Source organism: Pristiophorus japonicus, unplaced genomic scaffold (assembly GCF_044704955.1).
Source record: "Pristiophorus japonicus isolate sPriJap1 unplaced genomic scaffold, sPriJap1.hap1 HAP1_SCAFFOLD_94, whole genome shotgun sequence".
Taxonomy (NCBI): Eukaryota; Metazoa; Chordata; class Chondrichthyes; family Pristiophoridae; genus Pristiophorus; species Pristiophorus japonicus.
This window is the reverse complement of record NW_027254868.1, coordinates 2,286,400-2,358,488: the sequence shown is the minus strand read 5'-3', so window position 1 is coordinate 2,358,488 and position 72,089 is coordinate 2,286,400. Positions and strand designations below refer to the sequence as shown.

General features: G+C 43.5%; 1 pseudogene; it reads right to left on the bottom strand.

Annotated features, from left to right (window-relative positions):
* Positions 1–24,055: 24,055 nt before the first annotated feature.
* On the bottom strand, positions 24,056–27,364 carry LOC139257948 (probable G-protein coupled receptor 139; annotated as a pseudogene).
* Between the last annotated feature and the right edge of the window lie 44,725 nt (positions 27,365–72,089).

Here is a 72,089-nt window from a genome sequence, read left to right as displayed (position 1 = left end):
TATATTTATTTCTCTCTATCTGTTTGTAGCTCTCTCTCTCTCTCTCTGTCTCTCTCTCGAGCTATATATATATCTCTGTATTTCTCTGTCTTCCCCTCTGTCTCGCTCTCTCTCTGTCTCTCTGTCTCTCTATCTCTGTCTCACTCTGTCTTTCTGTGTCTTCCCCCCCCTCTCTCTCTCTCTCTCTCTCTCTCCATGTCTCTTTCCCTCGCTCTCTGTCTATATATATATCTCTCTGTATTTCTCTGTCTCGCTCTCTCTCTGTCTCTCTGTCTCTCTATCTCTGTCTCGCTCTGTCTTTCCGTGTCTTTACCCCCCCCCCCGCCCCCGCTCTCCCTCTCTCTAACGCTCTCTCTAGCTATATATATATATATATATCTGTATTTCTCTGTCTCGCTCTCTCTCTGTCTCTCTATCTCTGTCTCGTTCTGTCTTTGTGTCTTTCCCCCCCCGCTCTCTCTCTCTCTATCTCTCTCTCACTCGGTCTCTCTCTGTCTTTATCTCCGTCTGTCCCTCACTCTCTCTATCTCTGTCTTTATCTCTCTCTCTGCCTCTGTCTCTGTCTCTCTCTCTGTCGCTCTCTCTTTCTGTTTTTCTCTCTCTGCCTGTCTCTCTCGGCCCCTTTCTCTCCCTCTTTGCCTCTGTCTCTCTCACCCTCTCTCTCTGAGTCTCTCTCTAATCTCTCTCTCGCACAATCTCTGTCTCTCTCTGTCACTCTGTTTGTCTGCCTATCTCTGTCTCACTCTATCTCTCTGTCTCGCTCTCTCTCTCTGTCTCTGTCTCTCTCTGTCTCTCTCTGTCTCTCTCTGTCTCTCTCTGTCTCTCTCTGTCAATCTCTGTCTCTCTCTGTCTTTCTGTGTCAATCTCTGTCTCTCTCTATCTTTCTGTGTCTTTCTCCCTCTCTCGTCTCTGTTTCTCTCTCTCTCTCTCCCTCTCTCTCCCTCTTGTTCTATCTCTCTCTATCTCTTTTTTACCCTCTAACTTGCTCTCTCTCTGTCTCGCTCTGTCTCTCTCTCTCTCTCTCTCTGTCTCTCTCTCTCTGTCACCCTCTCTTTCTGTCTCTCTCTCTCTCTCTGTGTCTGTCTCTATCTCTCTCTCTGACTATCTGCCGCTCTGTCTTTCACTCTCTCTCTCTCTCTGTCTTTCTCTCTGTCTCTGGCTCCCTCTCACTCTGTTTCTCTCTCTATGTATTTTTCGCAGCCTTTATCTCTGTCTTACCCTCTCTATGAATCTCTCTCCCTCTCTGTCTCTCTCTGTCTCTATCACTCTCCCTCTCTCTCTCTCTCTCTGTCTCTCACTGTCTCTCTCTGTCTCTCTCATTCTGTCTGTCTTATTTCTCTCTCTGCCTCTGTCTCTGTCTCCGTCTCTCTCTTTCTCTGTTTCTCTCTCTCTTTCTGTTTGTCTCTCTCTCTCTGCCTCTTTCTCTCTCTCTCTCTGCCTCTGTCTCACTCACCCTCTCTCTCTGACTCTCTCTCTATCGCTCTCCGTCTCTCCCTCTCTCTCTGTCTCTCTCTCTCGATCTCTGTATCTCTCTGCAACTCTGCTTCTATCACTCTGTCTCTCTCTCTCTCTCTATCTCTCTGCAACTCTGCCTCTATCACTCTGTCTCTCTCGCTCCGCTCTCTGTCTCTCTCACTCTGTATTTTTCAATGTCTCTCTCTCTGTCTCTCTCTCTGCCTCTCTCTCTCTCTCTCTCCATCTGCTTATTTCTGACTCTCTCTCTCTATCTCTCTGTCTCTTTGTCTCTTTGTCTCTTTGTCTCTCTCTCTCTCTGTCTCTCCCTGTGTATCTCTCTCTCTCTCGCTATCTCTCTCTGTCTCGCTCTCTCTCTTACTCGCTCTGATTCTCTATCTCTCTCTGTCTCTCTCTCTCAGCCTCAGTCTCTCTCTCTCTCTCTCTCTGTCTCTCTGTCTCTCTGTCTCTCTGTCTCTCTCTCTGTCTCGCTCTGTCTCTCTCGGTCTCCCTCTCTCTGTATCACTGTCCCGATCTATATATCTCTGTTTCTACCTATCTCTATCTGTCTCTATCTCTCTCTCTCTCTCTCTCTATCTCCCTCTCTCTCTGTCTGTTTTTTTCCCTCCCTCTCTCTGTATCTCTATCTCTGTCTTTCTCTGTTTCCCCTCACTCCCTCCCTGTCCCTCTGTCTCTGTCGCAGCCTCCATCTCTGTTTCGCTCCATCTTTCCCTCTTTGTCTCTCTCTCCCTCTCGCTCTGTCTCTCTCCCTGTTTCTCTCAGTGTCTTTATCTCGATCTTCCCCTCTCTCCTATCAGTCTCTCTCTGCCTGTCTCTCTCTCTGTCTCTCTCTCTCTCTCTCACTGTCTCTCTCTCTCTCTTTCACTCTCTCCCCCTCTCTCTCTCTCGCTCTGTCTCTCTCTGTGTGTCTCTCTCTCCCTCTGTATTTTTCTCTGTCTCTCTCTCTCTCTCGCTCTCTCACCTTCTCTCTCTGAGTCTCTCTCTATCTCGCTCCGTCTCTCACTCTCTCTCTTTGTATCTCTCTGTAAGTCTGTCTCTCTTTCTCTCTCTGTCTGTCTGCCTATCTCTGTCTCGCTCTCTATCTGTTTGTCTCTCTCTGCCTATCTCTGTCTCGCTCTCTATCTGTCTGTCGATCTTTCTCTGTCTCTCTCTCTGTCTCTGTGTCTCTCTGTCTCTCTCTCTCTCTCTCTCTGTCTGTCTGCCTATCTTTCTCTCTCCATATCTATCTGTCGCTCTCTCTCTCTCTCTATCTCTCTCTCACTCGGTCTCTCTCTGTCTTTATCTCCGTCTGTCCCTCACTCTCTCTATCTCTGTCTCTATCTCTCTCTCTGCCTCTGTCTCTGTCTCTCTCTCTGTCGCTCTCTCTTTCTGTTTTTCTCTCTCTGCCTGTCTCTCTCGGCCCCTTTCTCTCTCTCTTTGCCTCTGTCTCTCTCACCCTCTCTCTCTGAGTCTCTCTCTAATCTCTCTCTCTCTCTCGCACAATCTCTGTCTCTCTCTGTCACTCTGTTTGTCTGCCTATCTCTGTCTCACTCTATCTCTCTGTCTCGCTCTCTCTCTCTGTCTCTGTCTCTCTCTGTCTCTCTCTGTCTCTCTCTGTCTTTCTGTGTCAATCTCTGTCTCTCTCTGTCTTTCTGTGTCTTTCTCCCTCTCTCGTCTCTGTTTCTCTCTCTCTCTCTCCCTCTCTCTCCCTCTTGTTCTATCTCTCTCTATCTCTTTTTTACCCTCTAACTTGCTCTCTCTCTGTCTCGCTCTGTCTCTCTCTCTCTCTCTGTCTCTCTCTCTCTGTCACCCTCTCTTTCTGTCTCTCTCTCTCTCTCTGTGTCTGTCTCTATCTCTCTCTCTCTGACTATCTGCCGCTCTGTCTTTCACTCTCTCTCTCTCTGTCTTTCTCTCTGTCTCTGGCTCCCTCTCACTCTGTTTCTCTCTCTATGTATTTTTCACAGCCTTTATCTCTGTCTTACCCTCTCTATGAATCTCTCTCCCTCTCTGTCTCTCTCTGTCTCTATCACTCTCCCTCTCACTCTCTCTGTCTGTCTCTCACTGTCCCTCTCTGTCTCTCTCATTCTGTCTGTCTTATTTCTCTCTCTGCCTCTGTCTCTGTCTACGTCTCGCTCTTTCTCTGTTTATCTCTCTCTTTCTGTTTGTCTCTCTCTCTCTGCCTCTTTCTCTCTCTCTCTCTGCCTCTGTCTCACTCACCCTCTCTCTCTGACTCTCTCTCTATCGCTCTCCGTCTCTCCCTCTCTCTCTGTCTCTCTCTCTCGATCTCTGTATCTCTCTGCAACTCTGCTTCTATCACTCTGTCTCTCTCTCTCTCTCTATCTCTCTGCAACTCTGCCTCTATCACTCTGTCTCTCTCGCTCCGCACTCTGTCTCTCTCACTCTGTATTTTTCACTGTCTCTCTCTCTATCTCTCTCTCTGCCTCTCTCTCTCTCTCTCTCCATCTGCTTATCTCTGACTCTCTCTCTCTATCTCTCTGTCTCTTTGTCTCTTTGTCTCTCTCTCTCTGTCTCTCCCTGTGTATCTCTCTCTCTCTCGCTATCTCTCTCTGTCTCGCTCTCTCTCTTACTCGCTCTGATTCTCTATCTCTCTCTGTCTCTCTCTCTCAGCCTCAGTCTCTCTCTCTCTCTCTCTCTCTGTCTCTCTGTCTCTCTGTCTCTCTGTCTCTCTCTCTGTCTCGCTCTGTCTCTCTCGGTCTCCCTCTCTCTGTATCACTGTCCCGATCTATATATCTCTGTTTCTACCTATCTCTATCTGTCTCTATCTCTCTCTCTCTCTCTCTCTATCTCCCTCTCTCTCTGTCTGTTTCTTTCCCTCCCTCTCTCTGTGTCTCTATCTCTGTCTTTCTTTGTTTCCCCTCACTCCCTCCCTGTCTCTCTGTCTCTGTCGCAGCCTCCATCTCTGTTTCGCTCCATCTTTCCCTCTCTGTCTCTCTCTCCCTCTCGCTCTGTCTCTCTCCCTGTTTCTCTCAGTGTCTTTATCTCGATCTTCCCCTCTCTCCTATCAGTCTCTCTCTGCCTGTCTCTCTCTCTGTCTCTCTCTCTCTCTCTCTCACTGTCTCTCTCTCTCTCTTTCACTCTCTCCCCCTCTCTCTCTCTCGCTCTGTCTCTCTCTGTGTGTCTCTCTCTCCCTCTGTATTTTTCTCTGTCTCTCTCTCTCTCTCGCTCTCTCACCTTCTCTCTCTGAGTCTCTCTCTATCTCGCTCCGTCTCTCACTCTCTCTCTTTGTATCTCTCTTTAAGTCTGTCTCTCTTTCTCTCTCTGTCTGTCTACCTATCTCTGTCTCGCTCTCTCTCTGTCTGTCTCTCTCTGCCTATCTCTGTCTCGCTCTCTAATGTCTGTCGATCTTTCTCTGTCTCTCTCTCTGTCTCTGTGTCTCTCTGTCTCTCTCTCTCTCTCTCTCTCTGACTGTCTGCCTATCTTTCTCTCTCCATATCTATCTGTCTCTCTCTCTCTCTCTCTGTCTCTCTCTGTCTCTCTGTTTCTCTCTCTCTCGATCTCTGTCTCTCTCTCTCTGTCTGTCTGCCTATCTGTCTCTCTCCATATCTATCTGTCAATCTCTCTCTCTCTCTCGCTCTCTCACTCTCTGTCTCTCTCTCTTTCTCGCTCTGTCTGTATATCTTTCCCTCTCTATATATCTCTATTTCTCTATATCTGTTTCTAGCTCTCTCGCTCTCTCTCTCTCACTCTCTGTGTCTCTTTCCCTCGCTCTCTCTCTCTCTCTATATCTCTCTGTCTTCTCCTCTGTCTCGCTCTCTCTCTGTCTCTCACTGTGTCTCTCTGTCTCTCTCTGTCTTTCTGTGTCTTCCCCCCCCCGCTCCCTCTCTCTCTCTCTCTCTCTCTCTCTCTCTCTCTCTCTCTCTCTCTGTTTCTCTCTCTATATATATTTCCCCCTCTCCCTCTTGCTCTCTCTATCTCTGTCTCTCTCTCTCTCTCTGTCTCTGTCTCTGTCTGTCTCTCTCTGCCTGTCTCTCTCTGCCTCTTACTCTCTCTCTTTGCCTCTGTCTCTCTCACCCTCTCTCTGAGTCTCTCTCTAATCTCTCTCTCTCTCCCACAATCTCTGTCTGTCTCTCTCTCTCTGTGTCTCTCTCTGTCACTCTGCCTATCTCTGTCTCTCTCTATCTCTCTGTCTCGCTCTCTCTCTGTCTCTGTCTCTCTCTGTCACTCTCTGTCACTCTCTGTCTCTCTGTCTTTCTGTGTCTTGCTCCCTCTCTCTCTATCTCGTCTCTGTTTCTCTCTCTCTCTATATTACCCTCTCGCTCTATCTCTCTTTTTACCGCTCTAACTTGCTCTCTCTCTGTCTCGCTCTGTCTCTCTCTCTCTCTGTCTCTCTCTGTCTTTCACCCTCTCTCTCTCTCACTCTCGTGGTCTCTGTTTCACTCTATCTTTCCCTCACTCTATGTTTTTCTGTTTCTCTCCCTCTCCCTTTTACTCTGTCTCTCTCTCTCTATCTATCTGTATCTCTCCCTGACTTTATCTCTGCTTTTCCCTCTCTCTCTCTATCAATCTCTTTCTCTATCAATCTCTCTCTCTCTATCAATATATCTCTATTAATCTCTGACTCTCTCTGACATTCTCTCCCTTTGTCTCTCTCTCTGTCTCTCTCTCTGTCTCTCTCTCTCTGTCTCTCTCACTCTGTCTCTCTCTCTCTGTATCTCTCTCTCTCTCTGTCACCCTCTCTTTCTGTCTCTCACTCTCTCTCTCTGTCTGTCTCTATCTCTCTCTCTCTGACAATCTGCCGCTCTGTCTTTCACTCTCTCGCTCTCTCTCTGTCTTTCGCTCTCTCTCTGTCTTTCTCTCTGTCTCTGGCTTCCTCTCACTCTGTTTCTCTCTCTATGTATTTTTCGCTGTCATTATCTCTGTCTTTCTCTCTCTATGAATTTCTCTCTCTCTCTGTCTCTCTCTGTCTCTATCACTCTGTCTCTCTCTGTCTCTCTCATTCTTTCTGTCTTCTTTCTCTCTCTGCCTCTGTCTCTGCCTCCTTCTCTCTCTTTCTCTGTTTCTCTCTCTTTCTGTTTGTCTCTCTCTGTCTGCCTCCCCCTGTCTGTCTGTCTCTCTCTCTGCCTTTCTCTCTCTCTCTGCCTCTGTCTCACTCACCCTCTCTCTCTGAGTCTCTCTCTATCGCTCTCCGTCTCTCCCTCTCTCTCTGTCTCTCTCTATCTCTCTCTGTATCTCTCTGCAACTCTGCCTCTATCACTCTGTCTCTCTCGCTCTGCTCTCTGTCTCTCTCACTCTCTATCTCTCTCCATCTGCTTATCTCTGACTCTCACTCTCTCTCTCTCTCTCTCTCTCTGTCTCTGTGTCTCTCTGTTTCTCTCTCTCTCGATCTCTGTTTCTCTCTCTCTGTCTGTCTGCCTATCTTTCTCTCTCCATATCTATCTGTCGATCTCTCTCTCTCTCTCGCGCTCTCACTCTCTGTCTCACTCTCTTTCTCGCTCTTTCTGTATCTCTTTCCCTCTCTATATATCTCTAATTCTCTCTATCTGTTTCTAGCTCTCTCGCTCTCTCTCTCTCTCTCTGTGTCTTTCCCTCACTCTCTCTCTATATATATATCTCTCTCTCTTTCTCTGTCTTCCCCTCTGTCTCGCTCTCTCTCTGTCTCTCACTGTGTCTCTCTGTCTCTCTCTGTCTTTCTGTGTCTTTTCCCCCGCCCTCGCAGCTCTCTCTCTCTCGGTCTCTGTTTCTCTCTCGGTCTCTGTTTCTCTCTCTATATATATTTCCCCCTCTCCCTCTTGCTCTGTCTATGTCTCTCTCTCTCTCTCTCTCTCTGCCTCTTTCTCTCTCTCTTTGCCTCTGCCTCTCTCTCCCTCTCTCTGAGTATCTCTCCAATCTCTCTCTCTCTCCCACAATCTCTGTCTCTTTCTCTCTCTGTCTCTCTCTCTGTCTCTCTCTGTGACTTTCTGTGTCTTTCTCCCTCTCTCTCGTCTCTGTTTCTCTCTCTCTATATTAACCTATCTCTCTTGCTGTCTTTGTCTCTCTCTCCCTCTTGATCTCTCTCTCTCTCTATCTCTCTGTCTTTCCCCCCTCTCTCTCTCTCTCATGGTCTCTGTTTCTCTCTATCTTTCCCTTTCTCTGTTGTTCTGTCTCTCTCTCTCTCCCTCTTACTCTGTCTCTCTCTCTCTATCTTTCTGTATCTCTTCCTGTCTTTATCTCTGTTTTCCCTCTATCTCAATCAATCTCTCTCTCTATCAATCTCTCTCTCTCTGTTAATTTCTGTCTCTCTGTCATTCTCTCTCTTTGTCTCTCTCTCTGTCTCTCTGTCTCTCTTTCTCTCTCTCTCTGTGTCTCTCTCTCTCTGTCACCCTCTCTTTCTGTCCCTCTCTCTCACTCTCTGTGTTTCAGACAGGAAGCAAAGAGTAGGAGTAAATGGTTACTTTTCAGAATGGCAGGCAGTGACTAGTGGGGTACCACAAGGTTCTGTGCTGGGGCCCCAGCTGTTTACACTGTACATTAATGATTTAGACGAGGGGATTAAATGTAGTATCTCCAAATTTGCGGATGACACTAAGTTGGGTGGCAGTGTGAGCTGCGAGGAGGATGCTAGGAGGCTGCAGAGTGACTTGGATAGGTTAGGTGAGTGGACAAATGCATGGCAGATGAAGTATAATGTGGATAAATGTGAGGTTATCCACTTTGGTGGTAAAAACAGAGAGACAGATTATTATCTGAATGGTGACAGATTAGGAAAAGGGGAGGTGCAAAGAGACCTGGGTGTCATGGTACATCAGTCATTGAAGGTTAGCATGCAGGTGCAGCAGGCGGTTAAGAAAGCAAATGGTATGTTGGCCTTCATAGCGAGGGGATTTGAGGACAGGGGCAGGGACGTGTTGCTACAGTTGTACAGGGCCTTGGTGAGGCCACACCAGGAGTATTGCGTACAGTTTTGGTCTCCTAACCTGAGGAAGGACATTCTTGCTATTGAGGGAGTGCAGCGAAGGTTCACCAGGCCGATTCCCGGGATGGTGGGACTGACCTATCAAGAAAGACTGGATCAACTGGGCTTGTATTCACTGGAGTTCAGAAGAATGAGAGGGGACCTCATAGAAAAGTTTAAATTCTGACGGGGTTAGACAGGTTCGATGCAGGAAGAATGTTCCTAATGTTGGGGAAGTCCAGAACCAGGGGACACAGTCTAAGGATAAGGGGTAAGCCATTTAGGACCGAGATGAGGAGGAATTTCTTCACCCAGAGAGTGGTGAACCTGTGGAATTCTCTACCACAGAAAGTTGTTGAGGCCAATTCACTAAATATATTCAAAAAGGAGTTAGATGAAGTCCTTACTACTCTGGTGATCAAGGGGTATGGCGAGAAAGCAGGAATGGGGTACTGAAGTTGCATGTTCAGCCATGAACTCATTGAATGGCGGTGCAGGCTAGAAGGGCCGAATGGCCTACTCCTGCACCGATTTTCTATGTTTCTATGTTTCTATGTTTCTATGTTTCTCTTTCTCTCTCTTTCTCTATTTCTGTCTCTCTCTCTCTCTGTCTTTCTATCTCTGTCTCTCACTCTCTGTCTTTCTCTCTCTCTCTCTCTGTCTCATTCTCTCACTGTCTCTCTCTGTTCTCTTTGCGTCTCTCTGTCTGTCTGCCTGTCTCCCTCTCTTTTTCTCTCTCTCGCTTTCTGTCTCTCTCTCTCTGTCTATCTGCCGCTCTGTCTTTCGCTCTCTCTCTCTGTCTTTTTCTCTGTATCTCCCCTGTCTTTATCTCTGTCTTTCCCTCTCTCTCTATCAATCTCTCTCTCTATCAATCTCTCTCTCTCCATCAATCTCTCTCTCTCTCCATCAATCTCTGTCTCTCTGCCATTCTCTCTCTTTGTCTCTCTCTCTGTCTCTCTCTCACTCACTCTCTCTCTCTCTCACCCCCTCTTTCTGTCCCTCTCTCTCACTCTCTGTGTGTCTCTCTCTCTCTCTTTCTCTATTTCTGTCTCTCTATCTCTGTCTTTCTCTCGCTCTCTGTCTCTCACTCTCTGTCTTTCTCTATCTCTCTCTCTGTCTCTGCCTGTCTCCCTCTCTTTTTTTCTCTCTCTCGCTTTCTGTCTCTCTCTCTCTCTCTCTGTCTGTCTCTATCTCTCTCTCTCTGTCTATCTGCCGTTCTTTCTATCGCTCTCTCTCTGTGTCTTTCACTTTCTCTCCCTGTCTTTCTCTCTGTCTCTGGCTCTCTCTCCCTCTTACTCTGTTTCTCGCTCCATGTATTTCTCACTGTCTTTATCTCCGTTTTTCCCTCTCTATGAATCTCTCTCTCTCTCTCTCTCTCTCATAGAAACATAGAAACATAGAAAATTGGTGCAGGAGTAGGCCATTCAGCCCTTCTAGCCTGCACCGCCATTCAATGAGTTCATGGCTGAACATGAAACTTCAGTACCCCCTTCCTGCTTTCTCGCCATAACCCTTGATCCCCCGAGTAGTAAGGACTTCATCTAACTCCCTTTTGAATATATTTAGTGAATTGGCCTCAACTACTTTCTGTGGTAGAGAATTCCACAGGTTCACCACTCTCTGGGTGAAGAAGTTTCTCCTCATCTCGGTCCTAAATGGCTTACCCCTTATCCTCAGACTGTGACCCCTGGTTCTGGACTTCCCCAACATTGGGAACATTCTTTCTGCATCTAACCTGTCTAAACCCGTCAGAATTTTAAACGTTTCTATGAGATCCCCTCTCATTCTTCTGAACTCCAGTGAATACAAGCCCAGTTGATCCAATCTTTCTTGATAGGTCAGTCCCGCCATCCCGGGAATCAGTCTGGTGAACCTTCGCTGCGCACCCTCAATAGCAAGAATGTCCTTCCTCAAGTTAGGAGACCAAAACTGTACACAATACTCCAGGTGTGGCCTCACCAAGGCCCTGTACAACTGTAGCAACACCTCCCTGCCCCTGTATTCAAATCCCCTCGCTATGAAGGCCAACATGCCATTTGCTTTCTTAACCGCCTGCTGTACCTGCATGCCAACCTTCAATGACTGATGTACCATGACACCCAGGTCTCGTTGCACCTTCCCTTTTCCTAATCTGTCACCATTCAGATAATAGTCTGTCTCTCTGTTTTTACCACCAAAGTGGATAACCTCACATTTATCCACATTATACTTCATCTGCCATGCATTTGCCCACTCACCTAACCTATCCAAGTCACTCTGCAGCCTAATAGCATCCTCCTCGCAGCTCACACTGCCACCCAACTTAGTATCATCTGCAAATTTGGAGATACTGCATTTAATCCCCTCGTCTAAATCATTAATGTACAATGTAAACAGCTGGGGCCCCAGCACAGAACATTGCGGCACTCCACTAGTCACTGCCTGCCATTCTGAAAAGTACCCGTTTACTCCTACTCTTTGCTTCCTGTCTGACAACCAGTTCTCAATCCACATCAGCACACTACCCCCAATCCCATGTGCTTTAACTTTGCACATTAATCTCTTGTGTGGGACCTTGTCGAAAGCCTTCTGAAAGTCCAAATATACCACATCAACTGGTTCTCCTTTGTCCACTTTACTGGAAACATCCTCAAAAAATTCCAGAAGATTTGTCAAGCATGATATCCCTTTCACAAATCCATGCTGACTTGGACCTATCATGTCACCATTTTCCAGATGCACTGCTATGACATCCTTAATAATTGATTCCATCATTTTACCCACTACTGAGGTCAGGCTGACCGGTCTATAATTCCCTGTTTTCTCTCTCCCTCCTTTTTTAAAAAGTGGGGTTACATTGGCTACCCTCCACTCCATAGGAACTGATCCAGAGTCAATGGAATGTTGGAAAATGACTGTCAATGCATCCGCTATTTCCAAGGCCACCTCCTTAAGTACTCTAGTCTCTCTCTCTTGCTCTGTATTTCACTCTGTCTCTCTCTCTCTCACTCTGTATATTTCTCTGTGTCTCTCTCTGTTTCTCTGTTTATCTCTCTGTCTCTCTGTTTATCTCTCTCTATCCCACTTTCTGTCTCTACCTCTCTACCTCTAACCCTCTCTCTCCCTCTCTCTCTCTCGCTCTGTGTCTCTCTGTCTGTCTATCTCTCTCTCCTATCTCTTTTGATCTCTCACTCTCTCTCTCACTCTCTCTCTCACTCTCTATCTCACTCTCTCTATCTCGCTGACACTCTCTGTGTGTCTCTCTCTCTGTCACACTCACTCTGTCTCTCTCTCTGTCTCATTCTCTGTCGATCTCTCTCTCTCCCTCTCTCTATCCCTTTCTCTCTCGATCCATGTTTCTCTCTCTCTCTCTCCTGTCTCTTTCCATCTCTCTCTCGTTCTATCTCCCTCTCTCTCTTTCTCTCTGTCTGACTGCACTCTATCTCTCTCTTGCTATCTGTTTCTATCTCTCTGTTTTGCAATCTTTCTCTCTCTCTGTCTCTGTCTCTCTCTGCCTCTCTCTCTCTCTGTGTCTCTAAGTTTCTCTCTCTCTCTCCTGTCTCTTTCCATCTCTTTCCATATCTCTCTTTCTATCTGTTCCCCCCTCTCTCTCTGTCTCTCACTCTCTCTGTCTCACTCATTCTCTCTGTCTATCTCTCCCTGTGTCTCTCTCTCCCTGTGTCTCTCTCTCCCTGTGTCTCTCTCTCTTTCTCTCTCTCTCCCTCTCTCTCTTTCCCTCCCACTCTCGCTGCTGGTCTGAGTTTCTCTCTCTGTCTCTCTGTCTCACTCTCCTCTCTCTTTGCATCTCTTTCTCTCTCTCTGTCTTGCTCTCTCTGTCCCTTCCGCTTTTCCGCTCTCTGTCTCTCTCTCCCTATTTTTCTCTGTCTCTCTTTCCCTATTTCTCTCTATCCCTCTCTTTCTCTCTCTCTCTTTCTCTGACACTCTCTGCCTCTCTCACTCTCTCTCACACTCACTCTCTGTCACTCTCTTTCTGTCTCGTTCACTCGCTCTGTCTCTCTCGCTGTCTAGTTCACTCACACTGTCTCGTTCTCTCTGTCTCTCTCTCTCTGTCTGTCTCTCCCCCTCTCGCTCTATCCCTCTTTCTGTCTGTCTCTCTCTCTCTGTCTCTCTTTCCATCTCTTTCTCTCTCTCTCACTGACACTCTCTGCCTCTCTCTCTCTGTGACTTATTCTGTATCTAACCCCATGCTGTACCTGCCCTGGGAGTGTTTCATGGGTGGATATCTTCGCAGGCAGGAAATGGAGAAGCATGTTTTGTTGGTTTGAATATAGTGTAAATTTGTTTATGTCGCCCCCTCACAGATACACAGGATTTAAGCTGTTTACCATCAAATGCCCTGAAAGAATGAAATAATTTGTCCAACTTTAAACTCTTCAAACACATGAAGGACCCAAAGACTGGGACCAATATACAAAGCCCCGAGCCCAGGCGGCAAACCACGTTTGTTCACAGATCACCCAGACACGTGTCCTGCTGTAAAATGGTCACCAAGACAAACGTAGGTCCCCTGCAGTCTGAATCAGGGGAAGTCATAACGGGGAACAAAGGAATGGCAGACCAATTGAACAAGTACTTGGTTCGGTATTCACTAAGGAGGATACAAACAACCTTCCAGATGTAAATGGGGTCAGAGGGTCTAGTAAGGAAGAGGAACTGAGGAAAATCTTTATTAGTCTGGAAATTGTGTTGGGGAAATTGATGGGATTGAAGGCCGATAAATCCCCAGGGCCTGATGGTCTGCATCCCAGAGTACTTCAGGAGGTGGCCTTGGAAATAGCGGATGCATTGACAGTCATTTTCCAACATTCCATTGACTCTGGATCAGTTCCTATGGAATGGAGGTTAGCCAATGTAATCCCACTTTTTAAAAAAGGAGGGAGAGAGAAAACAGGGAATTATAGACCGGTCAGCCTGACCTCAGTAGTGGGTAAAGTGATGGAATCAATTATTAAGGATGTCATAGCAGTGCATTTGGAAAGAGGTGACATGATAAGTCCAAGTCAGCATGGATTTGTGAAAGGGAAATCATGCTTGACAAACCTTCTGAAATTTTTTGACGATGTTTCCAGTAAAGTAGACAAGGGAGAACCAGTTGTTGTGGTATATTTGGACTTTCAGAAGGCTTTCGACAAGGTCCAAACAATAGATTACTGTGCAATGTTAAAGCACATGAAATTGGGGATAGTGTGCTGATATGGATGGAGAACTGGTTGTCAGAGAGGAAGCAAAGAGTAGGAGTAAATGGGTACTTTTCTGAATGGCAGGCAGTGACTAGTGGGGTACCGCAAGGTTCTTTGCTGGGGCCCCAGCTGTTTACACTGTACATTAATGATTTAGACGAGGGGATTAAATGTAGTATCTCCAAATTTGCGGATGACACTAAGTTGGGTGGCAGTGTGAGCTGCGAGGAGGATGCTATGAGGCTGCAGAGTGACTTGGATAGGTTAGGTGAGTGGGCAAATGCATGGCAGATGAAGTATAATGTGGATAAATGTGAGGATATCCACTTTGGTGGTTAAAACAACGAGACAGACTATTATCTGAATGGTGACAGATTAGGAAAAGGGGAGGTGCAACGCGACCTGGGTGTCATGGTACATCAGTCATTGAAGGTTGGCATGCAGGTACAGCAGGCGCTTCAGAAAGCAAATGGCATGTTGGCCTTCATAGCGAGGGGATTTGAGTACAGGGGCAGGGAGGTGTTGCTACAGTTGTACAGGGCCTTGGTGAGGCCACACCTGGAGTATTGTGCACAGTTTTGGTCTCCTAACCTGAGGACGGACATTCTTGCTATTGAGGGTGCGCAGCGAAGGTTCACCAGACTTATTCCCGGGATGGCGGGACTGACCTCTCAAGAAAGACTGGATCAACTGGGCTTGTATTCACTGGAGTTCAGAAGAATGAGAGGGGATCTCATAGAAACGTTTAAAATTCTGATCGGTTTAGACAGGTTAGATGCAGCAAGAATGTTCCCGATGTTGGGGAAGTCCAGAACCAGGGGTCACAGTCTAAGAATAAGTGGTAAGCCATTTAGGACCAAGATGAGGAGAAACTTCGTCACCGAGAGAGTGGTGAACCTGTGGAATTCTCTACCACAGAATGTTGTTGAGGCCAATTCACTAAATATATTTAAAAAGGAGTTAGATGTAGTCCTTACTACTAGGGGGATCAAGGGGTATGGTGAGAAAGCAGGAATGGGGTACTGAAGTTACATGTTCAGCCATGAACTCATTGAATGACGGTGCAGGCTAGAAGTGCCAAATGGCCTATTCCTGTGCCTATTTTCTATCTTTCGATCTATGTTTCTACGTACGTGGCCCAGTCCACATTCAGGACTCATTTCATAACTAAAGACAGTAGCGGGTCTTTATTTATCCAGACTTTAACCTGATGGGCTGTCAGGGATGAGCCTTCGCTTTCGAAAGCTTCAACAGCCATGACCATCTCAGCAGCATGCTCGGTAGCCCCCTCAGTGGTGGCTAGTGGGAGCCTGCTGAGTGCGTCGGCGCAGTTTTCGGTGCCCGGTCTGTGCCGAATTGTATAGTCATAGGCGGCTAACGTGAGTGCCCACCTCTGTATGCGGGCCGATGCATTCGCATTTATGGCCTTGTTGTCGGCCAAAAGGGACGTTAGGGGTTTGTGATTTGTCTCCAGCTCAAATTTCCTGCCAAACAGGTACGGGTGCATTTTTTTACTGCATCTACACATGCTAGCGCCTCCTTTTCTACCATCCCGTCGCCCCTTTCTGCCTGGGACAGATTTCTGGAGGCATAAGCTACCGGCTGTAACTGACCCTTGGCATTCACATGCTGCAACACACACCCGACACCATAGGACGACGCATCGCTCGTTAGAACAAATTTCTTACATGGGTTATATAACGTTAACAGAGTGTTGGAACATAACAAATAGCGTGCTCTATCAAAAGCTCGTTCCTGGCTGTCCCCCCAGACACATTCGTGACCTTTGCGAGGGAGCACGTGTAGCGGCTCTAACAGCGTGCTCATTGGAGAAGAAAGTTGACAAAATAGTTCAGGAGCCCCAGGAATGAACGCAGCTCCGTCGTGTTACGGGGTCTGGGTGCTGTCTGGATCGCTTCCCTTTTGGACGCAGTAGGGCTGATCCCGTCTGCTGCTACCCTCATCCCCAGGAATTCTACCTCTGGAGCTAGGAAGATGCACTTCACCTTTTTCAGTCACTCACCTACCCGGTCCAGTCTGTGTAGCACCTCCTCCAGGTTGTGGAGGTGTTCTTCAGTATCGTAAGCCATGATGAGGATGTCGTCCTGAAAAACCACCGTCCTTGGAATCGGCTTTCCATATTTCGTTGGAAGATCGCGGTGGCTGAGCGAATCCCGAACGGACAACTGTTATAATCAAACAACCCCTTGTGCGTCGTGATGGTGGTCAGCTTCTTCGACTCACTCGCCAGCTCCTGGGTCATGTAAGCTGAGGTCAGGTCCAATTTGGAAAATAGTTTGCCACCGGATAGCGTCGCAAAAGGTCCTACACTCTCGGTAGCGGGTACTAGTCTTGGAGTGACACCCGATTGATGGTGGTCTTGTAATCACCACATATCCTGACTGACCCATCCGCCTTGAGCACCGGCACAATCGGGCTCGCCCAGTCACTGAATTCGACTGGCAAGATGATGCCTTCCCTCAGCAGGCGATCCAATTCGCATTCTAACTCGCTCCACAGAAGAAATTGCATTGTAATCGCCCCATTTCCAGTTCATGACAGCAAGCCAATTCCTCCCAGTAGTGCGGGACCGTCCCCCGGGACAATCCAGAGTGGCAACCTGTTCTCTGAATCTTTGTGGGTCACGACTACCGTGGTGCTGCCTAGCACCGGAATGGTCTCCTTTGGAAATGTCCGCAGCAGTGCGTCAATCGGCAATAATTTTGGCCTGCTGGCCTTGGACACCCACAACCTTTTGAACTGGTTGATACTCATCAGGGACTGGCTGGCCCCCGTGTCTAGCTCCATTAATACTGGGAAGCCATTGAGGAGCATTTTCATCATTATCGGTGGCGTCCTGGTGTATGAACTCTATATGTGCTCCACGTGAACTCGTTGAACTTCAGCTTCCAGCGATTAACCCCAGTATTCGTTTAGCCTCGTAGGGCTTACCTCGGGCCCATCCTCCTCGTACATCAACCTGGCTGCAGGCTTCCTGCACATACGCGCCAAGTGACCGCTGACATTGCAGTTTCTGCAGGTATGTTGCTGATACCTGCAAGCTCTGGCTGGGTGTTTGCCTCCACACCTCCAGCATGAGCTGGAGGCCCCATTGTTGCAAACAAAAGTTCCATTACCAGTTTATCGTCTCTGACTGTCTCTGTGACTGTCCTTAAGCGCACCATTAACAGGTGTTGATGGCCCCATTACTGGCCGCATTGTCCATTGCGATGGCATGAAACGCCGTTCAGCTAGCCATTGTCTCTGTTGATTTCCCCCTTTGGGTATGACTACATGCTGGGACATGTCCGATTGCCCTTGTCTGCCTAGAGAACTGTGTGCCACATTAACAATGTTGACTCCCTGGTCGTTTGCCGCATTTGAGCCAAGATTTTTTCATACATCATTCTGGTCTTTTCCTCCCCTGAGATAAATGTCTGAGCTATCAGAGCCGCCGCTTCCAAGGTCAAGTCTTTGGTCTCCGTCAGTTTCCTGAAAACCCCAGCGTGCCCGATGCCCTCAATAAAAAAGTCTCGCAGCATCTCCGCCCTGCATGCATCTGGGAACTTAAATAGGCTCGCCCAGTCGCCGGAGATCTGCCACGAAGTCTGGAACGCTTTGCCCTTCTCGCCGCCAGTGCTTGTAAAACCGGTGTCTCGCCATCTGCATGCTGCTCGCCGGTTCAAAGTGTTGCCCGATCAACTTACTGAGCTCTTCGAACGTCTTGTCCACTGGCTTCTCTGGCGCTAGAACGTCCTTCATCAGGGAGTACGTCCTGGATCCACAAACCGTCAGGAGATGAGCTCTGCGTTTGTCAGCCGAATCTTGCCCCAACCATTCCTTAGTGACAAAACTTTGCTGTTGTCTCTCAATGAAGTCGTCACAATCATCACCAACACAGTACCTCTCTTCTGTGCTGCTGGTGGCCATGCTCACGTAGATTAAATCCCAGTTTCTCGTCGCCAATGAAATGTCCTTACTATACAGTATAAATCCACACGAGGCCCATACTTGAGAGAAGGTCACTCTGTGACCAGTTACCTTTATTACCAAGACCTCAAGTGATGAAGGTGTGTGGTGCTTCTCCTTTTATACCTGAAATTCCAGGTTAGGAATGTCTCCCACAAGTTTACCCCCTTGTGGTCAATATTCTCAAGGTGTACAACTTAGGTCAGCTTTTACATGGGTTACACTGATAGTTGAATACATGACACATTGGGAGCTATTTTGATGCAGCATTATGTTGAGCATTAACGACAGGTTCATGTGGGCCATTTTCCGTTTCCTGTGGGTCGGCATTTACAGAGTCCCAGCTGCGCTATTTTGCTCACACGCAGTCTCACTACCTTGTGTAAATTGCATATCCAGCCTCCCGAGTAAGATCGAACCAGTTCAATAGATATACAAGTCGCATTTACAGTGCAGCTTGGAGAAGTTGGGATGTACTTTTGAGGAATTTCATTTTATATATTCAAACAACGAAGCCAGTTTTTTTATGAGTCCTGGTGTGAGCTGCAGTAAGCGTCGGAGTTTTATTAACACAATACAGGGGCAACAATTTGCATTTATAGAGCAGCTATAATGTAATGAATCCTCACAAGGCAATTATTATAAAGACAATTTACACAGCCACGTAGAGATTTTAGGATAGACGACCAAATGCTTGTTGAAACAAGTGGGTTTTAAGAAACGTTTAAATGAGGAGGAGAGAGAGGTAGAGCTGTGAAGATGGTTAAGGAGGGAACTCCAGAGTTTACGGCCTTGGCAGCTGAATATATGGGCGGCAATGTGGAGCGATTAAAATCGAGGATGAGCAAGGTCTGAGGAGGTGTGTAGGGACACTTGTTACAGAGTCTGACTCCTCACTGGGAGACACATAATGTACATAGCGACACTTGTTACACAGTCTGACTCCTCACTGGGAGAGACACACTGTACACAGCGACACGTGTTACACAGTCTGATTCCTCACTGGGAGAAACACACAGTACACAGCGACACTTGTTACACAGTCTGACTCCTCACTGGGAGAGACACACTATACACAGGGACACTTGTTGCACATTCTGACCCCTCAGTGGGAGAGACACACTGTACACAGGGACACTTGTTGCACATTCTGACCACTCAGTGGGAGAGACACACGGTACACACGGACACTTGTTACACAGTCTGACTCCTCACTGGGAGTCACATAATGTACACAGGGACACTTGTGACATAGTCTGACCCCTCACTGGGAGTCACATAATGTACACAGGGACACTTGTTACACAGTCTGACCCCTCACTGGGAGTCACATAATGTACACAGGGACACTTGTTACATAGTCTGACCCCTCACTGGGAGTCACATAATGTACACAGGGACACTTGTTACATAGTCTGACCCCTCACTGGGAGTCACATAATGTACACAGGGACACTTGTTACATAGTCTGACTCCTCACTGGGAGACACATAATGTACACAGGGACACTTGTTACATAGTCTGACCCCTCACTGGGAGTCACATAATGTACACAGGGACACTTGTTACACAGTCTGACCCCTCAGTGGGAGAGACACACTTTACACAGCGACACTTGTTACACAGTCTTACTCCTCACTGGGAGTCACATAATGTACACAGGTACACTTGTTACACAGTCTGACCCCTCACTGGGAGAAACACACAATACACAGGGACACTTGTTACACAGTCTGACTCATCACTGGGAGAAACACACTGTAACAGGGACACATGTTGCAGAGTCCGAGTCCACATTGGGAAAGATACACAATGTATACGTTGAAAAAATCTTCCATAGTCTGATGCCTCACTCTGACAGGCACGCAGTGTACACAGGTGCACTTATCACAAAGTCCAAATCCACACTGGGTGAGCCAGATACTGTACAGAAGAACAATTGTTATACAGTCTTACACCTTACTGGAATAGATTGAACCTGTACAGAGGGGCTCCGGTAAATTATAGAAACACAGAAAGTCAGAGAGAGAATGGCTACCGTTAATGTGTGTGCCGAACGTCTTGGTCCCACTTTCTTATTGTGAAGACTAACCAGGCCGATTTTACAACAGCCAGCAAGAGACAACGCGCGAATACAGATGTTAAATGCGATGATAGAGCGGTCTCGTCCCCTACACCTTCTGACCACTCCCGGAACAGAATGTGGGCTGTATTCGTGAGGTGGGTCCTGATGTGTCTGGCTGGAGCACTGAGGGGAATTACTCATTGACCGATTGCCCAAACCAGGGCGGTTTGGAAAGATCTAAGATTCGAACCGTTATCCCTATGATTACACTCACAACGTCAAGCGGCGCAGGGGTCAGATTGGGTTATGTACAATAACTTTATTTCCTCGATACGGTTTGTTTTCTGGACTTGTAGATAGGTTGTGCTATGTTCCCCCGTCACTGCACTGATCCCATAGGGCAGTCCAGCCCCGATTTAAACTAAAGTGAATCTGTATAGTGCCCTTACCTGACTGCACTTGGTACGCAGGACGGTCAGAGGGGAAGCTGGCGACTGAAAGATTGCCTAGCTAAATTAGGGAAGACAGGCGCCGAGGGAGCCCGTGGTTGATTATCCACGGAGTTTTCCACCAGCGTGCAGCAGAAGCTCCGTTTCTGCCTCCCTACAATGCAAACTCAGTCCGCACACCAGTCCCTACATAATGTTTCTGCATACAGTTCTCAGCTTCCACAACTCCCTCTCCCTCGTTCTACCTCTTACACCTTTCCGAACCCTTTCTCCTTTTTACCTCTTTCTCCATCTTCTTTCCTCATCTCTCTCTGCCTCTTTCTCCATCTCTCCCTCTACCTCCTCTTCCATTTGTATTTACTTATTTCTCACTTTCTCCTTACTTCTCTTCTTCCTCTTTCTCCATCTCTCTGTACCTCTTTCCCCATCTCCCTATATCTCTGTCTCTGTCTCTCTCTACCTCTGTTTGCATTTCTCTCTACAATTCTCCATTTCCCTATACCTCTTTCCCCATCTCCCTATATCTCTGTCTCTATCTCTCTCTATCTCTGTTTGCATTTCTCTCTACAATTCTCCATTTCCCTATACCTTTTCCCATCTCCCTATATCTCTGTCTCTATCTCTCTCTACCTCTGTATACATTTCTCTCTACAATTCTCCATTTCCCTATACCTTTCCCCATCTCCCTATATCTCTGTCTCTATCTCTCTCTACCTGTGTATACATTTCTCTCTACAATTCTCCATTTCCCTATACCTTTCACCATCTACCTATATCTCTGTCTCTATCTCTCTCTACCTCTGTATACATTTCTCTCTACAATTCTTCATTTCCCTATACCTCTTTCCTAATCGCCCTCTACCTTTCTCTATCTGTGTACCTCTCATTCGATCTCCCTCGACATCTTTCGGCCTCTCCCTCTTACTCGTTCTCCATCTCTCTCTACCTCTTTCTCCATCTCTTCTTCTACTTTTTCCATCTCTACCGCTTTCGCCATCTCAGTCACACTCTGTCTACCTCTTCCTCCATTGCTACCACATTTCCTTCTCTCTTTACCTCTTCCTTAATCTGTCACTTTCTCCTTCTCCTTCTCTAACTCTTCCTCCAGCATTTACTCCCTCGTTCACCATCTCTCCCTAACTCTTTCACCATCTCTCCCTAACTCTTTCACCATCTCTCCCTACCTCTTTCTCCATCTCTCCCTACCTCTTTCACCATCTCTCCCTAGCTCTTTCACCATCTCTCCCTACCTCTTTCACCATCTCTCCCTAACTCTTTCACCATCTCTCCCTAACTCTTTCACCATCTTTCCCTACCTCTTTCACCATCTCTCCCTAACTCTTTCACCATCTCTCCCTAACTCTTTCACCATCCCTCCCAAACTCTTTCACCATCTCTCCCTAATTATTTCACCATCTCTCCCTAACTCTTTCACCATCTCTCCCTAAATCTTTCAACATCTCTCCCTACCTTTCTCCATCACTCTCTAACCCTTCTCCATTTGTCCCAACACGTTTTTCATTTCCCTCTACATCTACCTGCATCACCCTCTCGCTATCTCCACCTCTCTCTCTTTGCCTCCATCTTACCTCTTTCTCCCTTTCTCTTTACCTCTTCCTCCTTCTCTCTCTACCTTCTTGTATCACTTCATTTTTCTCCATCTCCTTCTGCATCTTCCTCCATGTCTACTTCATTCGTCATCTCTATACCACTCTCCATCTCCCTTTAACTCTTTCTATATCTCTACCTCCATCGAGAGAGGGAGAGAGAAATAGAGAGAGCGAGAGAGACAGAGAGCGAGAGAGAGATGCAAATGGAAAGAGACAGATGGAGTAAGTAGCAAGAGAGAGAGATATGGAAAGGGAGAGGAAGATGGACAGATTTGAAGAGCGGGAGAGTGGCATGGATAGGAAGAGAGATGGAGGGAGAGAGAGGTAGATACATGGAGTGATAGGGAGATGGAGAGACAGATGGCGACTATATATATATATGTATTTATATATAGAGAGAGAGACAGAGCGAGAGAGAGAAAGAGACAGAGACGTAGAGAGACAGAGGGACAGATAGATAAATAAAGAGATAGGCAGACAGACATAAGAGAGAGAGAAAGAGAGAGGGAGGGAGCGAGTTTGAGAGAGAGAGGGAGCGAGTTTAAGAGAGAGAGGGAAAGAGAGAGAGAGGGAGGGAGACACGGTGGGACGGAGAAGGATAGAGTGAGACAGAGAGTGACAGAAAGAGTTGAGCAGCCGCCGGTTTGCGGGAGCGAGAAATAAAACAGTTACAGACATGGAATTTATAACAGACAGATAGTCTTGGAAAGGGAGAGATGAACAGAAATGGAGATAGAGAAAAATTCACCGACAGACAGAGATAAATAAAGAGAAATGATAAGCACAGTCCTGGCGGTCCGAGTCCCGACCCTCCTCTGGGCTTCCAGTGTGCCATCCCTCTGTCCATCTGTCTACCTCTCTGTCTGTCCATCCATGTGTTTCTCTCTCATTTCTCCGCAGTGCTCCCATTCTCATCAGGACCACAGCAGTGACTGTGATTGGAGGGTTTGCCAATATAGAAACATAGAAACATAGAAAATAGGTGCAGGAGTAGGCCATTCGGCCCTTCGAGCCTGCACCACCATTCAATAAGATCATGGCTGATCATTCCCTCAGTACCCCTTTCCTGCTTTCTCTCCATACCACTTGATCCCTTTAGCCGATCCCTTTAGATGCACTAACATTAGTGTCCTCGACCAGGCCAACATCCCCAGCACTGACACATTGACTACACTTGATCAGCTCCGCTGGGCAGGCCACATTATCCGCATGCCAGACACAAAACTCCCAAAGCAAGCGCTCTACTCGGAACTCCTTCACGGCAAACGAGCGAAAGGTGGACAGAGGAAACGTTACAAGGACACCCTCAAAGTCTCCCTGATAAAGTGCAACATCCCCACCGACACTTCGGTAACCCTGGCCAAAGACCGCCCTAAGTGGAGGAAGTGCATCCGGGAGGGCGCTGTGCGCCTCGAGTCTCATCGCCAAGTGCACGCAGAAAACAAGCGCAGGCAGCAGAAAGAATGTGCGGCAAACCTGTCCCACCCTCCCTGACCCTCAACGACTGTCTGTCCCACCTGTGGCAGGGACAGTGGCTCTCGTATTGGCATGTTCAGCCACCCAAGGACTCATTCTAAAAGAATGGATACAAGTCTTCCTCGATTCCGAGGGTCTGCCTATGATGATGATGATACTCACGGCAGCGTCTACCCTCCCTTTGTCCTGCAACAGAGCCATCTGAAGGGCGGCCACCAGAACATCAAACGGATCCTCAGTTGCCCCCTTCGCCTCAACGGCTTGTGGCTTTGGTACTGGAGGACCCCCTCGGCCTGGCCCCCCTATTTGGGCCGGGCACTCATGCCTCCAGTGTCCCATCTTCCCACACCCGAAACATGTCCTGGACTTTCCGGCAAAAGCCCCTTCCTGATGCCATTCCTTCTTACCACCCTCACTGGCCTTTATTTCATATACCCTTCCCTTTGGTTTGATCTCCTCCTCAGAACCAGCCTTAAATGCTAGGTACAATTTTCAGAGCACGCCGGTCTCTGTATTTGAGAGGTGTTTGGAGTCAAACCATGCTTCTGCCTTGGCCCTGATCCGTGGCAAGCTGTTCACCACCAGGGTCCTGAGCCAGTGATCCCTGGGCTCCCCTAGTAGCTGCTCTCGATCTAGAGCCCTTCCCATGGCCTTTTCGTACACAGGCCATAGCCTGTCGGCGAATGCCTGCCAGCTGTAATATTCGTTCTACCCTTTACCTGCAGGGTAGTCATTTACTGCATGTCCAGGTGAGCTCTTTAGTGCCGTTTATTTGAGAAACAAACCATGTGTCGTCTGAGGAGTGGTTCCAAATATCTTTAAAATATATTAACAAATTCAGATTTAGAGTCATGTTGAGACGCAGTGCTCCGAAAGCAAAATATATTTTCCATCCAGTGCGGAGTGCATGAGATGAATAATGAAATGGGATTATGTTCGAGTGTTTAGAATCTTTGAGCTTTCTATGGTTTCACTAATCTAAGATTTAGATTGATTGGATATTTCACCACGTTCTGCAACTCCTCTCTGAATTTAGTTTGTGTCAGCACATAAATACACGTGTTGGTGCAGGAACTGAGAAGCTGAAGAAACCCTGCCACGTTTTCTGTGGTATAAAGAGGATCAGTGAAGGAGGAAGGATAATTATGTGTAATTCGCTGGTAAATGTAAAATACAACCTGTGTCGCCCACAACAGGATAAAACTCCCGGTTGTACTGAAGAGTAAAGTGATAGATTTCCTACGGTTCAACATCTCTGTATCCTTGTGATTCTCTCCATTGCTGCGGCCCCGGAGTTCCTGCGGACTCTACTGGCCGCTAAAATACGTCTGACCGTCAGAACATTGAGCAGCAAAATTAGAAAGAATGGAACGCAAGGTGTTAAAATGCGGTGAAACAAGACAAATGCGGTCCATGCGATGGACGTATAGTATCTCGGTTTAAGCTGACAACCCCAGGGTACATTATCAATTATATAGTAAGGTACACTTTTAAAATACCAGCGGGCACACTCTAAACAGCTCAGCACGCTCACTGTTCCGATAATCGCAGCCGCTGTTCTCTCGGTGATGTATTTTGTTTTCAGCTTCTCACAACAAATGGCCACAAATCGGTCAAAAGTGAAAGCGACTGTTAACCAGACAGAAACCATCGTGCTAGAAAAAAACATGACTTCAATAAGACTGCAAACGGGAGTAATGTTCAGGAATGAATATGGGAAATAAATGAGACGAATCTGCCTTAATATTGGATCAGATATAATGACCAGGAGATCGGCGCATGCCATTCCTATCACGTAGCGAGAGATACATTTGGAGAGACCGCACTTTCCACGGGACAGGATCACAATCGCCACCAAGTTAACTAGAAAGAAGGGAGAGAAAAGGAAGCAGAGAAATTACTGATCAGATCTGGTGCCAAAGCAACATTTCGACAGAATCTGGGTGAAATCTCCGACTTTTTTGCTGCATCGAACGGTGGAAGCTGATTCTGGAACTGGGCAGTGCTTTCGGGCAGAGAAACGTTTCAAACACATTTATCAATAGTGCATTGGGAAATCAGTACAGAAAGCGAATAAAGTGAGCACCGGATCTATTGGAAGGAACGAGTGACGGCACAGTGCCGATGGGGAAATGAGAAGCGTTTTTATGGAGCGCGAATGCAACGGGTTAAACCGGATTTTATCTCCAGACGGAGGAGGAAAGATATTAAAGGTCGGGAAGGTTTGTGGAGAGGGTAGGGCATTTGTTGCTGTGTGTTAAGAGATCAGAAGGGGCTGACACAAACCGGGAAAGGCCGAGAGCCCTGGAAATGAGTTTAAGGTTTAGGGTCTGATTGTAAGAGGCAGCTGGAGGTGGAGTTAGTGAGTAAAATTGGGAGGGAAACAAGGAAAATGTAATGTAGAAGCTGGAGGTGAGTCTGGAGCACAGGGTTTGGGGAAGCGGACAAACTGAAGCAGCGGATGAGGAGACAGGGGATTGAATGCAGTGGGAGGAGAGGCTGGGATTCACATTGAGCCTGCAGCAGAGTGTTAGAGGAAATCTAATTCATAAATCCCAGTAGCACAACTCAATTAATAATTTCAACCATTGGTGTCAGGTAACAGCTCGTTGATGACAAAGTGTGTTCTGTAAATTTACGAAGTAAAATTATATTTAATATGTTAATTAAACCAGCCTCGTTTTGTATTGAATTTAGTTGACAGAATTTTTAAAATGCAGTATCCTAATAATGCATTGCGCTCAAGAAATGCAGGATTCTATTCTATACAACATTTCAATTATCTTTAGATATTCAGTCAGTAAACAAGTAAAATAACAATTTACCAAAACAGACTGAGGACCACATAGCGACAGAATAAAACCCTCACAATCTCACAACATCCTTTAAGGCACATGTTGTCATCTTAATTGTACTGGAAGTTTCAGCAGTTCAACCTGATTCATTATTCACATAACTGCCCCTCTCTCTATCCCCACGCTCTCCCTCTCTTTCTGGCTCTCTTTCCCTTCACCCTCCCTGTAGTTTTCCTTCTCAGTCTATTTCTCCATCGCCCCTCTCCATCTCTCCGCATTGTCTCCAATCACTTTCTCAATGCCTTTTTCACAACCGATTCAATGCGAACATCCTGCAGCTGCATGCTATTCTCCTTCCACGTTTTCAATGTTTCTATTCTCAGAGTCAGTTTGTTCAAAGGTGAAGCCTCTGTGAATAGTTTAATATTTCTATAGAACACCCAATTATCAGTCTACTCACCTGAACAATTTATTTCGTCTCCAATACATGCAACAAACATGATCCTATTTTATTAAAGCGCAGCGCTAGATGGCATGATAGTTCTATTAACAAAATGACAACATCACCGCTGCTACTTGTAATTCCTACATCAATAGTAGGGCTCCTGATTCCAACAGACAAAGTGCAAACTGATACAATATAACCTCAAAACATTTCATTTTCTAACGAATGTTAGTGACAGTCATTGAACGCTGAAGCAGAAAACGAGATGTGAAGGTTACAGCTGCAAACTCGGTTCAGTAGCCAGGCCTCCGAAGCAGATTCAGATACATACACAGTGAAATAATATTTCATTACAGTGATAACCAATACTTATTGGAATCCCAGTTAAATGGAACCATGTTATTTCTATAGAACACCCACTTATCAGTCTACTTACCTAAACAATTCCCTTCATCTACAATACATGCAACAAACATGATCCTATTATTTTAAATTGCAGCCCTCCATCTAACACTAAGACCGTGAGCTGTCTAATTTCAATCACTGGAAACACATACATTAATAATATTCCAGGACAGGTAAGTTCACAACATGAAACCCTTATTTCTGAAGGTGTGATATAAAACATAAAATGCTGGAGATACTCGGCAGGTCAAGAAGCTTCTGTCGACTGAGAAAAAGAACTAATGGTCTCATACTTGCTCTTAGCCCAGACTCCTGAATCCAATACTTTCAGTACAGATAATAAGGTACTAACATTTCGAGGGTTGGGTACACAGCGATCGTTGTAGATATAAAGCAGGCAATTCAATACAGAAAGAGCAGAGACAGATACGTCCCATTGTTCACTGCTAGAACAGAACAGGTGACTGTGTAAAACATGCAGCGAGTAAAAGATTACCAATCACAGTCGCACATTCAACAAAGATTTACATAACTGACTGTTGAGATATCAGCTTACCAGGAACTCCAACAGCTGCAAGAACAGGATAATAAATATCTTCTACCTGAAGGATTAATGGATACTCCATATCTGTGAGAAGCTGCGACTTCTGTTGGAGTGGAATCCCCTGCTCCGGCGGACACTCTGAGCTGATACATTGCAATGGGCCATGATTTATAGAGGTGGTAAGTCTCCACTGACACTGCTGCACCCCTGATGATTATTATTAGTTTCAGTCACTTGAACAAACACATTATATCAGGACCTTTGCCTCTGATGAAAATAACGCGGTGAATAACACTCAAACATCTCAAAGTCCCAGGATGTTACCAAGATCAGACCTCTCTTGGGAATAAGGCTGAAGTTCTGTTCATACAATACTGAACCAACAATAATGAGGGGCTTCATCTGCAGTTTTCATGTACTTGTATTGACCATTTTCACTCCTGCCGATTTATTTATAAATGTTACCGATTTCCCTGCAGTGTACAGTGAATCCACGGACACAGACAGTCCCGTTTCACTCTGTCCCTGCAGTTTCATTGTTCAATTATGAAGATTCAGTCTCTGACACAGGGACAGTTAAAGACCATTTTCAGAATTGGAGCCCAGAAATTACGGTGCATAATATTAGGGAACGGAATCTCAACCACGACCATTGACTTTCTTCTCTCCGCTATTTTAACTCAGGTGGTCGATTCCACATTGGTTAACGGCTCCAGTAAAATCAGAACTGTGCCATCTTCTGACTCCATTCCTCCAGTTCACTCTGGGCTGGCAACTCCCCACCCTCCATCAATGTCAAACGATTCAAAACTCAGCTGCCCTTATCCATCTCTCCCCAGTTTCTAATCGCCCATGACCCTCGCCCTCACAGACCTTCATTGCCTCTCCGTCCACCAAGGCCTTAAATTAAGATTCTGTTCAGTGGGTTTAACCAACTCCATGGCCTCAACACTCTCTATCTCCATCCTCTCCTCCAAACGTGCAACAACTCACCGTGACCTCTCCATACCTCTGACTCTGGCCCCTTTCGATGGGACTACCTTAACTCTGTACTGGTCTAATCGATCTGATCGTAGTCACAGCGTCTACAGCAATGGATTCTCTTACCACACCTGCACCGTCAACTCCTGAGTTCCGAACTGTCCATTATTTCCCTCTCCTGTTCCTCATCTACATGCTGCTCTTTGTGACATCATCTGCAGACTTGGGCTCTGCTTCCACATGTCTGCTGACATAGAAACAGAGAAACATAGAAAATAAGTGCAGGAGCAGGCCATTCGGCCCTTCGAGCCTGCACCACCATTCAATAAGATCATGGCTGATCATTCACCTCAGTACCCATTTCCTGCTTTCTCTCCATACCCCTTGATCCCTTTAACAGTAAGGGCCATATCTAACTCCCTCTTTAATATATCCAAAGAACTGGCATCAATAACTCTCTGCGGTAGGGAATTACACAGGTTAACAAGTCTGAGTGAAGAAATTTCTCCACATCTCAGTACTAAATGGCTTAGCCCTTATCCTAAAACTATGTCCCCTGGTTCTGTACTTCCCCAACATCGGGAACATTATTCCTGCATCTAACCTGTCCAATCCTGTCAAAACTTTGTATGTTTCTATGAGATACATAGAAACATAGACAATAGGTGCAAGAGTATGCCATTCGGCCCATTGAGCCGGCACCACCATTCAACAAGATCATGGCCGATCACCCACCCCAACACCTCCCCCCACGCCCCCTCCACATCCCCCGACACCCCCAGCCGCAAGGTCCACATCCAACTCCCTCCCGAACACATCCAAATAACTGGCTTCAACAACTCTCCGCGGCAGGGAAACCCCACAGGCCAACAACTCCCTGAGTGAAGAATTCTCTCCCAGTCCCAGCCCCAAACTGCCCCCCCATCCCAAGAGCATGCCCCCCCTCGGCTCCGGACCCACCCAACACCAGGAACACTACCCCCGCGCCTAACCCAACCCGCCCCGTCAGAATCCTTCCCAAATACCGAACACCCCCGGATGTCCAGCCCCCAGCCCCTCTCAGACCTCTAAACTCCAGTGAATACAGGCCCAGTCGATCCAGTCTCTCTTCATATGTCAGTCCTGCCATCCCGGGAATCAGTCTAGTGAAGCTTCGCTGCACTCCCTCAATAGCAAGAACGTTCTTCCTCAGATTAGAAGACCAAATCTCCAGGTAAGGCCTGACTAAGGTCCTGTACACTGCAGTATCATCTCCCAGCTCCAGCTCTCCACCAGCTCTCTCCACCCTCCATTACTTCTGTGTTATCCGACTGAAAAGTTCTGCATTAGCTGCGATATTCTCCAATTAAATATTGCCAGGATCAATGCAATTATCTCTGCACCTATCACAAACTCCATAACCTTTTCACCAATTCCATTCATATCCCTCGCTATTATGTCAGGCTGAATATGATGTTTTATAAGCTCTGATCCCTATTCTTCTCTGACATGAGTTTCCGGACAGATATCCTCTCCATTACAGAAGACCCCTACTTTCAGCACCACCGACCAACATCGCCAACATCTGCCAGCAACTTCACACATCTGGCTCTGAAACCTTCAATCATGCATTCATCAGCTCCAGACTCTCTGTCCTCTCATCCAATCTGTCGCCTCTTCATTGCTCTGACAGAGGTCTCTTGTTGGGACTTCCTTTGCTTGTGTCCACCTTTACCTATCTGAATGGAGACAGAGAATCACTCGCAACGGCTTCACTCCCCTCCCCCAGGTCCCGCAGCACCATTACAATTGAAGAATCCTAAGGATGTATCCTATCCCTCCATTATTCATCATCTACATGCTTCCCATTGAATCTTTGATCCACAGATATGGGATCAGCTTTTACATATACATTGATGACAGCAGTTTTAATTCTCGATCACCTCTCTCGATCCCCTTTCTGTGTTGTCAGACTATTTGCCCAACATCTTGTATTGGATGAGCCAAACTTTTCTCTAAGCAAGCATTGGCAAGTCTAAAAGTATCATCTTTAATAATAGCCACGATTGTTGTGTCCTGGCCACCAATACCAATCCCCACTGTGGCCGTTAGTTCACAATTAGACTCAGTACCCTAAAAGATCCGAATTCTAATCTTTATACAAATTTGTCACTCCATAACAAAGGTCAACACCATCCAACCTCCGTATTTTCGCTGCCTCCAATCTTGCCTCAGTCTATCAGATGTGGAAACCTTCATCCATGCGTTTTTCACAACCAGACCCGACTATATCACTGTACAGCGGGCCAACTTCCCATCCTACACCGTCCATATGCTTGTTCATCCAAAACTCTGCTGCACATATCGTACACCACGCTGGAACCCTCTCACAAATTACCCCTCTCCTTGCTCATCTATATAGGTGTAGTTCCGCCAAAGCCCCGAGTTTATTTTTCTTCCATTTGTTACAATCCCTGCGAAAACGGACCTATCCTGTCTCTATAATCTTCCCTAGACGTACAATCCTTCAACATACTGTGAGCCGTCGAATTTGGTTATTATATTGACGCCCTCCCTCTGCCCCACAATTGAAAATTGAGCTTTTAGCCATCTCGGAAAATAGGAAGGAACAACTCCCAATAGGAAATGGTGCAGGCCATTCAGACCCTCGTGTCTGATGCGCTTTCAGTCAGATCATAGCTGGTCTATATATTCACCCAATCAATCTGCCTTGATGTTGTAACCGCAAGTAGCACTGCATGAAAAAAACTAACAAACTGAGCTTTGAAATATTGTACTGACCCACAGCCTCAACAGTTCTTTTTTGCAGAGATTTCCAGATTTCCTCTACTGTTGTGTGAAGAAGTGTTTCTCGATATTAACCCTGAATGGTTCAGCTCTAATTTATAGATTATGCCCACTTTTTCTGGAATCTCCCTTTAGAGGGAATAGATTCTCACCATCGACCCGATCAAACCCATTAACCAGCATCAAGTTCAAGGCAAAACAAGTCTGGTCTATGCAAACTGTCCTCAGAATTCAATCGTTTTAGTACTGGAATCCTTCTGGACGGTCTGCACCTGGGCAGGACCGGAACCAATGTCCTAGGGGGAGTATTTGCTAGTGCTGTTGGGGAGGATTTAAACTAATATGGCAGGGGGATGGGAACCAATGCAGGGAGACAGAGGGAAACAAAAAGGAGGCAAAAGCAAAAGAAAGAAAGGAGGTGTGGAAAAGTGGAGGGCGTAGAAACCCAAGGCAAAGAACAAAAAGGGCCACTGCACAGCAAAATTCCAAAAGGACAAAGGGTGTTAAAAAAACAAGCATGAAGGCTTTGTGTCTTAATGCAAGGAGTATCCGCAATAAGGTGGATGAATTAATTGTGCAAATAGATGTTAATAAATATGATGTGATTGGGATTACGGAGATGTGGTTGCAGGATGATCAGGGCTGGGAACTCCACATTCAGGGGTATTCAACATTCAGGAAGGATAGAATAAAAGGAAAAGGTGGTGAGGTAGCATTGTTGGTTAAAGAGGAGATTAATGCAATAGTTAGGAAAGACATTAGCTATGATGATGTGGAATCTATATGGGTAGAGCTGCAGAACACCAAAGGGCAAAAAACGTAAGTAGGAGTTGTGTACAGACCTCCAAACAGTAATAGGGATGTTGGGGAGGGCATCAAACAGGAAATTATGGGTGCATGCAATAAAGGTGTAGCAGTTATAATGGATGACTTTAATATGCACATAGATTGGGCTAGCCAAACTGGAAGCAATACGGTGGAGGAGGATTTCCTGGAGTGCATAAGGGATGGTTTTCTAGACCAATATGTTGAGGAACCAACTAGGGGGGAGGCCATCTTAGACTGGGTATTGGGTAATGAGAGAGGATTAATTAGCAATCTCATTGTGCGAGGCCCCTTGGGGAAGAGTGACCATAATATGGTGGAATTCTGCATTATGATGGAGAATGAAACAGTAAATTCAGAGACCATGGTCCAGAACTTAAAGAAGGGTAACTTTGAAGGTATGAGGCGTGAATTGGCTAGGATAGATTCGCGAATGATACTTAGGGAGTTGACTGTGGATGGGCAATGGCAGACATTTAGAGACCGCATGGATGAAATACAACAATTGTACATTCCTGTCTGGCGTAAAAATAAAAAAGGGAAGGTGGCTCAACCGTGGCTATCTAGGGAAATCAGGGATATTATTAAAGCCAAGGAAGTGGCATACAAATTGGTCAGAAATGGCAGCGAACCTGGGGACTGGGAGAAATTTAGAACTCAGCAGAGGAGGACAAAGGGTTTTATTAGGGCAGGGAAAATTGAGTACGAGAAGAAGCTTGCAGGGAACATGAAGGTGGATTGCAAAAGTTTCTGTAGGTATGAAAAGAGAAAAAGGCTGGTAAAGACAAACGTAGGTCCCCTGCAGTCAGAATCAGCGGAAGTCATAACGGGGAACAAAGAAATGGCAGACCAATTGAACAAGTACTTTGGTTCGAATTCACTAAGGAGGATACAAACAACCTTCCGGATATAAAAGGGGTCAGAGGGTCTAGTAAGGAGGGGGAACTGAGGGAAATCTTTATTAGTCGGGAAATTGTATTGGGGAAATTGATGGGATTGAAGGCCGATAAATCCCCAGGGCCTGATGGACTGCATCCCGGAGTACTTAAGGAGGTGGCCTTGGAAATAGCGGATGCATTGACAGTCATTCTCCAACATTCCATTGACTCTGGATCAGTTCCTATGGAGTGGAGGGTAGCCAATGTAACCCCACTTTTTTAAAAAAGGTGGGAGAGAGAAAACAGGGAATTATAGACCGGTCAGCCTGACCTTAGTATTGGGTAAAATGATGGAATCAATTATTAAGGATGTCATAGCAGTGCATCTGGAAAATGGTGACATGATAGGTCCAAGTCAGCATGGATTTGTGAAAGGGAAATCATGCTTGACAAATCTTCTGGAATTTTATGAGGATGTTTCCAGTAAAGTGGACAAAGGAGAACCAGTTGATGTGGTATATTTGGACTTTCAGAAGGCGTTCGACAAGGTCCCACACAAGAGATTAATGTGCAAAGTTAAAGCACATGGGATTGGGGGTAGTGTGCTGACGTGGATTGAGAACTGGTTGTCAGACAGGAAGCAAAGAGTAGGAGAAAACGGGTACTTTTCAGAATGGCAGGCAGTGACTAGTGGGGTGCTGCAAGGTTCTGTGCTGGGGCCCCAGCTGTTTACATTGTACATTAATGATTTAGACGAGGGGATTAAATGCAGTATCTCCAAATTTGCGGATGACACTAAGTTGGATGGCAGTGTGAGCTGCGAGGAGGATGCAATTAGGCTGCAGAGTGACTTGGATAGGTTAGGTGAGTGGGCAAATGCATGGCAGATTAAGTATAATGTGGATAAATGTCAGGTTATCCACTTTGGTGGTAAAAACAGAGAGACAGATTTTACCTGAATGGTGACAGATTAGGAAAAGGGAAGGTGCAACGAGACCTGAGTGTCATGCTACATCAGTCATTGAAGGTTAGCATGCAGGTACAGCAGGCGGTTAAGAAAGCAAATGGAATGTTGGCCTTCATAGCGAGGGGATTTGAAAACAGGGGCAGGGAGGTGTTGCTACAGTTGTACTGGGCCTTGGTGAGGCCACACCAGGAGTATTGTGTACAGTTTTGGTCTCCTAACTTCAGGAAGGACATTCTTGCTATTGAGGGAGTGCAGCGAAGATTCACCAGACTGATTCCCGGGATGGCGGGACTGACATATCAAGAAAGACTGGATCAACTGGGCTTGTATTCACTGGAGTTCAGAAGAATGAGAGGGGACCTCATAGAAACGTTTAAAATTCTGACGGGTTTAGACAGGTTAGATGCAGGAAGAATGTTCCCAATGTTGGGAAGTCCAGAACCAGGGGTCACAGTCTGAGGATAGGGGGCAAGCCATTTAGGACCGAGATGAGGAGAAACTTCTTCATCCAGAGAGTGGTGAACCTGTGGAATTCTCTACCACAGAAAGTAGTTGAGGCCAATTCACTAAATATATTCAAAAGGGAGATAGATGAAGTCCTTACTACTCGGGGGATCAAGGGTTATGGCGAGAAAGCAGGAAGGGGGTACTGAAGTTTCATGTTCAGCCATGAACTCATTGAATGGCGGTGCAGGCTAGAAGGGCTGAATGGCCTGCTCCTGCACCTATTTTCTATGCCTCTACGTTTCTATGTACATCAACACCAAAGCCAATATATCCTGTTTGGGCTGCCGTGCCCGGAATTGAATGCAGGTACTCCAGGTGGGTTCTAAGCAATGCTCAGTACAGCTGTAATAAATTGTCCACCATGCATTCCAGCCCTCCTGAGATAAAGACGATTAGTATAATTTATTTGTGTACATGTCCAGTAGCCTTTCGCGATTTCTGGACATGGACATGTAAATCTCCATGCCAATCCACAGAACTAGTTTCTGGCTTTAGGAACACACTTTGATGCATCTTCCTTAGGTAAAAAGTGGACTATGATCACACTTTCTCACATTGAAAGCCTTCTGCCACAGCTTTTCTCATTCAATCTATCAGCCCCTTTGAAACAAGCTGCTCCCATCTATAATATATACTTTTCCACTTAAATTACTCTCGCCAACAAACTTAGATATATGGCTCGCTATTCCCTCATCCATGCATAAATATAATACAAATCTGCAGCCCCATACAAATCCTCAGGAGACACGACTATTCACATTCTGCCAATAAAGTACAAACACATTATTTCTGCTCTCTGTCTGCAACCAAATAACACATTCCCGTGCCAAGACAATAAGTTCCCTCCAATTCCAGGCGTTCTCATTTGTGGTAACAATTCATCTCGTGGAAGCTTGTTGAATACCATCTGGAAGTTCACAAAAGTAACATCCATATCTACCACATGAGTTGCTGTTATTATCAGTTACCTCCTCCACCTTCCATTTGACTCAACCTTTAAGAGGTATGGAGAGCAGACAGGGAAGTGGAGCTGAGGCCATGATCAGATCAGCCATGACATTATTGAACGGTGGAGCAGTCTCGAGGGGTCAAATGGACTACTCCTGCTCCTATTTCTTATTTTCGTAAACACATTTTTTGACTGAACCTATGGCCACACTTCCTGTTGTCCACCTCTTTGGCTGGGGTCTACTTGCCACTAATTGTACATCTAGGAAATGCCATTGGATATTCTGTTCTATTTGAAAGGTGCTATATAAATACAAATGTTACTGTTGTAGGGCAGTGTCCTCCATTCTCATCTTTGACTTACTCAGAGTAAGGTACAGTACGATACCGATATATATTTTAATCAAATCTTGTCAATGTGACTTTTGTAAAATTACTCCATAATCTATCACATCCAGATCACAAGGAAGAATGCTAAGATACCTCTTTCTAACATGTAAGACGCTACATTTCTCCACGCCCCTCTCATCCTTCTATACCCATATGAAAACCGCTCGTTAACAAAGCTTTAGTTTCCATATTTACTGACATGTCTGTCTTTCCTCACGCTTCTATGACGCATGTTACGAATGTTTATTGCAGGAAAAGCGTTCTGTCAATCTAAGTTCTTTTCACATTCACAACAATATGTCCAATAATAGTCCAATCTGTGAGCAGCAGCACCATTCACAACAATATGTCCAATAGTAGGCCAATCTGTGAGCAGCAGCACCATTCACAACAATATGTCGAATAGTAGTCCAATCTGTGAACAGCAGCACCATTCACAACAATATGTCTAATAGTAGTGCAATCTGTGAGCAGCAGCACCATTCACAACAATATGTCCAATATTAGTGCAATCTGTGAGCAGCAGCACCATTCACAACAATATGTCCAATAGTAGTCCAATCTGTGAACAGCAGCACCATTCACAACAATATGTTCAATAGTAGTCCAGTCTGTGAGCAGCAGCACCATTCACAACAATATGTCCAATAGTAGTCCAATCTCTGAGCAGCAGCACCATTCACAACAATATGTCCAATCGTAGTCCATACTGTGAGCAGCAACACCATTCACAACAATATGTCCAATAATTGTCCAATCTCTGAGCAGCAGCACCATTCACAACAATCTGCCCAATAGTAGTCCAATCTGTGAGCAGCAGCACCATTCACAACAATATGTCCAATGGTAGTCCAATCTGTGAGCAACAGCACCATTCACAACAATATGTCTAATAGTAGTCCAGTCTGTGAACAGCAGCACCATTCACAACAATATGTCCAATAGTAGTCCAATCTGTGAGCAGCAGCAACATTCACAACAATATGTCCAATATTAGTCCAATCTGTGAGAAGCAGCACCAATCACAAGAATATGTCCAACAGTAGTCCAATCTGTGAGCAGCAACACTATTCACAACGATATGTCCAATAGTTGTCCAATCTGTGAGCAGCAGCACCATTCACAACAATATGTCCAATAGTTGTCCAATCTGTGAACAGCAGCACCATTCTCAACAATATGTCTAATAGTAGTCCAGTCTGTGAGCAACAGCACCATTCACAACAATATGTCCAATAGAAGTCCAATCTGTGAGTAGCAGCAACATTCACAACAATATGTCAAATCGTATCCAATCTGTGAGCAACAGCACCATTCACAACAATATGTCCAATAGAAGTCCAATCTGTGAACAGATTCACCATTCACAACAATATGTCTAATAGTAGTCCAGTCAGTGAGCAACAGCACCATTCACAACAATATGTCCAATAGTTGTCCAATCTATGAACAGCAGCACCATTCACAACAATATGTCCAATAGTTGTCCAATTCTGTGAACAGCTGCACCAGTCACAACAATATGTTCAATAGCAGTCCAATCTGTGAACAGCAGCTCCATTCACAACAATATGTCTAATAATAGTCGAAGCTGTGAGCAGCAGCATCATTCACAACAATATGTCCAATCGTAGTCCAATCTGTGAGCAGCATCACCATTGACAATAATATGTCCAATATTAGTCCAATCTGTGAAAAACAGCACCATTCACAACAATATGTCTAATAGTAGTCCAATCTGTGAACATCAGCACAATTCACAACAATATGTCGAATAGTCGTCCAATCTGTGAACAGCAGCACGATTCACAACAATATGTCCAATAGTACAATAGTAGTCCAATCTGTGAGCAGCAACTCCATTCACAACAATATGTCCAATAGTTGCCCCATCTGTGAACAGCAGCACCATTCTCAACAATATGTCTAATAGTAGTCCAGTCTGTGAGCAACAGCACCATTCACAACAATATGTCCAATAGAAGGCAAATCTGTGAGTAGCAGCAACATTCACAACAATATGTCCAATAGTTGTCCAATCTGTGAACAGCAGCACCATTCACAACAATATGTCCAATAGTTGTCCAAGCTGTGAACAGCAGCACCATTCACAACAATATGTCCAATAGTTGTCCAATCTGTGAACAGCAGCACCATTCACAACAATATGTCCAATAGTAGTCCAATCTGTGAACAGCAGCTCCATTCACAACAATATGTCTAATAGTAGTCGCATCTGTGAGCAGCAACACCATTCACAACAATATGTCCAATAGTTGTCCAATCTGTGAGCAGCAGCACCATTCACAACAATATGTCCAATAGTTGTCCAATCTGTGAACAGCAGCACCATTCTCAAAAATATGTCTAATAGTAGTCCAGTCTGTGAGCAACAGCACCATTCACAACAATATGTCCAATAGAAGTCCAATCTGTGAGTAGCAGCAACATTCACAACAATATGTCTAATAGTATCCAATCTGTGAGCAACAGCACCATTCACAACAATATGTCTAATATTAGTCCAATCTGTGAGCAACAGCACCATTCACAACAATATGTCCAATAGTAGTCCAATCTGTGAGCAGCAGCACCATTCACAACAATATGTCCAATAGTCGTCCAATCTGTGAAGAGCAGCACCATTCACAACAATATGTGCAATATTAGTCCAATCTGTGAACAGCAGCACCATTCACAACAATATGTCCAATAGTCGTCCAATCTGTGTACAGCTTCATCATTCACAACAATATGTCCAATAGAAGTCCAATCTGTGAGTAGCAGCAACATTCACAACAATATGTCTAATAGTATCCAATTTGTGAGCAACAGCACCATTCACAACAATATGTCCAATAGAAGTCCAATCTGTGAACAGCAGCACCATTCACAACAATATGTCGAATAGTAGTCCAGTCTGTGAGCTGCAGCACCATTCACAACAATATGTCCAATAGTTGTCCAATCTGTGAACAGCAGCACCATTCACAACAATATTTCCAATAGTTGTCCAATCTGTGAACAGCAGCACCATTCACAACAATATGTCCAATGGTATTCCAATTCTGTGAACAGCAGCACCAGTCACAACAATATGTTCAATAGTAGTCCAATCTGTGAACAGCAGCTCCATTCACAACAATATGTCTAATAGTCGTCGAATCTGTGAGCAGCAGCATCATTCACAAAAATATGTCCAATATCAGTCCAATCTGTGAGCAGCAGCACCATTCACAACAATATGTCCAATAGTAGTCCAATCTTTGAACAGCAGCACCATTCACAACAATATGTCCAATATTAGTCCAGTCTGTGAACAGCAGCACCATTCACAACAATATGTCCAATAGTAGTCCAATCTGTGAGGAGCAGCACCATTCACAACAATATGTCCAATAGTAGTCCAATCTGTGAACAGCAGCACCATTCACAACAATATGTACAATCATAGTCCAATCTGTGTACAGCTTCACCATTCACAACAATATGTCCAATAGTAGTCCAATCTGTGAACAGCAGCACCATTCACAACAATATGTCCAATAGTAGTCCAATCTGTGAATAGCAGCACCATTCACAACAATATGTTCAATAGTATTCCAATCTGTGAGCAACAGCACCATTCACAACAATATGTCCAATAGTCGTCCATTCTGTGAACAGCAGCACCATTCACAACAATATGTTCAATAGTAGGCCAATCTGTGAGCAGCAGCATCATTCACAACAATATGTCCAATAGTTGTCCAATCTGTGAACAGCAGCAACATTCACAACAATATGTCTAATAGTATCCAGTCTGTGAGCTGCAGCACCATTCACAACAATATGTCCAATAGTTGTCCAATCTGTGAACAGCAGCACCATTCACAACAATATTTCCAATAGTTGTCCAATCTGTGAACAGCAGCACCATTCACAACAATATGTCCAATGGTATTCCAAATTCTGTGAACAGCAGCACCAGTCACAACAATATGTTCAATAGTATCCAATCTGTGAACAGCAGCTCCATTCACAACAATATGTCTAATAGTCGTCGAATCTGTGAGCAGCAGCATCATTCACAACAATATGTCCAATATTAGTCCAATCTGTGAGCAACATCACCATTCACAACAATATGTCCAATAGTAGTCCAATCTGTAAGCAGCAGCACCATTCACAACAATATGTCCAATAGTAGTCCAATCTGTGAACAGCAGCACCATTCACAACAATATGTCCAATAGTAGTCCAATCTGTGAACAGCAGCACCATTCACAACAATATGTCCAATCATAGTCCAATCTGTGAACAGCAGCACCATTCACAACAATATGTCCAATAGTAGTCCAATCTGTGAACAGCAGCACCATTCACAACAATATGTCCAATCATAGTCCAATCTGTGAACAGCAGCACCATTCACAACAATATGTCCAATAGTAGTCCAATCTGTGAATAGCAGCACCATTCACAACAATATGTCCAATAGTATTCCAATCTGTGAACAGCTGCTCCATTCACAACAATATGTCTAATAGTAGTCGCATCTGTGAGCAGCAACACCATTCACAACAATATGTCCAATAGAAGTCCAATCTGTGAGTAGCAGCAACATTCACAACAATATGTCTAATAGTATCCAATCTGTGAGCAACAGCACCATTCACAACACTATGTCTAATATTAGTCCAATCTGTGAGCAACAGCACCATTCACAACAATATGTCCAATAGTAGTCCAATCTGTGAGCAGCAGCACCATTCACAACAATATGTCCAATAGTAGTCCAATCTGTGAAGAGCAGCACCATTCACAACAATATGTGCAATATTAGTCCAATCTGAGAACAGCAGCACCATTCACAACAATATGTCCAATAATCGTCCAATCTGTGTACAGCTTCACCATTCACAACAATATGTCCATAGAAGTCCAATCTGTGAGTAGCAGCAACATTCACAACAATATGTCTAATAGTATCCAATCTGTGAGCAACAGCACCATTCACAACAATATGTCCAATAGAAGTCCAATCTGTGAACAGCAGCACCATTCACAACAATATGTCGAATAGCAGTCCAGTCTGTGAGCTGCAGCACCATTCACAACAATATGTCCAATAGTTGTCCAATCTGAGAACAGCAGCACCATTCACAACAATATGTCCAATAGTAGTCCAATCTGTGAACAGCAGCACCATTCACAACAATATGTCGAATAGTAGTCCAGTCTGTGAGCTGCAGCACCATTCACAACAATATGTCCAATAGTTGTCCAATCTGTGAACAGCAGCACCATTCACAACAATATTTCCAATAGTTGTCCAATCTGTAACAGCAGCACCATTCATAACAATATGTCCAATGGTATTCCAATTCTGTGAACAGCAGCACCAGTCACAACAATATGTTCAATAGTAGTCCAATCTGTGAACAGCAGCTCCATTCACAACAATATGTCTAATAGTCGTCGAATCTGTGAGCAGCAGCATCATTCACAACAATATGTCCAATATCAGTCCAATCTGTGAGCAACATCACCTTTCACAACAATATGTCCAATAGCAGTCCAATCTGTGAGCAGCAGCACCATTCACAACAATATGTCCAATAGTAGTCCAATCTGTGAACAGCAGCACCATTCACAACAATATGTCCAATATTAGTCCAATCTGTGAACAGCAGCACCATTCACAACAATATGTCCAATAGTAGTCCAATCTGTGAGGAGCAGCACTATTCACAACAATATGTCCAATAGTAGTCCAATCTGTGAACAGCAGCACCATTCACAACAATATGTCCAATCATAGTCCAATCTGTGTACAGCTTCACCATTCACAACAATATGTCCAATAGTAGTCCAGTCTGTGAGCAGCAGCACCATTCACAACAATATGTCCAATAGTAGTACAATCTGTGAACAGCAGCACCATTCACAACAATATGTCCAATAGTACAATAGTAGCCCAATCTGTGAGCAGCAGCAACATTCACAACAATATGTCCAATATTAGTCCAATCTGTGAGAAGCAGCACCAATCACAAGAATATGTCCAACAGTAGTCCAATCTGTGAGCAGCAACACTATTCACAACGATATGTCCAATAGTTGTCCAATCTGTGAGCAGCAGCACCATTCACAACAATATGTCCAATAGTTGTCCAATCTGTGAACAGCAGCACCATTCTCAACAATATGTCTAATAGTAGTCCAGTCTGTGGGCAACAGCACCATTCACAACAATATGTCCAATAGAAGTCCAATCTGTGAGTAGCAGCAACATTCACAACAATATGTCAAATCGTATCCAATCTGTGAGCAACAGCACCATTCACAACAATATGTCCAATAGAAGTCCAATCTGTGAACAGCATCACCATTCACAACAATATGTCTAATAGTAGTCCAGTCAGTGAGCAACAGCAACATTCACAACAATATGTCCAATAGTTGTCCAATCTATGAACAGCAGCACCATTCACAACAATATGTCCAATAGTTGTCCAATTCTGTGAACAGCTGCACCAGTCACAATATGTTCAACAGCAGTCCAATCTGTGAACAGCAGCTCCATTCACAACAATATGTCTAATAGTAGTCGAAGCTGTGAGCAGCAGCATCATTCACAACAATATGTCCAATCGTAGTCCAATCTGTGAGCAGCAGCACCATTGACAATAATATGTCCAATATTAGTCCAATCTGTGAAAAGCAGCACCATTCACAACAATATGTCTAATAGTAGTCCAATCTGTGAACATCAGCACAATTCACAACAATATGTCGAATAGTCGCCCAATCTGTGTACAGCAGCACGATTCACAACAATATGTCCAATAGTACAATAGTAGCCCAATCTGTGAGCAGCAGCACCATTCACAACAACATGTCTAATAGTAGTCCAATCTGTGAGCAGCAACACCATTCACAACAATATGTCCAATAGTTGCCCCATCTGTGAACAGCAGCACCATTCTCAACAATATGTCTAATAGTAGTCCAGTCTGTGAGCAACAGCACCATGCACAACAATATGTCCAATAGAAGGCAAATCTGTGAGTAGCAGCAACATTCACAACAATATGTCTAATAGTATCCAATCTGTGAGCAACAGCACCATTCACAACAATATGTCCAATAGTTGTCCAATCTGTGAACAGCAGCACCATTCACAACAATATGTCCAATAGTTGTCCAATCTGTGAACAGCAGCACCATTCACAACAATATGTCCAATAGTAGTCCAATCTGTGAACAGCAGCTCCATTCACAACAATATGTCTAATAGTAGTCGCATCTGTGAGCAGCAACACCATTCACAACAATATGTCCAATAGTTGTCCAATCTGTGAGCAGCAGCACCATTCACAACAATATGTCCAATAGTTGTCCAATCTGTGAACAGCAGCACCATTCTCAAAAATATGTCTAATAGTAGTCCAGTCTGTGAGCAACAGCACCATTCACAACAATATGTCCAATAGAAGTCCAATCTGTGAGTAGCAGCAACATTCACAACAATATGTCTAATAGTATCCAATCTGTGAGCAACAGCATCATTCACAACAATATGTCTAATATTAGTCCAATCTGTGAGCAACAGCACCATTCACAACAATATGTCCAATAGTAGTCCAATCTGTGAGCAGCAGCACCATTCACAACAATATGTCCAATAGTAGTCCAATCTGTGTACAGCTTCACCATTCACAACAATATGTCCAATAGAAGTCCAATCTGTGAGTAGCAGCAACATTCACAACAATATGTCTAATAGTATCCAATCTGTGAGCAACAGCACCATTCACAACAATATGTCCAATAGAAGTCCAATCTGTGAACAGCAGCACCATTCACAACAATATGTCGAATAGTAGTCCAGTCTGTGAGCTGCAGCACCATTCACAACAATATGTCCAATAGTTGTCCAATCTGTGAACAGCAGCACCATTCACAACAATATTTCCAATAGTTGTCCAATCTGAACAGCAGCACCATTCACAACAATATGTCCAATGGTATTCCAATTCTGTGAACAGCAGCACCAGTCACAACAATATGTTCAATAGTAGTCCAATCTGTGAACAGCAGCTCCATTCACAACAATATGTCTAATAGTCGTCGAATCTGTGAGCAGCAGCATCATTCACAACAATATGTCCAATATCAGTCCAATCTGTGAGCAACATCACCTTTCACAACAATATGTCCAATAGCAGTCCAATCTGTGAGCAGCAGCACCATTCACAACAATATGTCCAATAGTAGTCCAATCTGTGAACAGCAGCACCATTCACAACAATATGTCCAATATTAGTCCAATCTGTGAACAGCAGCACCATTCACATCAATATGTCCAATAGTAGTCCAATCTGTGAGGAGCAGCACCATTCACAACAATATGTCCAATAGTAGTCCAATCTGTGAACAGCAGCACCATTCACAACAATATGTCCAATCATAGTCCAATCTGTGTACAGCTTCACCATTCACAACAATATGTCCAATCGTAGTCCAATCTGTGAACAGCAGCACCATTCACAACAATATGTCCAATAGTAGTCCAATCTGTGAATAGCAGCACCATTCACAACAATATGTTCAATAGTATTCCAATCTGTGAGCAACAGCACCATTCACAACAATATGTCCAATAGTCGTCCAATCTGTGAACAGCAGCACCATTCACAACAATATGTTCAATAGTAGGCCAATCTGTGAGCAGCAGCATCATTCACAACAATATGTCCAATAGTTGTCCAATCTGTGAACAGCAGCAACATTCACAACAATATGTCTAATAGTATCAGGTCTGTGAGCTGCAGCACCATTCACAACAATATGTCCAATAGTTGTCCAATCTGTGAACAGCAGCACCATTCACAACAATATTTCCAATAGTTGTCCAATCTGTGAACAGCAGCGCCATTCAAAACAATATGTCCAATGGTATTCCAATTCTGTGAACAGCAGCACCAGTCACAACAATATGTTCAATAGTATCCAATCTGTGAACAGCAGCTCCATTCACAACAATATGTCTAATCGTCGTCGAATCTGTGAGCAGCAGCATCATTCACAACAATATGTCCAATATTAGTCCAATCTGTGAGCAACATCACCATTCACAACAATATGTCCAATAGTAGTCCAATCTGTAAGCAGCAGCACCATTCACAACAATATGTCCAATAGTAGTCCAATCTTTGAACAGCAGCACCATTCACAACAATATGTCCAATATTAGTCCAATCTGTGAACAGCAGCACCATTCACAACAATATGTCCAATAGTAGTCCAATCTGTGAACAGCAGCACCATTCACAACAATATGTCCAATCATAGTCCAATCTGTGAACAGCAGCACCATTCACAACAATATGTCCAATCGTAGTCCAATCTGTGAATAGCAGCACCATTCACAACAATATGTCCAATAGTATTCCAATCTGTGAACAGCAGCTCCATTCACAACAATATGTCTAATAGAAGTCGCATCTGTGAGCAGCAACACCATTCACAACAATATGTCCAATAGTTGTCCAATCTGTGAGCAGCAGCACCATTCACAACAATATGTCCAATAGTTGTCCAATCTGTGAACAGCAGCACCATTCTCAAAAATATGTCTAATAGTAGTCCAGTCTGTGAGCAACAGCACCATTCACAACAATATGTCCAATAGAAGTCCAATCTGTGAGTAGCAGCAACATTCACAACAATATGTCTAATAGTATCCAATCTGTGAGCAACAGCACCATTCACAACAATATGTCTAATATTAGTCCAATCTGTGAGCAACAGCACCATTCACAACAATATGTCCAATAGTAGTCCAATCTGTGAGCAGCAGCACCATTCACAACAATATGTCCAATAGTAGTCCAATCTGTGAAGAGCAGCACCATTCACAACAATATGTCCAATAGAAGTCCAATCTGTGAGTAGCAGCAACATTCACAACAATATGTCTAATAGTATCCAATCTGTGAGCAACAGCACCATTCACAACAATATGTCCAATAGAAGTCCAATCTGTGAACAGCAGCACCATTCACAACAATATGTCGAATAGTAGTCCAGTCTGTGAGTTGCAGCACCATTCACAACAATATGTCCAATAGTTGTCCAATCTGTGAACAGCAGCACCATTCACAACAATATTTCCAATAGTTGTCCAATCTGTGAACAGCAGCACCATTCACAACAATATGTCCAATGGTATTCCAATTCTGTGAACAGCAGCACCAGTCACAACAATATGTTCAATAGTAGTCCAATCTGTGAACAGCAGCTCCATTCACAACAATATGTCTAATAGTCGTCGAATCTGTGAGCAGCAGCATCATTCACAACAATATGTCCAATATCAGTCCAATCTGTGAGCAACATCACCTTTCACAACAATATGTCCAAAAGCAGTCCAATCTGTGAGCAGCAGCACCATTCACAACAATATGTCCAATAGTAGTCCAATCTGTGAACAGCAGCACCATTCACAACAATATGTCCAATATTAGTCCAATCTGTGAACAGCAGCACCATTCACAACAATATGTCCAATAGTAGTCCAATCTGTGAGGAGCATCACCATTCACAACAATATGTCCAATAGTAGTCCAATCTGTGAACAGCAGCACCATTCACAACAATATGTCCAATCATTGTCCAATCTGTGTACAGCTTCACCATTCACAACAATATGTCCAATAGTAGTCCAGTCTGTGAGCAGCAGCACCATTCACAACAATATGTCCAATAGTAGTCCAATCTGTGAATAGCAGCACCATTCACAACAATATGTTCAATAGTATTCCAATCTGTGAGCAACAGCACCATTCACAACAATATGTCCAATAGTCGTCCAATCTGTGAACAGCAGTACCATTCACAACTATATGTTCAATAGTAGGCCAATCTGTGAGCAGCAGCATCATTCACAACAATATGTCCAATAGTTGTCCAATCTGTCAACAGCAGCAACATTCACAACAATATGTCTAATAGTACCAGTCTGTGAGCTGCAGCACCATTCACAACAATATGTTCAATAGTAGTCTAGTCTGTGAGCAGCAGCACCATTCACAACAATATGTCCAATAGTAGTCCAATCTGTGAACAGCAGCACCATTCACAACAATATGTCCAATAGTAGTCCAATCTGTGAGCAGCAACACCATTCACAACAATATGTCCAATAGTTGTCCAATCTCTGAGCAGCAGCACCATTCACAACAATATGCCCAATAGTAGTCCAATCTGTGAACAGCAGCACCATTCACAACAATATGCCCAATAGTAGTCTAATCTGCGAGCAGCAGCACCATTCACAACAATATGTCCAATGGTAGTCCAATCTGTGAGCAACAGCACCATTCACAACAATATGTCTAATTGTAGTCCAGTCTGTGACCAGCAGCACCATTCACAACAATATGTCCAATAGTAGTCCAATCTGTGAGCAGCAGCACCATTCACAACAATATGTCTAATAGTAGTCCAATCTGTGAACAGCAGTACCATTCACAACAATATGTCCAATAGTAGTCCAATCTGTGAACAGCAGCACCATTCACAACAATATGTCCAATAATAGTCCAATCTGTGCACGGCACCATTCACAACAATATGACCAATAGTAGTCCAATCTGTGAACAGCAGCACCATTCACAACAATATGTTCAATAGTAGTCCAATTCTGTGAGCAGCAGCACCATTCACAACTATATGTCCAATATTAGTCCAATCTGTGAGCAGCAGCACCATTCACAACAATATGTCCAATATTAGTCCAATCTGTGAACAGCATCACCATTCACAACACGATGACTAATAGTATTCCAATCTGTGAGCAGCAGCACCATTCACAACAATATGTCCAATAGTAGTCCAATCTGTGAGCATCAGAACCATTCACAACAATATGTCTTATAGTCGTTCAATCTGTGAGCAGCAGCACCATTCACAACAATATGTCCAATAGTAGTCCAATCTGTGAACAGCAGCACCATTCACAACAATATGTCCAATATTAGTCCAATCTGTGAACAGCAGCACCATTCACAACAATATGTCTAATAGTAGTCCAATCTGTGAGCAGAGGCACCATTCACAACAATATGTCCAATAGTAGTCCAATCTGTGAGCAGCAGCACCATTCACAACAATATGTCCAGTAGTAGTCCAATCTGTGAACAGCAGCACCATTCACAACAACATGTCCAATAGTAGTCCAATCTGTGAGGAGCAGCACCATTCACAACAATATGTCCAATAGTAGTCCAATCTGTGAACAGCAGCACCATTCACTACAATATGTCCAATCATAGTCCAATCTGTGTACAGCTTCACTATTCACAACAATATGTCCAATAGTAGTCCAATCTGTGAACAGCAGCACCATTCACAACAATATGTCCAATAGTAGTCCAAGCTGTGAATAGCAGCACCATTCACAACAATATATCCAATAGTACTCCAATCTGTGAGCAACAGCACCATTCACAACAATATGTCCAATAGTCGTCCAATCTGTGAACAGCAGCACCATTCACAACAATATGTTCAATAGTAGGCCAATCTGTGAGCAGCAGCACAATTCACAACAATATGTCCAATAGTAATCCAATCTGTGAACAGCAGCACCATTCACAACAATATGTCCAACATTTGTCCAATCTCTGAGCAGCAGCACCATTCACAACAATATTTCCAATAGTAGTCCAATCTGTGAGCAGCAGCACCATTCACAACAATATGTCCAATAGTAGTCCAATCTGTGAACAGCAGCACCATTCACAACAATATGTTCAATAGTAGTCTAGTCTGTGAGCAGCAGCACCATTCACAACAATATGTCCAATAGTAGTCCAATCTGTGAACAGCAGCACCATTCACAACAATATGTCCAATAGTAGTCCAATCTGTGAGCAGCAGCACCATTCACAACAATATGTCTAATAGTAGTCCAATCTGTGAACAGCAGTACCATTCACAACAATATGTCCAATAGTAGTCCAATCTTTGAACAGCAGCACCATTCACAACAATATGTCCAATAGTAGTCCAATCTGTGAGCATCAGAACCATTCACAACAATATGTCTAATAGTCGTTCAATCTGTGAGCAGCAGCACCATTCACAACAATATGTCCAATAGTAGTCCAATCTGTGAACAGCAGCACCATTCACAACAATATGTCCAATATTAGTCCAATCTGTGAACAGCAGCACCATTCACAACAATATGTCTAACAGTAGTCCAGTCTGTGAGCAGAGGCACCATTCACAACAATATGTCCAATAGTAGTCCAATCTGTGAGCAGCAGCACCATTCACAACAATATGTCCAGTAGTAGTCCAATCTGTGAACAGCAGCACCATTCACAACAACATGTCCAATAGTAGTCCAATCTGTGAGGAGCAGCACCATTCACAACAATATGTCCAATAGTAGTCCAATCTGTGAACAGCAGCACCATTCACAACAATATGTCCAATCATAGTCCAATCTGTGTACAGCTTCACTATTCACAACAATATGTCCAATAGTAGTCCAATCTGTGAACAGCAGCACCATTCACAACAATATGTCCAATAGTAGTCCAATCTGTGAATAGCAGCACCATTCACAACAATATGTCCAATAGTACTCCAATCTGTGAGCAACAGCACCATTCACAACAATATGTCCAATATTCGTCCAATCTGTGAACAGCAGCACCATTCACAACAATATGTTCAATAGTAGGCCAATCTGTGAGCAGCAGCACCATTCACAACAATATGTCCAATAGTAGTCCAATCTGTGAACAGCAGCACCATTCACAACAATATGTCCAACATTTGTCCAATCTCTGAGTAGCAGCACCATTCACAACAATATTTCCAATAGTAGTCCAATCTGTGAGCAGCAGCACCATTCACAACAATATGTCCAATAGTAGTCCAATCTGTGAACAGCAGCACCATTCACAACAATATGTTCAATAGTAGTCTAGTCTGTGAGCAGCAGCACCATTCACAACAATATGTCCAATAGTTGTCCAATCTCTGAGCAGCAGCACCATTCACAACAATATGTCCAATAGTAGTCCAATCTGTGTACAGCAGCACCATTCACAACAATATGCCCAATAGTAGTCTAATCTGTGAGCAGCAGCACCATTCACAACAATATGTCCAATGGTAGTCCAAGCTGTGAGCAACAGCACCATTCACAACAATATGTCTAATAGTAGTCCAGTCTGTGACCAGCAGCACCATTCACAATAATATGTCCAATAGTAGTCCAATCTGTGAGCAGCAGCACCATTCACAACAATATGTCTAATTGTAGTCCAATCTGTGAACAGCAGTACCATTCACAACAATATGTCCAATAGTAGTCCAATCTTTGAACAGCAGCACCATTCACAACAATATGTCCAATAATAGTCCAATCTGTGCACGGCACCATTCACAACAATATGACCAATAGTAGTCCAATCTGTGAACAGCAGCACCATTCACAACAATATGTTCAATAGTAGTCCAATTCTGTGAGCAGCAGCACCATTCACAACAATATGTCCAACATTAGTCCAATCTGTGAGCAGCAGCAACATTCACAACAATATGTCCAATATTAGTCCAATCTGTGAACAGCATCACCATTCACAACACGATGACTAATAGTATTCCAATCTGTGAGCAACAGCATCTTTCACAACAATATGTCCAATATTAGTCCAATCTGTGAGCAACAGCACCAGTCACAACAAAATGTCTAATAATCGTCCAGTCTGTGTGCAGCAGCACCATTCACAACAATATGTCCAATAGTCGTCCAATCTGTGAACAGCAGCACCATTCACAACAATATGTCCAATAGTCGTCCAATCTGTGAACAGTCAGCACCATTCACAACAATATGTTCAATATTAGTCCAATCTCTGAGCAGCAGCACCATTTACAACAATATGTTCAATAGTAGTCCAATCTGTGAGCAACAGCACCATTCACAACAATATGTCCAATAGTAGTCCAAGCTGTGTAGCAACACCATTCACAACAATATGTCCAATAGTTGTCCAATCTCTGAGCAGCAGCACCATTCACAACAATATGTCCAATATTAGTCCAATCTGTGAACAGCAGCACCATTCACAAAAATATGTCCAATAGTAGTCCAATCTGTGAGCAGCAGCACCATTCACAACAATATGTCTAATAGTAGTCCAATCTGTGAACAGCAGCACCATTCACAACAATATGTCCAATAGTAGTCCAATCTGTGAACAGCAGCACCATTCACAACAATATGTCCAACATTTGTCCAATCTCTGAGCAGCAGCACCATTCACAACAATATGTCCAATAGTAGTCCAATCTGTGAACAGCAGCACCATTCACAACAATATGTCCAATCATAGTCCAATCTGTGTACAGCTTCACTATTCACAACAATATGTCCAATAGTAGTCCAATCTGTGAACAGCAGCACCATTCACAACAATATGTCCAATAGTAGTCCAATCTGTGAATAGCAGCACCATTCACAACAATATGTCCAATAGTACTCCAATCTGTGAGCAACAGCACCATTCACAACAATATGTCCAATATTCGTCCAATCTGTGAACAGCAGCACCATTCACAACAATATGTTCAATAGTAGGCCAATCTGTGAGCAGCAGCACCATTCACAACAATATGTCCAATAGTAGTCCAATCTGTGAACAGCAGCACCATTCACAACAATATGTCCAACATTTGTCCAATCTCTGAGTAGCAGCACCATTCACAACAATATTTCCAATAGTAGTCCAATCTGTGAGCAGCAGCACCATTCACAACAATATGTCCAATAGTAGTCCAATCTGTGAACAGCAGCACCATTCACAACAATATGTTCAATAGTAGTCTAGTCTGTGAGCAGCAGCACCATTCACAACAATATGTCCAATAGTTGTCCAATCTCTGAGCAGCAGCACCATTCACAACAATATGTCCAATAGTAGTCCAATCTGTGTACAGCAGCACCATTCACAACAATATGCCCAATAGTAGTCTAATCTGTGAGCAGCAGCACCATTCACAACAATATGTCCAATGGTAGTCCAAGCTGTGAGCAACAGCACCATTCACAACAATATGTCTAATAGTAGTCCAGTCTGTGACCAGCAGCACCATTCACAATAATATGTCCAATAGTAGTCCAATCTGTGAGCAGCAGCACCATTCACAACAATATGTCTAATTGTAGTCCAATCTGTGAACAGCAGTACCATTCACAACAATATGTCCAATAGTAGTCCAATCTTTGAACAGCAGCACCATTCACAACAATATGTCCAATAATAGTCCAATCTGTGCACGGCACCATTCACAACAATATGACCAATAGTAGTCCAATCTGTGAACAGCAGCACCATTCACAACAATATGTTCAATAGTAGTCCAATTCTGTGAGCAGCAGCACCATTCACAACAATATGTCCAACATTAGTCCAATCTGTGAGCAGCAGCAACATTCACAACAATATGTCCAATATTAGTCCAATCTGTGAACAGCATCACCATTCACAACACGATGACTAATAGTATTCCAATCTGTGAGCAACAGCATCTTTCACAACAATATGTCCAATATTAGTCCAATCTGTGAGCAACAGCACCAGTCACAACAAAATGTCTAATAATCGTCCAGTCTGTGTGCAGCAGCACCATTCACAACAATATGTCCAATAGTCGTCCAATCTGTGAACAGCAGCACCATTCACAACAATATGTCCAATAGTCGTCCAATCTGTGAACAGTCAGCACCATTCACAACAATATGTTCAATATTAGTCCAATCTCTGAGCAGCAGCACCATTTACAACAATATGTTCAATAGTAGTCCAATCTGTGAGCAACAGCACCATTCACAACAATATGTCCAATAGTAGTCCAAGCTGTGTAGCAACACCATTCACAACAATATGTCCAATAGTTGTCCAATCTCTGAGCAGCAGCACCATTCACAACAATATGTCCAATATTAGTCCAATCTGTGAACAGCAGCACCATTCACAAAAATATGTCCAATAGTAGTCCAATCTGTGAGCAGCAGCACCATTCACAACAATATGTCTAATAGTAGTCCAATCTGTGAACAGCAGCACCATTCACAACAATATGTCCAATAGTAGTCCAATCTGTGAACAGCAGCACCATTCACAACAATATGTCCAACATTTGTCCAATCTCTGAGCAGCAGCACCATTCACAACAATATTTCCAATAGTAGTCCAATCTGTGAGCAGCAGCACCATTCACAACAATATGTCCAATAGTAGTCCAATCTGTGAACAGCAGCACCATTCACAACAATATGTTCAATAGTAGTCTAGTCTGTGAGCAGCAGCACCATTCACAAAAATATGTCTAATATTAGTCCAGTCTGTGAGCAACAGCACCATTCACAACAATATGTCCAATAGTAGTCCAGTCTGTGAGCAGCAGCACCATTCACAAAAATATGTCCAATATTAGTCCAATCTGTGAACAGCAGCACCATTCACAAAAATATGTCCAATAGTAGTCCAATCTGTGAGCAGCAGCACCATTCACAAAAATATGTCTAATATTAGTCCAGTCTGTGAGCAACAGCACCATTCACAACAATATGTCCAATAGAAGTCCAATCTGTGAGTAGCAGCAACATTCACAACAATATGTCTAATAGTATCCAATCTGTGAGCAACAGCACCATTCACAACAATATGTCCAATAGTAGTGCAATCTGTGAGCAGCAGCACCATTCACAACAATATGTCCTATAGTAGTCCAATCTGTGAAGAGCAGCACCATTCACAACAATATGTGCAATATTAGTCCAATCTGTGAACAGCAGCACCATTCACAACAATATGTCCAATAGTCGTCCAATCTGTGAACAGCAGCACCATTCACAACAATATGTCAAATAGTAGTCCAATCTGTGAGCAGCAGCACCATTCACAACAATATGTCCAATAGTAGTCCAATCTGTGAGCAGCAGCACCATTCACAACAATATGTCCAACAGCAGTCCAATCTGTGAACAGCAGCACCATTCACAACAATATGTCCAATAGCAGTCCAATCTGTGAGCAGCAGCACCATTCACAACAATATGTCCAATAGTAGTCCAATCTGTGAACAGCAGCACAATTCACAACAATATGTCCAATCATAGTCCAATCTGTGAACAGCTTCACCATTCACAACAATATGTCCAATAGAAGTCCAATCTGTGAGTAGCAGCAACATTCACAACAATATGTCTAATAGTATCCAATCTGTGAGCAACAGCACCATTCACAACAATATGTCCAATAGAAGTCCAATCTGTGAACAGCAGCACCATTCACAACAATATGTCGAATAGTAGTCCAGTCTGTGAGCTGCAGCACCATTCACAACAATATGTCCAATAGTTGTCCAATCTGTGAACAGCAGCACCATTCACAACAATATTTCCAATAGTTGTCCAATCTGTGAACAGCAGCACCATTCACAACAATATGTCCAATGGTATTCCAATTCTGTGAACAGCAGCACCAGTCACAACAATATGTTCAATAGTAGTCCAATCTGTGAACAGCAGCTCCATTCACAACAATATGTCTAATAGTCGTCGAATCTGTGAGCAGCAGCATCATTCACAACAATATGTCCAATAGTAGTCCAATCTGTGAGCAACATCACCATTCACAACAATATGTCCAATAGCAGTCCAATCTGTGAGCAGCAGCACCATTCACAACAATATGTCCAATAGTAGTCCAATGTGTGAACAGCAGCACCATTCACAACAATATGTCCAATATTAGTCCAATCTGTGAACAGCAGCACCATTCACAACAATATGTCCAATAGTAGTCCAATCTGTGAGGAGCAGCACCATTCACAACAATATGTCCAATAGTAGTCCAATCTGTGAACAGCAGCACCATTCACAAAAATATGTCTAATATTAGTCCAGTCTGTGAGCAACAGCACCATTCACAACAATATGTCCAATAGAAGTCCAATCTGTGAGTAGCAGCAACATTCACAACAACATGTCTAATAGTATCCAATCTGTGAGCAACAGCACCATTCACAACAATATGTCTAATATTAGTCCAATCTGTGAGCAACAGCACCATTCACAACAATATGTCCAATAGTAGTCCAATCTGTGAGCAGCAGCACCATTCACAACAATATGTCCAATAGTAGTCCAATCTGTGAAGAGCAGCACCATTCACAACAATATGTCCAATAGAAGTCCAATCTGTGAGTAGCAGCAACATTCACAACAATATGTCTAATAGTATCCAATCTGTGAGCAACAGCACCATTCACAACAATATGTCCAATAGAAGTCCAATCTGTGAACAGCAGCACCATTCACAACAATATGTCGAAATGTAGTCCAGTCTGTGAGTTGCAGCACCATTCACAACAATATGTCCAATAGTTGTCCAATCTATGAACAGCAGCACCATTCACAACAATATTTCCAATAGTTGTCCAATCTGTGAACAGCAGCACCATTCACAACAATATGTCCAATGGTATTCCAATTCTGTGAACAGCAGCACCAGTCACAACAATATGTTCAATAGTAGTCCAATCTGTGAACAGCAGCTCCATTCACAACAATATGTCTAATAGTCGTCGAATCTGTGAGCAGCAGCATCATTCACAACAATATGTCCAATATCAGTCCAATCTGTGAGCAACATCACCTTTCACAACAATATGTCCAAAAGCAGTCCAATCTGTGAGCAGCAGCACCATTCACAACAATATGTCCAATAGTAGTCCAATCTGTGAACAGCAGCACCATTCACAACAATATGTCCAATATTAGTCCAATCTGTGAACAGCAGCACCATTCACAACAATATGTCCAATAGTAGTCCAATCTGTGAGGAGCAGCACCATTCACAACAATATGTCCAATAGTAGTCCAATCTGTGAACAGCAGCACCATTCACAACAATATGTCCAATCATTGTCCAATCTGTGTACAGCTTCACCATTCACAACAATATGTCCAATAGTAGTCCAGTGTGTGAGCAGCAGCACCATTCACAACAATATGTCCAATAGTAGTCCAATCTGTGAATAGCAGCACCATTCACAACAATATGTTCAATAGTATTCCAATCTGTGAGCAACAGCACCATTCACAACAATATGTCCAATAGTCGTCCAATCTGTGAACAGCAGCACCATTCACAACTATATGTTCAATAGTAGGCCAATCTGTGAGCAGCAGCATCATTCACAACAATATGTCCAATAGTTGTCCAATCTGTCAACAGCAGCAACATTCACAACAATATGTCTAATAGTACCAGTCTGTGAGCTGCAGCACCATTCACAACAATATGTCCAATAGTATTCCAATCTGTGGGCAACAGCACCATTCACAACAATATGTCCAATAGTCGTCCAATCTGTGAACAGCAGCACCATTCACAACAATATGTCCAACATTTGTCCAATCTCTGAGCAGCAGCACCATTCACAACAATATTTCCAATAGTAGTCCAATCTGTGAGCAGCAGCACCATTCACAACAATATGTACAATAGTAGTCCAATCTGTGAACAGCAGCACCATTCACAACAATATGTTCAATAGTAGTCTAGTCTGTGAGCAGCAGCACCATTCACAACAATATGTCCAATAGTAGTCCAATCTGTGAACAGCAGCACCATTCACAACAATATGTCCAATAGTTGTCCAATCTCTGAGCAGCAGCACCATTCACAACAATATGCCCAATAGTAGTCCAATCTGTGAACAGCAGCACCATTCACAACAATATGCCCAATAGTAGTCTAATCTGTGAGCAGCAGCACCATTCACAACAATATGTCCAATGGTAGTCCAATCTGTGAGCAACAGCACCATTCACAACAATATGTCTAATTGTAGTCCAGTCTGTGACCAGCAGCACCATTCACAACAATATGTCCAATAGTAGTCCAATCTGTGAGCAGCAGCACCATTCACAACAATATGTCTAATAGTAGTCCAATCTGTGAACAGCAGTACCATTCACAACAATATGTCCAATAGTAGTCCAATCTGTGAACAGCAGCACCATTCACAACAATATGTCCAATAATAGTCCAATCTGTGCACGGCACCATTCACAACAATATGACCAATAGTAGTCCAATCTGTGAACAGCAGCACCATTCACAACAATATGTTCAATAGTAGTCCAATTCTGTGAGCAGCAGCACCATTCACAACTATATGTCCAATATTAGTCCAATCTGTGAGCAGCAGCACCATTCACAACAATATGTCCAATATTAGTCCAATCTGTGAACAGCATCACCATTCACAACACGATGACTAATAGTATTCCAATCTGTGAGCAGCAGCACCATTCACAACAATATGTCCAATAGTAGTCCAATCTGTGAGCATCAGAACCATTCACAACAATATGTCTTATAGTCGTTCAATCTGTGAGCAGCAGCACCATTCACAACAATATGTCCAATAGTAGTCCAATCTGTGAACAGCAGCACCATTCACAACAATATGTCCAATATTAGTCCAATCTGTGAACAGCAGCACCATTCACAACAATATGTCTAATAGTAGTCCAATCTGTGAGCAGAGGCACCATTCACAACAATATGTCCAATAGTAGTCCAATCTGTGAGCAGCAGCACCATTCACAACAATATGTCCAGTAGTAGTCCAATCTGTGAACAGCAGCACCATTCACAACAACATGTCCAATAGTAGTCCAATCTGTGAGGAGCAGCACCATTCACAACAATATGTCCAATAGTAGTCCAATCTGTGAACAGCAGCACCATTCACAACAATATGTCCAATCATAGTCCAATCTGTGTACAGCTTCACTATTCACAACAATATGTCCAATAGTAGTCCAATCTGTGAACAGCAGCACCATTCACAACAATATGTCCAATAGTAGTCCAAGCTGTGAATAGCAGCACCATTCACAACAATATATCCAATAGTACTCCAATCTGTGAGCAACAGCACCATTCACAACAATATGTCCAATAGTCGTCCAATCTGTGAACAGCAGTACCATTCACAACAATATGTCCAATAGTAGTCCAATCTTTGAACAGCAGCACCATTCACAACAATATGTCCAATAGTAGTCCAATCTGTGAGCAACAGCACCATTCACAACAATATGTCCAATAGTCGTCCAATCTGTGAACAGCAGTACCATTCACAACAATATGTCCAATAGTAGTCCAATCTTTGAACAGCAGCACCATTCACAACAATATGTCCAATAGTAGTCCAATCTTTGAACAGCAGCACCATTCACAACAATATGTCCAATCATAGTCCAATCTGTGAACAGCAGCACCATTCACAACAATATGTTCAATAGTAGGCCAATCTGTGAGCAGCAGCACAATTCACAACAATATGTCCAATAGTAGTCCAATCTGTGAACAGCAGCACCATTCACAACAATATGTCCAACATTTGTCCAATCTCTGAGCAGCAGCACCATTCACAACAATATTTCCAATAGTAGTCCAATCTGTGAGCAGCAGCACCATTCACAACAATATGTCCAATAGTAGTCCAATCTGTGAACAGCAGCACCATTCACAACAATATGTCCAATAGTAGTCCAATCTGTGAGCAGCAACACCATTCACAACAATATGTCCAATAGTAGTCCAATCTGTGAACAGCAGCACAATTCACAACAATATGCCCAATAGTAGTCTAATCTGTGAGCAGCAGCACCATTCACAACAATATGTCCAATGGTAGTCCAATCTGTGAGCAACAGCACCATTCACAACAATATGTCTCATAGTAGTCCAGTCTGTGACCAGCAGCACCATTCACAACAATATGTCCAATAGTAGTCCAATCTGTGAGCAGCAGCACCATTCACAACAATATGTCTAATAGTAGTCCAATCTGTGAACAGCAGTACCATTCACAACAATATGTCCAATAGTAGTCCAATCTTTGAACAGCAGCACCATTCACAACAATATGTCCAATAGTAGTCCAATCTGTGAGCATCAGAACCATTCACAACAATATGTCTAATAGTCGTTCAATCTGTGAGCAGCAGCACCATTCACAACAATATGTCCAATAGTAGTCCAATCTGTGAACAGCAGCACCATTCACAACAATATGTCCAATATTAGTCCAATCTGTGAACAGCAGCACCATTCACAACAATATGTCTAATAGTAGTCCAGTCTGTGAGCAGAGGCACCATTCACAACAATATGTCCAATAGTAGTCCAATCTGTGAGCAGCAGCACCATTCACAACAATATGTCCAGTAGTAGTCCAATCTGTGAACAGCAGCACCATTCACAACAACATGTCCAATAGTAGTCCAATCTGTGAGGAGCAGCACCATTCACAACAATATGTCCAATAGTAGTCCAATCTGTGAACAGCAGCACCATTCACAACAATATGTCCAATCATAGTCCAATCTGTGTACAGCTTCACTATTCACAACAATATGTCCAATAGTAGTCCAATCTGTGAACAGCAGCACCATTCACAACAATATGTCCAATAGTAGTCCAATCTGTGAATAGCAGCACCATTCACAACAATATGTCCAATAGTACTCCAATCTGTGAGCAACAGCACCATTCACAACAATATGTCCAATAGTCGTCCAATCTGTGAACAGCAGCACCATTCACAACAATATGTTCAATAGTAGGCCAATCTGTGAGCAGCAGCACCATTCACAACAATATGTCCAATAGTAGTCCAATCTGTGAACAGCAGCACCATTCACAACAATATGTCCAACATTTGTCCAATCTCTGAGTAGCAGCACCATTCACAACAATATTTCCAATAGTAGTCCAATCTGTGAGCAGCAGCACCATTCACAACAATATGACCAATAGTAGTCCAATCTGTGAACAGCAGCACCATTCACAACAATATGTTCAATAGTATTCTAGTCTGTGAGCAGCAGCACCATTCACAACAATATGTCCAATAGTTGTCCAATCTCTGAGCAGCAGCACCATTCACAACAATATGTCCAATAGTAGTCCAATCTGTGTACAGCAGCACCATTCACAACAATATGCCCAATAGTAGTCTAATCTGTGAGCAGCAGCACCATTCACAACAATATGTCCAATGGTAGTCCAAGCTGTGAGCAACAGCACCATTCACAACAATATGTCTAATAGTAGTCCAGTCTGTGACCAGCAGCACCATTCACAATAATATGTCCAATAGTAGTCCAATCTGTGAGCAGCAGCACCATTCACAACAATATGTCTAATAGTAGTCCAATCTGTGAACAGCAGTACCATTCACAACAATATGTCCAATAGTAGTCCAATCTTTGAACAGCAGCACCATTCACAAAAATATGTCCAATAATAGTCCAATCTGTGCACGGCACCATTCACAACAATATGACCAATAGTAGTCCAATCTGTGAACAGCAGCACCATTCACAACAATATGTTCAATAGTAGTCCAATTCTGTGAGCAGCAGCACCATTCACAACAATATGTCCAACATTAGTCCAATCTGTGAGCAGCAGCAACATTCACAACAATATGTCCAATATTAGTCCAATCTGTGAACAGCATCACCATTCACAACACGATGACTAATAGTATTCCAATCTGTGAGCAACAGCATCTTTCACAACAATATGTCCAATATTAGTCCAATCTGTGAGCAACAGCACCAGTCACAACAAAATGTCTAATAATCGTCCAGTCTGTGTGCAGCAGCACCATTCACAACAATATGTCCAATAGTCGTCCAATCTGTGAACAGCAGCACCATTCACAACAATATGTCCAATAGTCGTCCAATCTGTGAACAGTCAGCACCATTCACAACAATATGTTCAATATTAGTCCAATCTCTGAGCAGCAGCACCATTCACAACAATATGTTCAATAGTAGTCCAATCTGTGAGCAACAGCACCATTCACAACAATATGTCCAATAGTAGTCCAAGCTGTGTAGCAACACCATTCACAACAATATGTCCAATAGTTGTCCAATCTCTGAGCAGCAGCACCATTCACAACAATATGCCCAATAGTAGTCCAATCTGTGAGCAACAGCACCATTCACAATATGTCTAATAGTAGTCCAGTCTGTGAGCAGCAGCACCATTCACAACAATATGTCCAATATTAGTCCAATCTGTGAACAGCAGCACCATTCACAAAAATATGTCCAATAGTAGTCCAATCTGTGAGCAGCAGCACCATTCACAAAAATATGTCTAATATTAGTCCAGTCTGTGAGCAACAGCACCATTCACAACAATATGTCCAATAGAAGTCCAATCTGTGAGTAGCAGCAACATTCACAACAATATGTCTAATAGTATCCAATCTGTGAGCAACAGCACCATTCACAACAATATGTCCAATAGTAGTGCAATCTGTGAGCAGCAGCACCATTCACAACAATATGTCCTATAGTAGTCCAATCTGTGAAGAGCAGCACCATTCACAACAATATGTGCAATATTAGTCCAATCTGTGAACAGCAGCACCATTCACAACAATATGTCCAATAGTCGTCCAATCTGTGAACAGCAGCACCATTCACAACAATATGTCAAATAGTAGTCCAATCTGTGAGCAGCAGCACCATTCACAACAATATGTCCAACAGTAGTCCAATCTGTGAGCAGCAGCACCATTCACAACAATATGTCCAACAGCAGTCCAATCTGTGAACAGCAGCACCATTCACAACAATATGTCCAATAGCAGTCCAATCTGTGAGCAGCAGCACCATTCACAACAATATGTCCAATAGTAGTCCAATCTGTGAACAGCAGCACAATTCACAACAATATGTCCAATCATAGTCCAATCTGTGTACAGCTTCACCATTCACAACAATATGTCCAATAGAAGTCCAATCTGTGAGTAGCAGCAACATTCACAACAATATGTCTAATAGTATCCAATCTGTGAGCAACAGCACCATTCACAACAATATGTCCAATAGAAGTCCAATCTGTGAACAGCAGCACCATTCACAACAATATGTCGAATAGTAGTCCAGTCTGTGAGCTGCAGCACCATTCACAACAATATGTCCAATAGTTGTCCAATCTGTGAACAGCAGCACCATTCACAACAATATTTCCAATAGTTGTCCAATCTGTGAACAGCAGCACCATTCACAACAATATGTCCAATGGTATTCCAATTCTGTGAACAGCAGCACCAGTCACAACAATATGTTCAATAGTAGTCCAATCTGTGAACAGCAGCTCCATTCACAACAATATGTCTAATAGTCGTCGAATCTGTGAGCAGCAGCATCATTCACAACAATATGTCCAATAGTAGTCCAATCTGTGAGCAACATCACCATTCACAACAATATGTCCAATAGCAGTCCAATCTGTGAGCAGCAGCACCATTCACAACAATATGTCCAATAGTAGTCCAATGTGTGAACAGCAGCACCATTCACAACAATATGTCCAATATTAGTCCAATCTGTGAACAGCAGCACCATTCACAACAATATGTCCAATAGTAGTCCAATCTGTGAGGAGCAGCACCATTCACAACAATATGTCCAATAGTAGTCCAATCTGTGAACAGCAGCACCATTCACAAAAATATGTCTAATATTAGTCCAGTCTGTGAGCAACAGCACCATTCACAACAATATGTCCAATAGAAGTCCAATCTGTGAGTAGCAGCAACATTCACAACAACATGTCTAATAGTATCCAATCTGTGAGCAACAGCACCATTCACAACAATATGTCTAATATTTGTCCAATCTGTGAGCAACAGCACCATTCACAACAATATGTCCAATAGTAGTGCAATCTGTGAGCAGCAGCACCATTCACAACAATATGTCCAATAGTAGTCCAATCTGTGAAGAGCAGCACCATTCACAACAATATGTGCAATATTAGTCCAATCTGTGAACAGCAGCACCATTCACAACAATATGTCCAATAGTCGTCCAATCTGTGAACAGCAGCACCATTCACAACAATATGTCAAATAGTAGTCCAATCTGTGAGCAGCAGCACCATTCACAACAATATGTCCAATAGTAGTCGAATCTGTGAGCAGCAGCACCATTCACAACAATATGTCCAACAGTAGTCCAATCTGTGAACAGCAGCACCATTCACAACAATATGTCCAATAGCAGTCCAATCTGTGAGCAGCAGCACCATTCACAACAATATGTCCAATAGTAGTCCAATCTGTGAACAGCAGCACAATTCACAACAATATGTCCAATCATAGTCCAATCTGTGTACAGCTTCACCATTCACAACAATATGTCCAATAGAAGTCCAATCTGTGAGTAGCAGCTACATTCACAACAATATGTCTAATAGTATCCAATCTGTGAGCAACAGCACCATTCACAACAATATGTCCAATAGAAGTCCAATCTGTGAACAGCAGCACCATTCACAACAATATGTCGAATAGTAGTCCAGTCTGTGAGCTGCAGCACCATTCACAACAATATGTCCAATAGTTGTCCAATCTGTGAACAGCAGCACCATTCACAACAATATTTCCAATAGTTGTCCAATCTGTGAACAGCAGCACCATTCACAACAATATGTCCAATGGTATTCCAATTCTGTGAACAGCAGCACCAGTCACAACAATATGTTCAATAGTAGTCCAATCTGTGAACAGCAGCTCCATTCACAACAATATGTCTAATAGTCGTCGAATCTGTGAGCAGCAGCATCATTCACAACAATATGTCCAATAGTAGTCCAATCTGTGAGCAACATCACCATTCACAACAATATGCCCAATAGCAGTCCAATCTGTGAGCAGCAGCACCATTCACAACAATATGTCCAATATTAGTCCAATCTGTGAACAGCAGCACCATTCACAACAATATGTCCAATATTAGTCCAATCTGTGAACAGCAGCACCATTCACAACAATATGTCCAATAGTAGTCCAATCTGTGAGGAGCAGCACCATTCACAACAATATGTCCAATAGTAGTCCAATCTGTGAACAGCAGCACCATTCACAAAAATATGTCTAATATTAGTCCAGTCTGTGAGCAACAGCACCATTCACAACAATATGTCCAATAGAAGTCCAATCTGTGAGTAGCAGCAACATTCACAACAACATGTCTAATAGTATCCAATCTGTGAGCAACAGCACCATTCACAACAATATGTCTAATATTAGTCCAATCTGTGAGCAACAGCACCATTCACAACAATATGTCCAATAGTAGTGCAATCTGTGAGCAGCAGCACCATTCACAACAATATGTCCAATAGTAGTCCAATCTGTGAAGAGCAGCACCATTCACAACAATATGTGCAATATTAGTCCAATCTGTGAACAGCAGCACCATTCACAACAATATGTCCAATAGTCGTCCAATCTGTGAACAGCAGCACCATTCACAACAATATGTCAAATAGTAGTCCAATCTGTGAGCAGCAGCACCATTCACAACAATATGTCCAATAGTAGTCCAATCTGTGAGCAGCAGCACCATTCACAACAATATGTCCAACAGTAGTCCAATCTGTGAACAGCAGCACCATTCACAACAATATGTCCAATAGCAGTCCAATCTGTGAGCAGCAGCACCATTCACAACAATATGTCCAATAGTAGTCCAATCTGTGAACAGCAGCACAATTCACAACAATATGTCCAATCATAGTCCAATCTGTGTACAGCTTTACCATTCACAACAATATGTCCAATAGAAGTCCAATCTGTGAGTAGCAGCTACATTCACAACAATATGTCTAATAGTATCCAATCTGTGAGCAACAGCACCATTCACAACAATATGTCCAATAGAAGTCCAATCTGTGAACAGCAGCACCATTCACAACAATATGTCGAATAGTAGTCCAGTCTGTGAGCTGCAGCACCATTCACAACAATATGTCCAATAGTTGTCCAATCTGTGAACAGCAGCACCATTCACAACAATATTTCCAATAGTTGTCCAATCTGTGAACAGCAGCACCATTCACAACAATATGTCCAATGGTATTCCAATTCTGTGAACAGCAGCACCAGTCACAACAATATGTTCAATAGTAGTCCAATCTGTGAACAGCAGCTCCATTCACAACAATATGTCTAATAGTCGTCGAATCTGTGAGCAGCAGCATCATTCACAACAATATGTCCAATAGTAGTCCAATCTGTGAGCAACATCACCATTCACAACAATATGTCCAATAGCAGTCCAATCTGTGAGCAGCAGCACCATTCACAACAATATGTCCAATATTAGTCCAATCTGTGAACAGCAGCACCATTCACAACAATATGTCCAATAGTAGTCCAATCTGTGAGGAGCAGCACCATTCACAACAATATGTCCAATAGTAGTCCAATCTGTGAACAGCAGCACCATTCACAACAATATGTCCAATCATAGTCCAATCTATGTACAGCTTCACCATTCACAACAATATGTCCAATAGTAGTCCAATCTGTGAACAGCAGCACCATTCACAACAATATGTCCAATAGTAGTCCAATCTGTGAATAGCAGCACCATTCACAACAATATGTCCAATAGTATTCCAATCTGTGAGCAACAGCACCATTCACAACTATATGTCCAATAGTCGTCCAATCTGTGAACAGCAGCACCATTCACAACAATATGTTCAATAGTAGGCCAATCTGTGAGCAGCAGCACCATTCACAACAATATGTCCAATAGTAGTCCAATCTGTGAACAGCAGCACCATTCACAACAATATGTCCAACATTTGTCCAATCTCTGAGCAGCAGCACCATTCACAACAATATTTCCAAGAGTAGTCCAATCTGTGAGCAGCAGCACCATTCACAACAATATGTCCAATAGAAGTCCAATCTGTGAGTAGCAGCAACATTCACAACAATATGTCTAATAGTATCCAATCTGTGAGCAACAGCACCATTCACAACAATATGTCCAATAGAAGTCCAATCTGTGAACAGCAGCACCATTCACAACAATATGTCGAATAGTAGTCCAGTCTGTGAGCTGCAGCACCATTCACAACAGTATGTCCAATAGTTGTCCAATCTGTGAACAGCAGCACCATTCACAACAATATTTCCAATAGTTGTCCAATCTGTGAACAGCAGCACCATTCACAACAATATGTCCAATGGTATTCCAATTCTGTGAACAGCAGCATCAGTCACAACAATATGTTCAATAGTAAACCAATCTGTGAACAGCAGCTCCATTCACAACAATATGTCTAATAGTCGTCGAATCTGTGAGCAGCAGCATCATTCACAACAATATGTCCAATATTAGTCCAATCTGTGAGCAACATCACCATTCACAACAATATGTCCAATAGTAGTCCAATCTGTGAACAGCAGCACCATTCACAAAAATATGTCTAATATTAATCCAGTCTGTGAGCAACAGCACCATTCACAACAATATGTCCAATAGAAGTCCAATCTGTGAGTAGCAGCAACATTCACAACAACATGTCTAATAGTATCCAATCTGTGAGCAACAGCACCATTCACAACAATATGTCTAATATTAGTCCAATCTGTGAGCAACAGCACCATTCACAACAATATGTCCAATAGTAGTGCAATCTGTGAGCAGCAGCACCATTCACAACAATATGTCCAATAGTAGTCCAATCTGTGAAGAGCAGCACCATTCAAAACAATATGTGCAATATTAGTCCAATCTGTGAACAGCAGCACCATTCACAACAATATGTCCAATAGTCGTCCAATCTGTGAACAGCAGCACCATTCACAACAATATGTCAAATAGTAGTCCAATCTGTGAGCAGCAGCACCATTCACAACAATATGTCCAACAATAGTCCAATCTGTGAGCAGCAGCACCATTCACAACAATATGTCCAACAGTAGTCCAATCTGTGAACAGCAGCACCATTCACAACAATATGTCCAATAGCAGTCCAATCTGTGAGCAACAGCACCATTCACAACTATATGTCCAATAGTCGTCCAATCTGTGAACAGCAGCACCATTCACAACAATATGTTCAATAGTTGGCCAATCTGTGAGCAGCAGCACCATTCACAACAATATGTCCAATAGTAGTCCAATCTGTGAACAGCAGCACCATTCACAACAATATGTCCAACATTTGTCCAATCTCTGAGCAGCAGCACCATTCACAACAATATTTCCAAGAGTAGTCCAATCTGTGAGCAGCAGCACCATTAACAACAATATGTCCAATAGAAGTCCAATCTGTGAGTAGCAGCAACATTCACAACAATATGTCTAATAGTATCCAATCTGTGAGCAACAGCACCATTCACAACAATATGTCCAATAGAAGTCCAATCTGTGAACAGCAGCACCATTCACAACAATATGTCGAATAGTAGTCCAGTCTGTGAGCTGCAGCACCATTCACAACAGTATGTCCAATAGTTGTCCAATCTGTGAACAGCAGCACCATTCACAACAATATTTCCAATAGTTGTCCAATCTGTGAACAGCAGCACCATTCACAACAATATGTCCAATGGTATTCCAATTCTGTGAACAGCAGCATCAGTCACAACAATATGTTCAATAGTAGTCCAATCTGTGAACAGCAGCTCCATTCACAACAATATGTCTAATAGTCGTCGAATCTGTGAGCAGCAGCATCATTCACAACAATATGTCCAATATTAGTCCAATCTGTGAGCAACATCACCATTCACAACAATATGTCCAATAGCAGTCCAATCTGTGAGCAGCAGCACAATTCACAACAATATGTCCAATAGTAGTCCAATCTGTGAACAGCAGCACCATTCACAACAATATGTCCGATATTAGTCCAATCTGTGAACAGCAGCACCATTCACAACAATATGTCTAATTGTAGTCCAATCTGTGAGCAGAGGCACCATTCACAACAATATGTCCAATAGTAGTCCAATCTGTGAGCAGCAGCACCATTCACAACAATATGTCCAATAGTAGTCCAATCTGTGAACAGCAGCACCATTCACAACAATATGTCCAATAGTAGTCCAATCTGTGCGGAGCAGCACCATTCACAACAATATGTCCAATAGTAGTCCAATCTGTGAACAGCAGCACCATTCACAACAATATGTCCAATCATAGTCCAATCTGTGTACAGCTTCACCATTCACAACAATATGTCCAATAGTAGTCCAATCTGTGAACAGCGGCACCATTCACAACAATATGTCCAATAGTAGTCCAATCTGTGAATCGCAGCACCATTCACAACAATATGTCCAATAGTATTCCCATCTGTGAGCAACAGCACCATTCACAACAATATGTCCAATCGTCGTCCAATCTGTGAACAGCAGCACCATTCACAACAATATGTTCAATAGTAGGCCAATCTGTGAGCAGCAGCACCATTCACAACAATATGTCCAATAGTCGTCCAATCTGTGAACAGCAGCACCATTCACATAAATATGTCCAAAATTTGTCCAATCTCTGAGCAGCAGCACCATTCACAACAATATTTCCAATAGTAGTCCAATCTGTGAGCAGCAGCACCATTCACAACAATATGTCCAATAGTAGTCCAATCTGTGAACAGCAGCACCATTCACAACAATATGTTCAATAGTAGTCTAGTCGGTGAGCAGCAGCACCATTCACAACAATATGCCCAATAGTAGTCCAATCTGTGAACAGCAGCACCATTCACAACAATATGTCCAATCGTAGTCCAATCTGTGAGCAGCAACACCATTCACAACAATATGTCCAATAGTTGTCCAATCTCTGAGCAGCAGCACCATTCACAACAATATGCCCAATAGTAGTCCAATCTGTGAAGAGCAGCACCATTCACAACAATATGCCCAATAGTAGTCTAATCTGTGAGCAGCAGCACCATTCACAACAATATGTCCAATGGTAGTCCAATCTGTGAGCAGCAGCACCATTCACAGCAATATGTCTAATAGTAGTCCAATCTGTGAACAGCAGTACCATTCACAACAATATGTCCAATCGTAGTCCAATCTGTGAACAGCAGCACCATTCACAACAATATGTCCAATAATAGTCCAATCTGTGCACGGCACCATTCACAACAATATGACCAATAGTAGTCCAATCTGTGAACAGCAGCACCATTCACAACAATATGTTCAATAGTAGTCCAATTCTGTGAGCAGCAGCACCATTCACAACAATATGTCCAATATTAGTCCAATCTGTGAGCAGCAGCACCATTCACAACAATATGTCCAATATTAGTCCAATCTGTGAACAGCATCACCATTCACAACACGATGACTAATAGTATTCCAATCTGTGAACAGCAGCACCATTCACAACAATATGTCCAATAGTAGTCCAATCTGTGAGCATCAGAACCATTCACAACAATATGTCTAATAGTCGTTCAATCTGTGAACAGCAGCACCATTCACAACAATATGTCAAATAGTAGTCCAATCTGTGAACAGCAGCACCATTCACAACAATATGTCCAATAGTATTCCAATCTGTGAGCAACAGCATCTTTCACAACAATATGTCCAATATTAGACCAATCTGTGAGCAACAGCACCAGTCACAACAATATGTCTAATAATCGTCCAGTCTGTGTGCAGCAGCACCATTCACAACAATATGTCCAATAGTCGTCCAATCTGTGAACAGCAGCACCATTCACAACAATATGTCCAATAGTCGTCCAATCTGTGAACAGCAGCACCATTCACAACAATATGTTCAATATTAGTCCAATCTCTGAGCAGCAGCACCATTCACAACAATATGTTCAATAGTAGTCCAATCTGTGAGCAACAGCACCATTCACAACAATATGTCCAATAGTAGTCCAAGCTGTGAGCAGCAACACCATTCACAACAATATGTCCAATAGTTGTCCAATCTCTGAGCAGCAGCACCATTCACGACAATATGCCCAATAGTAGTCCAATCTGTGAACAGCAGCACCATTCACAACAATATGCCCAATAGTAGTCTAATCCGTGAGCAGCAGCACCATTCACAAAAATATGTCCAATAGTAGTCCAATCTGTGAGCAGCAGCACCATTCACAACAATATGTCTAATAGTAGTCCAATCTGTGAACAGCAGCACCATTCACAACAATATGTCCAATAGTAGTCTAATCTGTGAACAGCAGCACCATTCACAACAATATGTCCAATAGTAGTCCAAGCTGTGAGCAGCAACACCATTCACAACAATATGTCCAATAGTTGTCCAATCTCTGAGCAGCAGCACAATTCACAACAATATGTCTAATAGTAGTCCAGTCTGTGAGCAGCAGCACCATTCACAACAATATGTCCAATATTAGTCCAATCTGTGAACAGCAGCACCATTCACAAAAATATGTCCAATAGTAGTCCAATCTGTGAGCAGCAGCACCAATCACAACAATATGTCTAATAGTAGTCCAATCTGTGAGCAGCAGCACCATTCACAACAATATGTCCAATAGTAGTCCAATCTGTGAACAGCAGCACCATTCACAACAATATGTTCAATAGTAGTCTAGTCTGTGAGCAGCAGCACCATTCACAACAATATGTCCAATAGTAGTCCAATCTGTGAACAGCAGCACCATTCACAACAATATGTCCAATAGTAGTCCAATCTGTGAGGTGCAACACCATTCACAACAATATGTCCAATAGTTGTCCAATCTCTGAGCAGCAGCACCATTCACAACAATATGCCCAATAGTAGTCCAATCTGTGAACAGCAGCACCATTCACAACAATATGCCCAATAGTAGTCTAATCTGTGAGCAGCAGCACCATTCACAACAATATGTCCAATGGTAGTCCAATCTGTGAGCAACAGCACCATTCACAACAATATGTCTAATAGTAGTCCAGTTGTGACCAGCAGCACCATTCACAACAATATGTCCAATAGTAGTCCAATCTGTGAACAGCAGCACCATTCACAACAATATGTCTAATAGTAGTCCAATCTGTGAACAGCAGTACCATTCACAACAATATGTCCAATAGTAGTCCAATCTGTGAACAGCAGCACCATTCACAACAATATGTCCAATAATAGTCCAATCTGTGCACGGCACCATTCACAACAATATGACCAATAGTAGTCCAATCTGTGAACAGCAGCACCATTCACAACAATATGTTCAATAGTAGTCCAATTCTGTGAGCAGCAGCACCATTCACAACAATATGTCCAATATTAGTCCAATCTGTGAGCAGCAGCACCATTCACAACAATATGTCCAATATTAGTCCAATCTGTGAACAGCATCACCATTCACAACACGATGACTAATAGTGTTCCAATCTGTGAGCAACAGCATCTTTCACAACAATATGTCCAATATTAGTCCAATCTGTGAGCAACAGCACCAGTCACAACAAAATGTCTAATAATCGTCCAGTCTGTGTGAGCAGCACCATTCACAACAATATGTCCAATTGTCGTCCAATCTGTGAACAGCAGCACCATTCACAACAATATGTTCAATATTAGTCCAATCTCTGAGCAGCAGCACCATTCACAACAATATGTTCAATAGTAGTCCAATCTGTGAGCAACAGCACCATTCACAACAATATGTCCAATAGTAGTCCAAGCTGTGAGCAGCAACACCATTCACAACAATATGTCCAATAGTTGTCCAATCTCTGAGCAGCAGCACCATTCACAACAATATGCCCAATAGTAGTCCAATCTGTGAACAGCAGCACCATTCACAACAATATGCCCAATAGTAGTCTAATCCGTGAGCAGCAGCACCATTCACAACAATATGTCCAATGGTAGTCCAATCTGTGAGCAACAGCACCATTCACAATATGTCTAATAGTAGTCCAGTCTGTGAGCAGCAGCACCATTCACAACAATATGTCCAATATTAGTCCAATCTGTGAACAGCAGCACCATTCACAAAAATATGTCCAATAGTAGTCCAATCTGTGAGCAGCAGCACCATTCACAAAAATATGTCTAATAGTAGTCCAGTCTGTGAGCAACAGCACCATTCACAACAATATGTCCAATAGAAGTCCAATCTGTGAGTAGCAGCAACATTCACAACAATATGTCCAATAGTATCCTATCTGTGAGCAACAGCACCATTCACAACAATATGTCTAATATTAGTCCAATCTGTGAGCAACAGCACCATTCACAACAATATGTCCAATAGTAGTCCAATCTGTGAGCAGCAGCACCATTCACAACAATATGTCCAATAGTAGTCCAATCTGTGAAGAGCAGCACCATTCACAACAATATGTGCAATATTAGTCCAATCTGTGAACAGCAGCACCATTCACAACAATATGTCCAATAGTCGTCCAATCTGTGAACAGCAGCACCATTCACAACAATATGTCAAATAGTGGTCCAATCTGTGAGCAGCAGCACCATTCAAAACAATATGTCCAATAGTAGTCCAATCTGTGAGCAGCAGCACCATTCACAACAATATATCCAACAGTTGTCCAATCTGTGAACAGCAGCACCATTC